General features: G+C 41.7%; 1 protein-coding gene across 1 annotated transcript; it reads right to left on the minus strand.

The window, feature by feature from the left end:
• Positions 1 to 1,006: 1,006 nt before the first annotated feature.
• ITGB6 (integrin subunit beta 6) lies at positions 1,007 to 51,219 on the minus strand. Its single transcript, XM_081969450.1, has 15 exons — positions 50,938 to 51,219; positions 50,360 to 50,439; positions 43,085 to 43,289; positions 36,860 to 37,106; positions 34,245 to 34,410; positions 33,458 to 33,619; positions 30,895 to 30,990; positions 25,968 to 26,057; positions 23,418 to 23,552; positions 19,578 to 20,004; positions 18,030 to 18,252; positions 12,321 to 12,421; positions 8,007 to 8,126; positions 6,176 to 6,342; positions 1,007 to 2,964 (listed from the first exon to the last, which is right to left on the minus strand). The coding sequence occupies exons 1-15, from the start codon at positions 50,996 to 50,998 to the stop codon at positions 2,866 to 2,868; spliced, it is 2,379 nt and encodes a 792-aa protein (XP_081825576.1). The 5' UTR covers positions 50,999 to 51,219; the 3' UTR covers positions 1,007 to 2,865.
• Positions 51,220 to 52,119: the final 900 nt, after the last annotated feature.

The following is a 52,119-nucleotide window of genomic DNA, read 5'->3' on the forward strand; positions in this document are numbered from 1 at the left end:
CTCTGAGGGCTGCTGAGAAAAGAAAGAAAGGAGCCAATTCTGGGAAATTTACAGTGGCCCCACTAAATCAGAAGGAATAAATAGACAATTTAGATCACAGGTTACCAGAATAGAAGAAGAAAACAACAGAGTTGGAAGAAACCTTGGAAATCTTCTAGTCCAAACCACTGCTCAACCAGGAGACCCTGTACCATTTCAGATAAATGATTGCCCAATCTCTTCTTGAAAAGCTCCAGATGGAGCATCCACAGATTCTGGAGGCAAGTTGTTCCACTGGTTAATTGTTCTAACTGTCAGGAAATGTCTCCTTAGTTCTACGTTGGTTCTCTCTTTGATTAGTTTCCATCCATTGCTTCTTGTTCTGTGTTCAGGTGCTTTGGAGAATAGGTTGATCCCTTCTTCGTTATGGCAGCCCCTGAGATATTGGAACACTGCTATCATGTCCCCCCTAGTCCTTCTTTTCATAAAATTAGATATACCCAATCCCTGCAACCATTCTTCATATGTTTTAGCCTCCAGTCCCCTACCAATGGTGTCATTATGTAGAAACAGTAAGTTGACCAGAGGAGGGAGGGTTTAAAAATCAATTCCAAGTAGGTCAAATGGTTGTACTTGATGTTTAACCTTAGTGAATTAAACCATAGTTTACAGGTAGTTCTTGACTTTTAACTACAATTGTGACCAGAACATTTTCATTAAGTGGTACAGTCATAATATGGTGGATCACACGATTGCACCTGATTTTACCTTTTTAACCACAGTGGTTAAGCAACACACTGCAATTTTTGAGCAAGACTTCACATGATCATGATTTGTGATCATTCTTTGCTGGCTTCCCTATTGACTGCTTGTTGGAAACAAGCTAGGAAGGTCACAAATAGTGATCACATTATCCCATAACACTCATAAATACATGCCAGTTGCCAAGTGCCTGAATAGCACTCAAATACCGTGAAGCCATTGCACTGGACGTAAGTGCAAGGACAAGCCATAAGGCACCTTTTTTCAGCGCCATTGTAGCTTCAAATGGTCACTAAATGAATGGTCATAAGGGCTACCTGTAAGTTAATCACACCAGCTGGTTCATATAACATGCACAGATAAATTGTAGACCAGTCTATAGATATCAGGGTTTGTAAAAATCAATCTCAGCAAAATATATTTGACTTTCTTTTACTTATCCATTTTATATCACAGAATCTATGTGAAAGCAATTTACATATCAACGTATTAAAAATGTAACACAACATTCCTTTGTTTTTTAAAAAAGTGTTCCATTTGCATATTAGAAAATAATGCCAAAGGACTCCAAAGAGTAATAATAATATTACGGTACTGATAATGTTTTGGCCTTATTTTAGGTCCAGCCTTGGGTCAAAACCATTTCAGTAAAAACAACAGACGTTTCCAGTGTCTTAAATGCACAGTACATTCATAGTAAAAACTCCCATCACCATCATCCAACATATATTCAGGGTAAAACACACATACTCTCTGTTTTTTTTTTTAAAAAAACAATCTTTTAAAATTTGCATTATCAAAAACCGTATTTGCAATATAGCAAATCTTTGAGACCCACTGCATTAAATATTATTTACATATTTGGAAAAAAAGCCACTCTCTTAAATCATAGGTCCTCAGCGTTTGGGTTCATTAGATATATTGTAATTTGGAAAGCACATGGTATGTATTCTGGTTGCCCTAGAGGGCAAAATGGTGGTTCACCAAAGAGATGCCATTGGATACAATACAAAAAATCAAATGGGTGAAGTATCTGAAAGGTACCATAGAAAAAAATCTAGTGGCCATACATATTATGTTCTTAGTCAGCAATCAGGGGTGGGATTCAGCCGGTACGGACCGGTTCGGGTGAACCAGTAGTTCCGGCGATCAGTTGGCCCCAATGCGCTAGTCAGTCCTATATTTCTTCTGTTTGAAGCCCAGCTGATAGGGACTGCAGAGGGGATTGCTGTGTCTCAGCTGTTTTACTCACCGGGGCTGCAGTAGAAGGTAAGTTTTAGAGCTGTTTTCAAACACATTGTGCGCGTGCTCAGCGAACTGGTTGTTACACCGGTTGAGTCCCACCACTGGTCAGCATCATATCCCTCATCATCACCTTCGTTCATCTTTAGACAACATGGCTCTCCTCAATCCATCTAGTCTCAATCCATCACCTCTAGTCTAGAGGGCTAAACATTTCATAGGAAACTGTCTCATTTAACTTCATGGGACTTCCAAATAGAATACCTAAGATTGCACCATGGTTAAAAATACAGCTGTAAGTGCTGGGTACATTATTAATAAATCAGGAACACTTTTCTCTCCCAAGTTTTCTTTCTTTTAAAAACTGAAATCTGTTTCTTTATCTGGTAATATTTAAGGTGCAAATACTCCAAAGGTATATATTAAACGTGCAGTAAAATGCTGACTGGGACTGACAAAACTGGCTGAACTATACTCCTTAAGCAGAGATTGAGAAGATGCTTTGTTCTAACATCTTGAATTACTTTTGAGATCAGAAGGAAGACTTGAAATGGGTTTCTTGAAAGGTCATTCAGACCAATCCCCAAATCTCATTACAGCAAAATTGCACCAGATATTATTTTCATGTCATGCTTAATTGGTGCATTCCTACATGCCCAGATGGTTCTTTGTCATTTAATCTCCTCTACTGCTGCTCAGCTCCCTGCCTGGTTCCAAAACAGTCCAACTTTGAAAGCACATATGCTCTCACCTTAAAACTTCTATACCACCATAGTGGTTTTACTAGAACCCTCCAAACAAATTTAGAAGAAAACATGGCAAACTTCCTTTTTTAAAAATAAAAGTTTTCCAGAACTGTTTTTTCCCAATAATTTTGAATTATTAGTATGCATTAGCAGGACTGCCACGTTGCCTTTCTTTTTGCTTGTATGTTACATTCTTAAAAGTTGTTGTGGAGCCTCTGTAGAGGGGGTTTGTTCCCTAGAAAAGAAGAAAAACACTATATGTAACAGAATATTTCACCTCTGATTTTGTGGGTTAATTAAACAAGCCTAATATATCAATTGATTTCCAGGGGAGGGGGTATGATTCATAATTTGCTGAATGAGTGTGGCTTTAAGAAAAAGCCTTTCACAGTCTTCAAAATACTCAATATCAATTTAAAAATTATTAAAACCAAACAGTAATATGGACCTAGCTAGACCTTATTTATTCCTGGGATTCCGTCACAATAATTAAACAGCAAAATCCTAATCCGAGCCTCTTCACACTGAAAAGTGTTTGCAATGAAGAGCAAAATGGGTGCTGATCAGCTGGTGGTATTCAGCTGGTTCGGATCGGTAGTGGAAATTTTGAGTAATTCGGAGAATTGGCAAATACCACCTCTGGTTGACCCTTCCCCTGCCCACTCCCCCATGACCCGCCCACCCATTCACCCCGCCCTGCTCAGTCACTCCTCATCTCGGCTCCCTGACATAGCACACTGTGTGGCTCCTCGTTTGCATTGACCACACACTCTCTGTGGCTTCCCCCGCGATGCCTGCAGCCCAATTGAGCAGCCCTCATCTGCCTGCCTGGGTAAGTAAGCCTGGGAGTCACGGCCTAGCTAGCTTTCCCCCTGTCCCCGGCCTCCAGCTTGCCTGGGAATCAGCTACTCAGCATTATCAATAAAAACAAATAAAGCCAACTGGTGCAGTCTTTCCTGTCCAGTATCTGTTGGACAATGTTGAACTTCAGGGTTTAGTGTTTGTGGTCTAGGTCAGAGGTTCCCAACCCACGGCTTGCCAGAAACTAGGCCCCATCTGCAGGATGCTTGCAGTACACAAAATCACACCCCTCTGATCCATGGAAAAACCTCTCTCCACGGAATCGGTCTCTAGTCCCCAAAAGCTTGGGAGCCACTGGTCTAGGTAACAGATTTCCTGAAGTTTCCTGAGGAACCAGCTCGGCTGAAATAGAAGTCAAGTTACCCGGCTACAAAGACAGAAGCCCAGTCCGTCCCTGCTCAGTTGCCTGGGGTCTGCATAGCAAACCACCTCACTTCTGAATATGGCAGTCAAAGTTGCTGGCAAAATTTCAGGAAATCTGTTGTCTAGACCTCGGTCACTAAACCCTGTAATGCAACCTGTCCCAAAGAACTGGAAACATAGGCTGCAGTTGTGGCAGCTGCTAGTGGAGCAGCACTTAAAGAGGAGGGAAAATGGCCTTGGGCTCCTGGGGGCTCTTTAATCCCAGCCCCTTCTGCTGTGCAGCTGGAGATGTGGGAAATGTATTCTCATATGTGGTTGGGGTCTTTGTTGGTAAAACCCGCATACATTTATACAAAACAAATAACTTTTTACCGATACTGTTTATCCAAAATGAATGCTCATCTTATAGGAACAATCTATGTTAGGTTTGGGTTCCATTAATGTGACTGACTTTTGCCATGTATGTGGCAGTTTTATCACAGTATTGCATCTTACATGGCTGCGAAGTGTGAGGTAGACATAACAGCAAAGTATTGAGGATTCCATTTCTTGGGAATAATTGCAATGCATTCTTGCATCTGTCCAGCCGGAGGCACTCTATCACTCTTGGACTTGGAAAAAGATTGATGGAGTGTTGGAGATCAGGTTCTAGATTTATGAAACCACGCATGGCATAAAATGGTCACAGGGATGTTTTACATCCTTTGCCATAACAATAGCCAGTGATTATAGCAGATAGGGAGGAGATTTAGAACAGACAAAGGAAGTTCTTCTTTGCATAGTACATAAGCAAACTTTAGATTTATTTTGGTACTAAACATGGTGATGGCCCCTATTCTGATTGACTGTAAAAGATTGTAGAAATTCACGGAGGACAGGTCTTATCAATGGCTACTGGATACTAAGGGCTCTTCTATGTAGCAACACTAAAGTTGCTATTCAGCATGGAACTGGGAGAAAATTCTGCTGGCTTAAAGAAGAGTGAACTGTGCTTGCAACCCCTGGTTACCCATTGTTAGCCACAAAGCACAACAGAAGTTCTGCACACACAAATTCAGGGGTAAGAAAGAAGCGGGACAGATAATTCTTCCTCTGATTCCAGTCCTATTGCAATAAAGGAGTCATTGCCCCCTCTTCCCTTCCCTTCTGTCTTCTACTCCAAACTTCCCAGGAGGACAAATCCATTTCTAGGGGAAATGTTTATCTGTCTGTCTGTCTCTGTCTCTGTCTCTCCACTAGCATTGGTATTAGGGTTAGAATTAAGGTTAATGTTAAATTAGGGTTAGGCTTCCCTGATGTGACAGCAAAAGGCCAACATTAAGCTTAACGTCAGGGTTAGAGTTGGCATTGACATTAGTGTTAGGAATAGAGTGAGGGTTAAGTTTAGGGTTAGCATAGATGTCAGACTTAGTGTTGGCATTGATGTTAGGATTTGAATTAAGGTTAGGATTTAGGTTAGAGGCAGATTTTGTATTGGCGTTATAGTTTGGGTTGGCACTAGGGTAAAAGTTAGGTTGGTATCCTCTTTCCCCGAAAATAAGACCTCCCCGGACAATAAGCCCATTTGGGCTTTTGAGTGCATGCGCTAAAATAAGCCCTCCCTCGGAAATAAGCCCTTCCCAAAAATATTGCAACACAGCAGCAGCCATGAGGTGACCACGCTTGCCACCTCCTGCACCTCAAAAATAATAAGATCTCCCCAAAAATAAGGCTAAGCACTAAATTCAGAGAGTCAAAAGAAAATAAAACCCTGTCTTATTTTCAGGGAAACATGGGTATTAGGACTAGGATTACTATAGGTTAGGGTTACTGTTAGCATTAGCATTGGCTTTAGGGATAGGGTTGGCATTAGGGTTAAGGTTGTAGTTAGGATTAGAGTGAGTGTAAAGGTTAGGTTGGCATTAGGTTTACAATTGGGGTTAGCGTTAGGGTTAGGTTTTGACTTCCCTGATGTCACAGCCAAAAAGCAACATTAAAGTTAGGGTCAAAGTTAGCGTTCATGTTAGCGTTGGTCTTAAGGGTAGGATTACTGTGAGGTAAGTTGGGCTGAGGGAGAGAGTCTTCTAGCCAGTTTTATGCCTAAATGGGGCTATGACACACAGTCTCCTAGGCCAGCACTTTTACTACTACACCAAAGTGGCTCTACTATGGTTACAGTAGCAATTTTTATCTTGCTACTATTTACAATAATGTTGTCCTGAATCATGTTTTTTTTAACGTACCGTTTGCCATTTGGCCTTCGACCTCTCTGCTTCGAATTTAGCAACTTCTTTACGGTCTTCAAATGAAATAAACAATTTCCACATGGAAAGTAAAACAATCCCAGTGACGACTACTGCCGTAGAAACCCCCAACATAATCATTGTAATATTTGGCGGCTGTGGATAATCTGTAGGGAAAAAGAGCGACAGTAGTGAAAGTAAATAAATAGCTTTTAATATGGGAAAAAAGGAAGAAACCTGCACCGTAGGTCAATGTTACTTTCATCTATAAATATCAGAATCCTCGAAATGTTGGAAGACAAAATTTGGAAAGTTGCTGTGAACTTTTCAGTTTTGCATAGGTTTTGTTTAAAGATGGCTCCAACCCCAATGTGTTCTTTTGTACACACACACCATTGGCATGTATGATAGCTGCCTCATACATGTAGGTAGAGATGAGCTATATGTAAACCACTCACGCATAAAAAGTAAGTGTGTCAGCCTTTGGGAGATCTAAAACAAATGAAAGATTGAACAAAAAATACGTTAACATTGGCTAGCGTGTTCCTTGCCATATTTATGAATAACCACACGAAAAGGCCTACTTTAGGAGGCAAACTGCCTCTTACACTTCATTTTATTAAAATATTTTGGCTTAGAATCTGGGAGCCATAAGCAGAAAGATACTGTAGAAGGAATTTGCTCATTACTCTTGAACTTTATGCACCCAAACTATTTTAACAGTACTAAATGAAACCTTGGGACATAGACTTAATATTCTGTAGAAAAACTTTCAGGAAAGGCGTGCGGATAGTCTTTGACTTACAACCTTTCATTTAATGATCGTTTGAAGTTACAACAGTAGTGAAAAAAGTGACTTATTTATGACCGCTTTTCACACTTGTGAACGGTACAACATCCCTATGGTCATGTGATCAAAATTCAGATGCTTGGAAACTGGCTCATATTTATAACCGTTGCAGTTTTCTGGGGGTCGCGTGAGTCAGATTCACTTTAGAACTGTTTTAGCAACTGCTGTGATTCACTTAACAACGTGGCAAGAAAGATCATAAAAGGGCCAAAATTCACTTAACCACTGTGTCGCCGCAGCCACAGACAAACTTACCATGGCCAACTCCCCACAGGACAATGTGCTGTGGCACAATTCAACCTATTTAATTATGTACAATAATTAAAATTTGATTTTAATTTTTTGTCATCCACGTTTCATTTTGTCCCTCCTTGGCATCCTTTCTTTAATGATTCTATTCCCATTTCTTCAATATTAGTATAACTCTTCTCCCATGGCAAGTTGTCCTGCAGCAAGTTGGCTGCCGTGAGTTGGCCGCGGCAAATTGGTCATATTGAGTTGGCTGTGGAGAGTTGGCCATGGTGTTTTGTCGTAGATCCCTTCCAGACAGCCCTTTCCAGAAATGGATAGATCAGGGGTGTCAAACTCAATTTCATTGAGGGCCACATGAGGGTTGTGTTTGACCTCAGGGGTGTGGTGTGTGTTTGTGTGGCTAGGGTGGGCGTGGCCAGCTCGACACCACTCATGTCAGGGTGCCTGTGGTGGCCCGAGTGCTCTGCCAGTGAAAACGGGCTCCCGAGCTGTGTTTTCAACTGCCATGGCCTCCTGCAACTCTCTGTCTGTGAAAACGGAGCTCCATTTTCACTGGCAGAAGCACTGCAGGCTGGTCCTTGTTTCCGGGTTGGTCCTGTGGGCCAGATCTAAGTAACCCATGGGCTGGATCCGGCCCCCGGGCCTTGAGTTTCACACTCCTGGGATATATGTTGAGAGGGTTCATGTACACCAACATTCCTTAGCTTACCAAGACTAAATGTCTCTTACCTTTTTGCTTTATGTTATGAATGATCACTTTCCCCTGTTCATTAGCTGTCATCAGAAATGTGATAACAGATTCATTTTTTCCTTGTAACACACAACGAACCCATTTATCTTCCGTAATATCTGAGGATGAGGAAAAACCCATTTTACCATTCAGAGAGAAACATATCAGGCAGTTACTACGAAGTTCAAACAATTCCTAATATCAGTATATTTTTAATAGTCACTAAGAAACAAAGCTGGAAATATACTAAAATGGATTTGCAAATAATTGTTCTACTATTGGAGGGGACAGCTTCCTTTTTTGGGGGGGAGGTTACTCTTTGCACTGATCAGATGAGAAGGTCCAGATGTTGCCAATCTGTGTTGACCATCAAGTTGGTCAAGCAAGGGAAATTTATTAAACTGGAAATGCTTCTAAGGGAGCTGCAAAAGCTATCAGGGGAATATAGTACAGGTAGTCCTTGATTTACAGTAGTTCATTTAGTGACCGTTTGACGCTACAACACCACTGAAAGAAAGTGACTTATGACCATTTTTCACACTGCAACCTCCCCATGTCTCACTTAGCGACATAAATTTTGGGCTCAATTGTGGTCATAAGTCGAGGACTACCTGTAATCTTCATTAGAGTAAACATGTCCTCTTTATCTTTTTGCTACTAGTAGAATAGCTAGATGATGTTTCTGTGTACAGGATATTCCCTCATAAAAATATTAATCCTTTTCAAGAGGAATGCCATTTATTGCTGACAGAATGCTGCTATTAAAAAAAATAGCATCATGTACACATGCTTATTAACTAAAAAGAAATCATGATAGGAATAAAGAATGCACTTCAAGGTAACACAGATAAAAGAAAGGTAAGGTATTCGCAGTTTGGTAATCAATGCTTTCACCTAAATTTCCTCAGACACAGTCCTTTTGATGTTTATTCAAGTGACTTAAAAAAGGTGGAATATGCATGAGGGAGCAGACAACATAAATAAGAATGGAATCTGAAAATGTAGACCCCTAGGCCAATATTACCAGAAACTCTCATGTCTCATCAATATAACTCAAAATAATAATAACAAAGTTTCTGTGAAATCTATAGCCATGTTAGAAAAGGGATTCCAAGGGAAGCCATTCTAAGCAAAGTGATTTGTAAGTTTCATGTTGCACCATAGCTTATCTGTATTTTTGTAATATATGACATTGTTCTCATTGCCTACCTACATTATATATTTTTTCAGAATAAGTTTTCACCAAAGTTATCAACCATACAGACATTTTCTCAAAGTTTAAAACCAGCAGGATATGTTTCTGAAAAAGTGACTAGGAAATAGTTGATCTCAAGAGAGTGGACAAACATCTAATTTGGAGATATTATATTATATACCAAGGGTGTCAAACTCACATCGTCATGGCAGCGTCATGTGATGTATTGGAATTTTTTTCTCCCTTTGCTAAACTGGGCATGGGTGTGGCCAGCATATGATGCATCTAGCCCGTGGGCCAGGAGTTTGACAGCCCTATACATACATAAATACATACATACATACATACATACATACATACATACATACATACATACATACATGAACGCCTTGAGCAATTTCAACCAAACTTAATACACAGATGACTTAGTCTCTGGAAACAAATACTGTGGGAGTAAGACACCCCTAACATTCCTCGGTGTGTGTGTTCTGTTAAGATACAGCCTGTTGTGCCTTAAAATGGATTCTATTGTACAGCGCATTGGAGTTGTCATTGTAACGGCTTCACAGTACTCCACAAGGGGGCTCCCTCTGGTAAGAGGGAAAATCCAACATTAGAAATTACATTTGGTCTGGACATTTTCCCCCTATACATAAATAAATACCCAGGCAACAGAGGGTTATCGGCTAGTATACAATATAACAAAGATGTAGATTGTAAAACATCTTTTTATATACAACTATTTCAGGTATCACAGAGCATCATTTTTAAGGAGGCTATCAGTAGATAACTTAAATCTTAAGCGATAGTGGAAGACATCACTGGAAACTTTTTGTACACTATAAAACACAGTAGCCTCCGGATATTAAAGCAGTTCAGTGTGTTTGGATTAAGATTTATTGAACGGCTGGCTGCTATGGCTGCTGGCACCAGACAAGACTACATTTTTTATAAAAAAAGATCTGTCGTGTAGATTGGCACCGAGAAGATCTTTCAATCTGTGTGGTCAGATAAATAGGGTGACTTACGTCTTCCTATACAAGGCCTCAATGTCCATCTTCCCAGAGGGGAGGCTGACTTAGCCAAGGCTTCCCAAAAACCCAGCACAACCAGATTGGATTGGATCTTTTTTATTACACAAGAAAGTGAAAGCAACCAGCAGTCTCAGATTATTAAAGCTAATTCCCATATTTACATCTTCCATGAATTCAAAATCTATATCCTCTTCTCATATTTCCCCTTGTGTAACAATAGCTCGCTAGTCAATGTCCCTCCCTGGTTTATCTCCTATGCATTCCTATCTGGGAATCTCTTGCTAGAAATGTAACATTGATGCCAACGATAACTTCTGAGACAACCTTTAGGTGCCCTTTAACAGATTAACAGAGTTGGAAGGGACCTTGTAGGTCATCTAGTCCAACCCACCTTGCCCAAGCAGGAGACCCTGCACCATTTCTGACAAATGGCAGTTAAATATCTTCTTGAAAGCTTCCAGCAATGAAGCACCCTCAACATCTGAAGGCAACTTCTGTTCCATTGATTGATTGTTCTCACTGTCAGAAAGTTCCTCCTTATTTCTAGGTTGAATCTCTACTTGTTCAGTTTCCATCCATTATTCCTTCTCTGGCCTTCGGGTGCCTTGGAAAATAGCTTGACCGCCTCCTCTCTGTGGCAGCCCCTCAAATATTGGAACATTGCTATCATGTCTCCTCTGGTCCTTATCTTCACTAGATTAGCCATGCCTTTTTTCTGTAATCGTTCTTCATATCTTTCAGTCTCCAGTCCCCTAATCAGAGGTGGGTTGCTCCCGGTTCGGCCCGGTTCAGCCGAACCAGTAGTAGCAGCGGCGGGAGGCTCCACCCACCCACCCGGATGCTTCTGTGCAGAAGTGGTGCGCATGTTCAAGGGTGCAAGCACAAGCAAACCGGTAGTAAACTGGTTAGCAACCCACCACTGCCCCTAATCATCCTGGTTGATCTTCTCTGCACTTTTTCTAGAGCCAATGGGGTAGGTAGCCCTGAGACATTGGCTTGGTATTGAGTTTTTGGGGCATCAAATGCAGATTCCTTTACTCCTCTAAATTCTTTTAAACAAACAAGCATTGATGTGTAAATTCTTTCAAATTGCTGTTGTCCTGTATTCTGATTTCATTCTGTGCCTCTTTTAATTTGTATCATTTATTTTCTTCTTCTTACATTTGCAGTACTGATTTTGACTTTCCCTTTGTGGGAGAGTTTCAACTGTTTAGGAGGTTTGGAAATACATTACAACAATCTCAGCAAAAGAACAAATAATGAAAATTTGCTTTGTTCCTTTTTTCTTTCTCACTAATACCCAGCTGAATTTCTGGTCAATCTGGCACATGGAGGGGAAATATTTAATGTTTGAAAGTGGAAATAAAATCTGTCAATAAAGACAGATTGAGAAGGGAGGAAGAGCAAGTAAGAGTAGATGTAATAGTTCCTTTCCCATCTTTCACGTTGAAGTGAGTTTTCTGTGTACTTCTCCCTTTAGTAATAATACAGCTTCACAGTCAAGGATGCTCAAAGCACAGAGACAGGGGAAGAAAACAGGACCAGACTGATTTTTAGGAAGAGTAGGGCAACTACTTCATGCAAATGTATACTGAACACAGTTGCTGATTCTTATCTTTTCAACTATTCAACTGTACTTAATATGCAGTCGATGCTTGGATATCTATTCCTACTCTTTTGTCTCAGATGTGAAGGACACTATCTTATCTTATCAACATAATTAATTAAAAAAAAAAACCTCAGTTGACAGTCCTGTGATATTTTCTACGTAGACTGAAGAGAGTAGGCAGCATTGTAGCCATTACATCTTCACTTCCATTGTGATAAATTACAAATAAATCACAGAACATCAACAGACAAGCAAATGCAACATCAGAGCCCTGAGCCTGAGTAGCTTTAGCTTGATACTATTGAAAAATGGTCCACGAGGGGCAATTGAAAATATGCATTTAAACACACATATCCTATGTGCAAACCACACGCACACGCACGCTCACACACTCACCTATCTCATGCAAGCAGCAAGAACTAGTAAACCGATTGCTACCACTAATAATAGCCAAGCAATAAATTAAAGTACAGACCTTCATCATGACTGATCGTTGCGTCAACCAATTTACATTTTTCAGCACAGTCTTCCTGATGCAGTAGATCAGCAGAAGCTAAATAACATTCTACACAGCTCCTGAGAAAGATGGTGCAATGATTTATCAATCTCCTTTTGCATTTTGAATCAAAAGAGAATACATACACAGTAGCCATTTTTAAGCACTTTATGAAAGACCTGCAGTAATGAATAAATAATTCTCAGCATTTAGAATATACCACACAGAAAAGGAAAGGAAAAAAATAATAATTCTGGTGGCATCTCTCTTTGGATGTTCACCAGATTTTTTTTTTTTAAGTAGCTTTTAACAGGAACCAGAATTATTTTAGTTATCTTTGCTCATTACAATGATGAGCTAGTTTTATGGTTTGTAGAAACTGGACACTGGAGGGGAGTAGAGATTCTAAGAAGAAGAAAAATGCAAGGCTTCCTTTGTGTTGATCAGCTTGGATTTATCAAATGATATGAACCGTCATAACATTGGAAATGTCAAAGGAGATTGTTGAAGAAGGAGCCACAATTTAGTAACCACAGTGTCAAAAGTGTCAATAATGATATCTGATTGTATGGATAAATTATATCCAAAAGATGGTAATGAAGGAGTGACAGATGTAGAGTTAATTTTGTTTGACAAGATGGAGAAAGAACGGAAGGTGGACTTGTAAATAACAGGCCAAGAAAACAATTTAGAAAATAATGTTTTATTGGATATACAAAACAAATTGGCTGAAGTTTTGAAAATGAAAGCAAGAATCCAAATGATAAACAAGGACGGTGACCTGGAAAATGTTTTCTTATTGGATTTAGAAAGATGCTTATTAAATCCTTGAAGAAGTCTGTCTGATGGGATAAAGAAGAATTGAAAAGAAATAAAATCCTACCACAATATTTGAGTGAACTAATGATTACGTCGGTTAAAAGTAAAAGGAAAGAATATAAAGTTGGTTTATTTGAATAGGATAAAATAAGGCTTTCTCTGTTTGCAAAGTTTTGTCAATTCTTTACAGATATTTTGCGGACACCAGGATTCAAAAGTTGATGTTTTATGGATTTATTTTATAGATAAGCGATGGGATATGGGATGAAGAAATACCTATTAGTAATCTTACAGAGAATGAAGTTACTGAATTTGCCTATACTTGTAATTAAATCACTTTTTTATATGTTTCTTTTCTTTTTATCATATTTTTTCTTCCACTTTTCCTTCTCTCTTACTATTGTTTTTTTCCCTTTAATTTAGTTTGTATTAGCTTTTAATACTGAAGTCTAAATCTTTAATAGAAAATTATATACCAAAACCTAGTCATGGCTGTGTCAGTAACTTATTGGCCAAGGAAGCATGCCAGACTGTTTTTAGATTCAGTAGAAGAGGGGAAAGACTATTTTAAAAATGGAACAGCTTAAAATGATTTTAACCTTCTCCAGTATGATCTGGGGATGAGAAGAGGACAATGTCATGAGAATGTGACACAAAAAAACTCCAATAACCATAGCACATTTGGCTTTGGTGCAGAGTAAACAGGAAGCTTGATATCTTAGAACCGTGATGGTGAACCTATGGCATGCAGAGCCCTCTCTGAGGCCACGCCAGTCATCGCCCCTGGCCAGCTCCATTGCATATGCATGCGTGCTGCCTCCCACCGGCTAGATGGTCTTTGGGTCTCGGTTGTGCATGCGCAGGGAAGGGCCTTCATCGATTTTCTCAGTTCCCCCCCCCCAGTGCGCCCTAGCTTTCTCCTGCATTCCTGCTGCCCGTGCCTTCCCCGATCTCCGCAGGTTCCACCCTCCACATGTGCCTCTACGTGGCAGAAATGGAGGAGAAAGCCTGGGTGCACTGGGGAGAAACTGTGGAGATCTCTAGCCCCCCCACACCTCCTGCACCAACCTGGAAGTCAAAATGGGGGCTGGGGGGGGTGAGGCGCATGCGCATGTGCAGGGAACGTGCATGCATGCATGGGAGGTGGGCAGGGGTGGGTTCCTGCCAGTTCTAACCTCTTCTATAGAAGAGGTTCCACAAATCTACAGTGCCATTTAGAACCGGTTCCAGCTCCCTCCCTCCCCCTGCCCGTCCGCACATCATCAAGATGAAGAGTGAGAGGAGGAATTCTGGGAGTTGAAGTCCACAAGTCTTTAAGCTGCCAAGTTTGAAAACCCCTGGGTTTTTTTTTCTAAAGGGTAAGGGGTGGAAGGGTCTTGTAACTTGACAGCTTTAAGACTTGCACACTTCAATGCCAGAATTCCTGAGCCAACATGACTGCAGGAGGAATTCTGGGAATTGAAGTCCACAAGTCTTAAAGCTGTCAAGTTTGAACACCCCTGGGTTTTTTTTTGTAAAGGGTTAGGGGTGCAAGGGTCTTCTAACGTGACAGCTTTAAGACTTGTGTGCTTCAAATGCCAGAGTTTCTGAGCCAACATTTTGGTTGCTAAGTGCCAAGCCACTCCCACTCAGTCACATGGCTGGCAAGCCACTCCCACCCAGTCACATGGCCTGCAAGCCACTCCCACAAAGCAGAAGATGTTCTAAAAATTTCTGAAACCCACCACTGGAGGCGGGGCACATGCACGGGAGGCATTCACATTGCATTTGGCGATAGGGCACGCGCACACTTTGGACATGCAGTACCAAAAAGGTTAACCATCACTGTCTTAGAAGTTACAATTGATGATTTTTTTTAATGGATAGGTACACTACATGATTTTTAGATATATAAATCAACTGAATTATTTGAGCAGTAATCAAAATCCCTGAATTGATCCAACACCCATACAGGCTAGTCAGAAAGTTTAATTAATGAGCAAACTGGGGTTGGAGCCAAGCCTGAGCTTTCTGGTTGGGGGAAAAAAAGTAACAAAAAAAACAGAAAGTGGGCCAAAGTTATTCTCCCACAGCCAGTCCCAGCTATGACTAACAGTAATATCAGCTGGAGGTCAAGGAGGGCAGCCCAATCCTCTCACTTCCATACCATGTTTCACATGTCTACCACCCAGAGTCACTCTGTGAGGGAGACGGGAGGTTTCTAAATGTGATATATAAATAAATAAACTATCAGCAGCTGAACTAGCAAATGTGCCTCACAGTCCTGGCTGATTGTGCCTTGCCTGGAAATCACCCTGATGTCTGCCATTGCCATTGTTTTGCAAATCAAGCTACGACATTGTATAGTAGCATTGGCTGGTGTTTAGCAATATGGTTAAGATGTAAAAAATTGGAATTCGTCTGTGGCTTTGATTTAACAAACTGCATTTATTTATAAAACAGCTGCCAGGCAACTTCCTCTCAGCTTGAACAGAAATAAATATCTGAAATTGTATCAGGAAATGCTCCCAGGGCTTCCGGATGTTTGAGGGAGGGGAAACAGCTTGGTTGTAGATGGGGAACGTAAAGTTCAGATAGGTTTAATAAATCCAGTCTGATTTATTATTATTCTGATTTTGGCAAAGTGGAAATAAACTACAATACAGCACAAACTTCCCTGAAAATGTACACAGAGAATAAAAAAGCTAATGATGATTCAAGGAGGACCCCGGTTCAGTTCCTCACACTTCCTTGAGGAAAAAGATCAAGGGAAACATCTGAAGAACGGTTGCAGGAACAGGGTATGTCCAGTTTAATGAAAAGAAGGACTAGGGGAGACATGATAGCAATGTTCCAATATCTCAGGGGTTGCCTTAAGAAGAGGGAGTCAAACTATTCTCCAAAGCACCCAAGGGTAGAACAAGAGCAATGGGTGGAAACTAATCAAGGAGAGAAGCAACTTAGAACTGAGGAGAAATTTCCTGACAGTTATAACAATTAATCAGTGGAACAACTTGCCTCCAGAAGTTGTGAATGCTCCAACACTGGAAGTTTTTAATAAGATATTGGATAACCATTTGTCTGAAGTGGTGTAGGTTTCCTGCCTAAGCAGGGTGTTGGACTAGAAGATTTCCAAGGTCCCTTCCGACTCTGTTATTCTATTCTATTCTAACAAATCAGTAATAACAATTAGAACAGGGGTGTCCAAACTTGGGAACTTTAAGACTTGTGGACTTCAACTCCCAGAATTCCCCAGCCAGCATGGGAGTTGAAGTCCACAAGTCTTAAAGTTCCCAAGTTTGGACACCCCTGAATTAGAATCATGGATGTAACTAGCAATCAAGTTGCTAACAAAGACAAAATGAAAATACAAACCCTTTTCCTAGTTCACAGCAATAATAAAATGAAGTTTTTAAAGAGCAATTGAAGAAAGCAAATACTGTAGGGCTGCTTCAAGAGGAAGGTTGAAATATCCTATGCCGATGTCATGGTCTTCATCATAAAAGACCTCTGGTGACGTGGGACAAAGTAACACTGAATGAGCCTTTCTGAAGGGTGCTTTGGGCCACAGACTGCAGCAGATTGGCCCATACCCCATTCATTTTACTGCCGCTTGTCTCTCAGAGTAGTGGCTTCTAATTGGGTCTAAGCTTTGGACTTCTTCTACAGCCATTTGTCATCCCAACACACTTTGAAAGGTCCTCAGAATTAAGGGCCTGGGCCCCCTGCCTATTGCTGGAGAAAGAGCAGGTAGGGAAAATCTGACCTCAAGCATCAGGTCTTCTTGGGTTGCATTGTTTCTTTTTAGAAAGTCTGCAAAGGGAGAGGAAGCCAATCCCAGTATGAGAAAAAAGTAAAAACACCATGTTCTCCGACCATATTTTTCAGGCTGAGAATTATACATGATTAGCACGTCAAAGCCGAAGTTCAAAGAGTGGTAGATTAAAAATTACAGTTTGGTAGCAATATTTGAGAGGTCTCGACTTGCTCTATAACCAAGGTTTTGATAGGTGCATATGGGCCTGTGGAAGTAGCAGGGGTGAAATTCTGACAGGTTCCAGAGAACCGGTAGCGGACATTTTGAGTAGTTTGGAGAACCGGCAAATACCGCCTCTGGCTGGCCCCAGAGTGGGGTGGGAATGGGGATTTTGCAGTATCCTTCCCCAGGAGTGGAGAGAGAATGGGGATTTTGCAGTATCCTTCTCCTGCCATGCCCACCAAGCCAAAGAACCAGTAGGGAAAAAAATTGAATTTCACCACTGGGAAGTAGGTTGTACCCTCTCCTGCTTTACACCACTTGTCATTTTCTGACACAATACTCATGCATTGTTGGACATTTACACTACTATTAGCCAACTTTATTGGAATTTCTCAGATTATAGATTAAATCAGGGGTAGTCAACCTTTTTATACCTACCGCCCACTTTTGTATCTCTGTTAGTAGTAAAATTTTCTAACCGCCCACCGGTTCCACAGTAATGGTGATTTATAAAGTAGGGAAATAACTTTACTTTATAAAATTTATAAAGCAGAGTTACAGCAAATCCCTACCGCCCACCATGAAAGCTGGAACGCCCACTAGTGGGCGGTAGGGACCAGGTTGACTACCACTGGATTACAGTATCCTTTCAGGGTCAAATCACCCTGATTGATGTAGAAAACAATTAAAATTAACCTCAGCATAAAAAGATGTAAATAAATACAAATATATTAAATATACAAATAAGAGAGCATATAGAATAATGAAAGGAATACAAAATGTGTTAGGATTTAATATACAATAACCAATATAAACACTGGAGAGTATTCAGTTCTTCTGAAAGCTTATTGTACATTCAGATATGTGGAAAAAAGTAGACTTTTCTAACCATACTCAAAGAAATAGCTTACCATTTAGAGTTGCAAAGATCATCATACGTAGGGTATTTTTCACAGACATTGCCTGAAACCCCAGGATTTGTGCAAACACATTTTCCACACACACATTTGCCTCTTCCACTGCAGATGACACCACTGTTAGAAATGCAACTCTTGGTATCCGTGGTACAGTTACAATATTCACCTGTCCAGCCATGGTGGCAATCGCATTGACCACAGGCACAGTCCCCATTGCCTAAGAAAAAAATAGGGAAGGCAACTCACTTCAAATGCTTCCATCATTGCCTTTCTTTCCTAATTCTTGAAAATTGCCAGCAATCCTCTCTAGAATGTTGTGTCAAGACATTAGAGTATATAATTGAAAAGAAACTGTATTAAACATATTAAAGTTCTTTGTTAAGACTACACAAAATCACATAGCAGGGAGCCAGCTGTTGAGTTTCCAACCCCACTTTATAGGTAGAAAGCATGACAGACATCTCATCAGGTAGATAGGTAGGTAGGTAAATAGAAATAGATGATAGACAGATAGAAGATACAGTATATAGATGATAGATATATAGATTAGATCAGGGTTGTCAAACCCATGTCATCCCAGCAGTGTCACATGACGTATCAGGACTATTTTCCTCTTTGCTTAACTGGGTATGGGTGTGGCCAATGCTTGACACATCTGGCCCATGGGCCAGGAGTTTGACAGCCCTGGATTAGATGATAGGCAGGCAGGTAAGGTAGGCAGGCACTGTGGTGGGTTACGGGCTGGCAGAGACTACTGTGGATTCACTCAGGGGCACGCAGAAGTGCAGAGGCGTCATACGAGCGTGTCTGAACCGATAGTAAAAAAGTTAGCAACCCACCACTGCATATGCATGTATAAAAATGGTATAATGGAGGTATACCGATGTGGAAATGTTGAAAAGATGATAATTGTGTTAAAAAATTGGAAAAAAATGTTCAATAAAAACATATTTTTTTAAAAAAGGGAAAAAAACATATTGCATATTATAAGGTTTAGATCTTCAACTGCTACACCTTATGCACAATAAAACAAGAACTCCTGGTCCACTGGACATGTTTAAAAGCAAAAATAAAGAAGTATATTTCTTGAGTTTTTAAAAATTGTATTATAATTCAAAAGAAATTCAATGAAAAATTTCATAGTGGTCCTTCCACAAATACATACACCTATTAACACAATGATTTAATGAATCTTTATGGTGGAAGAGCCCAAGTTTCCATCTGTGCATGAAAATCCTCAAATGAGGGGGGGGGGGGAATCTGTTGCATCTGAAGTTCATAGCCTGCCGCAGCACCTCATTGGTGGATGTGATTTATGACACAGACAGAGGGGAGGGGAGACACAGGGGTAAAGTTCAGATGCCATTAAGCGGAAATCAGATTTGGCTCCGCAGAAGAAGAAAATGCCAAAATGTTGCTCCTAATAAATGACTGGATTTCTTTTGAACTTTGTCTCAAGGCTCGTAATTACTTAGGGCATCTTTTCACAACTGTATCCTTATTAGGTAGTTAGAAGGAAAGTACAATTTAGCACAGACTTACCTCCACAGACCAGTCCTCTAAATCTGCCACAAGAGAAATCATCGCATTCACAGTATGGCCCATATATATTTCCATATGCTGAAAGGTGGCAAATGCATTGTCCACAATAGCAGTCACCTCTTCCGCTGCACAAGATCTGTTCTGGGAGACTTTTGCAGGACCCTGTACTTAGTGCGTCTTTTTCGCTACATTTACAGTCTGGACCCACGTAGCCAGGGTTACACACACACACCCCACACTCGAAGGAACCGTTCCCGTAGTTGCACTTGGAGTCATTCACCTCTGCTTCCTTCTGACAATGGCAGCTGCACTTGGGCTGGATCTCGATCTCCAATGCTTCGTTAAGACCAGTGGCCTTGATTAGGACTTTCCTTCTCCCTTCACCACAAGCTGAAGGGCTTAAACTGAAAGTCACATTGAAAGTGACCTAAAGAACAGAGAGGAAAAACCATCCATGGGAATGACGCTCTTCATCATTTTAGCATACAAAGCACAAAGTAAAGATTGGAACAAAAGCTAACTTGGAAATATTAACTGCATCGATTTATTAAATATAGGATAGAAATGTTTGACATACTGTTTTATAACATAAAATCTCGGAGCTGAGAAGTTGAAAGCCGGAAGAAGGCAACTCTTCACATATTGCTGCCAACAAAATAACATAGATGTGTCTCCAGGAGTTGAGATAAATTTGGGGACCTATTTACCATTACCTTCATTGGGATATTTCTGAATAAAATATGAAGTATAAGTGTTTTGAATATAGGGACATAAACCACAGGTTTCCCTAGAACAGTGATGGCGCGCTGGCCCGCTGAGTTCACCTTTTTAAAAGTTATTTTTCGCCTTCCCCAGGCTCCAGAGGCTTTATAGGAGCCTGGAGAGGGCCAAAAGAGCCCCCCCGCCCCCCCAGAGGCTTCAGGACCATCCGGAGGCTTCCCTGAAGCCTTCGGAACGCTTAAAACCACCCTCCGAGCAAACCGGAAGTAATTCCGGTTTGCTTGGAGCGTGGTTTTAAGTGCTCCGAAGGCATCAGGGAAGCCTCCGGATGGTGCTGAAGCCTTCGGAACACTTAAAATGACCCCCCGAGCAACCCGGAAATCACTTCCGGTTTGCTCGGAGGGTGGTTTTAAGCACTCCGAAGGCGTCAGGGAAGCCTCCGGATGGTCCCTGAAGCCTCTGGAGGGCCTCGGGGGGGGGCGGGGGAGGCTCTTTTCGCCCTCCCCAGGCTCCTATAAAGCCTCTGGAGCCTGGGGAGGGCGAAAAAAGCATGTAAAATGGGGGGGACGCGTTGTGCACGCATGCGCACTGGGGGATCGTGCGTTGCATTATGGCCCACACAGGACCCCCCCCCGCGCTCCCCCCAGTTGTGGCACGTGATCCAAAAAAGGTTCGCCATCGCTGCCCTAGAATCATCTGACACAGGAGACTTTTGCATATGATGAAGTGCAGTCCATGAAAATTTATGCCTTTTCATAAAATTTGTTGGCTGTAAACAAATAGTGCTACCAGAGTCCTGAATGCAGGTGAGCTGAATGTAGGCAAACTGAATTCCTGATTTGCTTCAATGAAACTTCAATTTGAAGCAGTCCATAAAGCAAAGCTACAAGCAAATCATCTCCCCCCCCCCTACATTTCCCAGCAGTGGGGAATTTCCATTTTACTCAAGAAAAGTGGATTTCGCATATGCAAAGAAAACACATTTCTTGAAGAAAGGAATCAAGGTAGAATAGTCCCACCTCAAGATTCTGGGCGCATGAGCACCACCAACTCAAGCAAAACATTGAGGCCATGATCACCTGTTTAATCCACCCCCAAATCTCACAGTGGATGCTTTCCAACTGTTTTCTGAAAGCAACATGCTGACAGGTTTTTATCAAATTAATTTGGAAGAGATCCTTTAAACCATCTGTCTGAAACGGTATAGGGTTTCCTGCCTAGGCAGGGGGTTGGACTAGAAGACCTCCAAGGTCCCTTCCAACTCTACTATTGTATTATTGTATTATTATTGTATTATTGTATTATTATTGTATTATTGTATTATTGTATTATTGTATTATTGTATTATTGTATTATTGTATTATTGTATTATTGTATTATTGTATTATTGTATTATTGTATTATTGTATTATTGTATTATTGTATTATTGTATTATTGTATTATTGTATTATTGTATTATTGTATTATTGTATTATTGTATTATTGTATTATTGTATTATTGCATTATTGCATTATTGCATCATTGCATTATTGCATCATTGTATTACCAGTGGTGGGATCCTGCCGGTTTAACAACTGGTTTGGTGATCGCGTATTTTAACGCTGCACGTATATGCACAGTTATGCCAAAATGTACCTTCAACGTTAATGCTTGGGAAGTAACACAGCTGAGGCACGGAAATCCGCTCTGCCATGCTAAACAGCTGAGAGGATATAGGTAAATAAAGTGCAAGGGTAGGCGGGTGGGCCCACCTGATTGTCAGAGCTACCAGTTTGCCCGAACTGGTCTGAACCGTCTGAATCTCACCCCTGCTTTAAACCCATGGTTTCTGCCTGCCTGGTGAGAGCTGGCAGAATTGAGCAGCTCCTGGTCTCCTTGATTAAACAATGCTATCTGTCAAGACCTAGCAACCAGGCCTTCTCTGTTGTGGTGCCTGCCCTCCAAAATGAGATCCAACAGAGATCCATAAGGAGCTCACTCTGATAGTATTTCAGAAGCCCTTGAAAACTTGGCTGTTGTCCCAGGCAGGGTGGATGTGGCCGCGCTGGTTAAATGTGTTTCAGTGTATATAGGCTATTATTCAGGCATGCTATGCTGTTTGTTTATACTCTCTGTATTTGATGTATATTTTCTGTATTATTTCATTTAAATTGTGAGATGCTCAGAGTTATCTTGGAGTCAAGTGGCGCCTAAACCTAATCAAATCAACAAAAATAAACCTTCCACCCAAAGGAAAATGGCTGTTCTCCACCATGATGTTCCAGCTGATTTGCAAGGAGCAGCTGACTAGCAGGTAATCTATCCTGCTCCCTCTTCTTTACAAACCATGTGATCTTTATAAAGGAGGATCCATGTGATATAATGATTAAGGCACTAGATTAGGACTGGGGAGACCTAAACTCTAGTCTGTTCTTAGTCACTGAGGCCCAAGAGTTGACTATGGACTAGTCACTATCTCCTAGCCCAGCAGTGTGAAACTGGTGGCCCCTGGGCCGGAGGCGTCAAATGCAGGCCATGCCCAGCCCAGCTCTACAAAGGGGAAAAAAAGTCACAATATGTCACACTTTGCGCACGCGCATGGCGCATACAGCACCTGTGCGATGCTCTGCTGAGCAGCTGCAGCATCACGGAGGCGTTGTTGGAAGGTAAGACGCATGTGTGTGTGCGTGCGCGCTGCTGCGCGCGTTCATGTGGAGGACGCCGGGCCCCGTTGCAGCCGTACCAGTTGCAACGGAATCTGGAACCCACCACTGAAAAGGAGCATCACACATGTTGACTTGAGCTCTAGGAGGAAAAATGCAAGACATAGAAGAAGCACCGAGCTTGCCAACCAAAGGTTTGCTTGAATGACAATGCATTTCAATATCTCAGTATTTGCCATGCCTCTTGACCACTAATTTATGCCAATTGGATGGAAGGCAATTTGTAGTTCTCCAGAAGTTATTGAATTTTGGCACCTAGCAATCCTGTTCAAGATAGCCAATTGAGATGAATCCTGGGAGTTGTAGTTTACCAATACCCAGCAGGTCACAGGTTTATGCCAAATCCCAATTAGGGATCCCAACTGTAATTGGCTTTGCAATGGGAAATTACATTGATAAAACCATAATCTACTTACCTGTTCTCCAACTTTAATATGAGAGCATTTCTTCTGGTGTGGAAAGGCAGAGCCCTGGCTGCAGATGGCAGTGAAATCAAGTTTTAATCCATCTGTGTCTCCCAGCACCTCCAGCTCTATCTCAGACCTGAGTGACTTAAAAACACAATAGTTGACACCATGTCATTGGAAAAGTAATGCCCTATAATTGTATAACCGATAACATCCTTCCTGGATCTAAACTTTGAATAGTTTAAAGACATCAAACCTTTGATTAGTGTTTCTTTACTTTTTTTTTTTAATTTCTCAAGGCACGTGCTTACATGCTTGGTAAAATCTATGACTCAGATTAGAAGGCAATATGAGAAGACTGTACAACAAATATTTTGACAATTCAGACTTCCCTCTTGTGCTTATTTTCTGTGGATTATTGAAAGTCAACACATCTGTGAATAATAACCTCTTGAATTTCTGCCACAATTTTAAAATGCTTCCATCATTGGAGCAATTTTCAAATGGAAACCCCTAATCACTGAAGGAACTTTAAGTTAATTCTTTTTCGGAGCGCAAAGGACAATTGTGATTGCATTTTTAGGAAATGAGGCACAATATGACATTACTGTTACATTGGCAGCCGAGTGTCACAAACATTTTTAATAGCTTTAAAATATGAAACGTGGTGAAGTGGATGGGATTAGTCCATTAAGAATGGACGCCTGCCTGATGTATTAACAACGATTTGCCAACTCGGGTTATGGCTTCATGAATCATTCCTTCTCCTCCCTTTCACATAATGATGGAGAACTCTGTCTAAATGATGATAATTTTGGCTATCAATAGCCATAGAATTGGCCTATGAAAATCAACAGATTAAGAGAGTTGGAAGGGACCTAGTAGGTTATTTAGTCTAACCCACCGCCCCAGCAGTGGACTCTACACCAGTGGTGGTGAACCTTTTTAGCACCAAGTGCCGAAACGTGCGCAGAAGGACAGCTGTCCAGTGCGCTTGCACGTGCCAGGAAGTTGATTTTCTGGTTTCTGGTGCCCATGCATGTACAAAAACTACCTGGTATGTGCAGAAGAGCCGCCGCCCGCTGTGCATGTGCATGCTGGAAAGGTGATCTTCTGGTTGCTGGTGTATGCATGCACACCGGCCAGCTGGGCTTCATGTGGGCATTCACATGCCAGAAACTGGAATATCATCTTCCCTGCATACAAATGCGCACTGGGCAGCTGCACTCCCGTTTTCCAGCGCTCCTGTGCATGTGAAGACCAGCTGGTTGGTGCACCAGAACCCAGAAGAGCAATGGACGACAGCTCGCGTGCCCGGAGAGATGGCTCCGCGTGCCAGTTCCAGCACGTGTGCCATAGGTTCGCCATCATGGCCCTACACCATTTCTGACAGATGGCAGTCCAGGCTCTTCTTGAAAGCTTCCAGTGATGAAGCTCCCACAACTTCTGAAGGCAAGCTGTTCCATTGGTTGATTTTTCTGTCAAAAAAATTCTCCTTATTTCCAGGTTGAATCTGTCCTTGTTCAGTTTCCATCCTTTATTCCTTGTCTTGCCTTCAGGTGCTTTGGAAAATAGATTGACCCCCTCCTCTCTGTACCAGCCCCTCAAATATTGGAACACTGCTATCATGTCTGCCCTGGTCCTTCTCTTCACTAGACTAGCCTAAATAAATAAGTAGACTAAATAAATAAATTCATTTAACTGAATTTGGCCCAGCTCAGCTCTAAGAGTAAGAGTCAACTTTTCCTCTGTATATCTGTTCTATTACTTAATACTAGGGATGTAAAATGTTGGATAGAGCGTTTTGAGAAAGATGAGATTCTATTTTGCTTCCAGATCATGCCGATCTGTTTGTTCTAGGGATGGTCCAACAATTTTTTGGAAGTAATGTAAAGTAGTTGATAGTGTTTCAGGGCCAGACCACATCCAAACTACTAGCTCCAAAAACAAAACAAAAAAAAGTTCAACAAACTGCCAGACCACCCTCAGATCAGTATATCCAAAAAAAAAAAAAAAAAACCCAAGCAGAAAATTCAGCCAGCCTCTAAAATTTGACATTTTTGCACAGTTCATACCATCAGGAAATCCTTCCTAATATTCAGCCTGGATCTGTTTTCTTCTGCTTTCAACCGACTGGTCTAAAACATATTTTTTTAAAAGACTTGGCTGATACAGTCATAAGAGAAGTGTGTAGTATAGAAATAGCATTAGAAACTTATTGCTGTGTAAATAAACGGTATGAGTGGAACCTCTGGCTAAAATCACGTATTATGCTGAGAAAGGACTTTTTTTCCAACCATGATCCCTGCAACAAGCTATAGTGATTTATGCTTGTAATCTATATTTTACAGTTTCTATGACTTTATCTGATTTTTTTTATTTGCTAATGAAACATTGGACATGGCCAATATTTCAGCGAGAGAGAATGCTATGTCCAAATTAATTTCTTTACATCAAATTACAAAAGTATGAAATTTTACTTAGGGTATTATTTTATTTATTTAATTTATATGCCACCCATTTTCCCACGTTAAGGCAACTCTTATTAATTTTACATACCTTGTATGCATCTATAATCAACTGAAGGACATTTCCAGAATCATGCTGTAGTGTCCCCACAGTAGCTCCAGGAATAAGATCCGCATATTGCTGCAAAATAGAATATTAACCTTCCCTCAGGGAAAAAAAATCAAATATATAAGGTCACCTGATAGGTGATAAAAAATAAATATGTATCAGTTAATGAAGGGACCAACACTGATATTTTTGCCTGATTCACATTTATTTCCAAAGTTAAAATACAATATTAAAAAAGGAAAAAAAGAGTAGATAACAACAACAAAAAGTGTATAAAACAGAATGTCAAACATGCACATAAAATATCTCTCCTGGTTGAATACTGATAAATATGTTTCATCAATAATAATTATTCCCCTCTTTGCAAAGCCAGTTCACAATTTATAACCTTCTACCTCTATATTTGCAAAATTACTACATAACAATAAAATGTATCACAATTGTAGAAATCTATTATCAATCAACTGATTTGACTTACCATACTATACAAAAAAGTAATTAACAAGTAATCCCTAGAACAAAGTTAAACCTCAAAGCCCTCTGTTAATTATCTATTATTGTATTTAACTCACAGAAAATCCACTAGCAGTTTCTAATTTTCCACAAACTCACTGCAATCATTGTCTCTGATCCATCCAGGATCAAATACCATAGGCTGATTCTTAATGGTAAAAAAAAAATCCTTCCAGTTGATCATTTTTACTTTCTTTAAAATTATGTGGGACCTTTCTGAAGAACTGTTTCTCATTTCTCACAAACGTAGGTTTACATTGAATTTTCAGATGACACCAAGCTGGCAGGAATAGCTAACACTCCAGAAGATAGGCTTAAGATACAGAAGGATCTTGACAAACTTGAACATTGGGCACTAACTAATAAAATGAAATTCAATGGTGAAAAGAGTAAGGTTCTACATTTAGGGAACAAAAACGAAATGCACAGGTACAGTATAGGTGGTACCTTGCTCAACAGTAGTAACCGTGAAAGGGATCTTGGAGTCCTAGTGGACAACCATTTAAATATGAGACAGCAGTGTGCAGTAGCTGCCAAAAAAGCCAACACAGTTCTAGGCTGCATCAACAGAGGGATAGAATCAAGATCACATGAAGTGTTAATACCACTTTATAATGCCTTGCTAAGGCCACACTTGGAATACTGCATTCAGTTTTGGTTGCCACGATGTAGAAAAGATGTGGAGACTCTAGAAAGAGTGCAGAGAAGAGCAACAAAGATGATTAGGAGACTTGAGACTAAAACATATGAAGAACGGTTGCAGGAACTGGGCATGTCTAGTTTAATAGAAAGAAGGACTAGGGGAGACATGATAGCAGTGTTCCAATATCTCAGGGGTTGCCACAAAGAAGAGGGAGTCAAACTATTCTCCAAGGCACCTGAGGGTAGAACAAGAAGCAATGGGTGGAAACTAATCAAGGAGAGAAGCAACTTAGAACTGAGGAGAAACTTCCTGACAGTTAGAACAATTAATCAGTGGAACATCTTGCCTCCAGAAGTTGTGAAAGCTCCAACACTGGAAGTCTTTAAGAAGATGTTGGATAGCCATCTGTCTGAAACAGTATGGGGTTTCCTGCCTAGGCAGGGGGTTGGACTAGAAGACCTCCAAGGTCCCTTCCAACTCTACTATTGTATTGTATTGTATATATTATAAATAAATACATTCATAATCCTAAAACAGAGAGAGGGAGGGAGGAAGGAAGGAAGGAAGGTTAGTTTCTGATGTTCATTGCCAGCTTCTCAAGAAAACTTAGTGGGGAAGCTCACAAGAACATGGAAGCCACTCCCACTCCCACTAATTTTTTGCCTATCTGGAGTCATTCTGTTTAGCTTTTTAGGTAAGAAAAGATGAGCCAATGTGTCATGGGCTGTCTAGTTTTCTTTTAAAATCACAAAATTAAGGAGCCACTCGATCCGGGATGGCAAACCTATGGCATGTGTGCCACAGGTGTTACGGGGAGCCATTTGTCAGGGCACGCCAGGCGTGGCCCTGTCAGCTGACCAGAGTGCATGTGCATGCTGGCCAGCTGAGTTCAGCCTTTTTTAAAGCCATTTTTTGCCCTCCCGAGGCTCCAGAGGCTTTATAGGAGCCTGGGGAGGGTGAAAACAGCCTCCCCCGTTCCCCCTGGAGGCCCTCCGGAGGCTTCAGGAGCTACCCTGAAGCCTCCGGAGCGCAAAAAACCGGCCCTACGGGCAAACCAGAAGTCCAGGAACTGACTTCCAGTTTGCTCGTAGGGCAGGTTTAAGTCCTCCGGAGCCTTTAGGGGCCTTCTGGAGGCTTTCCTGAAGGCTCCGGAGGATGAAAAATGACCCACTTCTGGTTTGCTCATAGGGCCGTTCTTAGTTCTCAGGAGTCTTCAGGGACCTTCCTATAAAGACTCTGGAGCCTGGGGAGGGCGAAAAAACCATGCAAAAAATGGGGGGTCGCACCTGTCATGCGCGCATGCGTGCTGTGGGGGGGTGTCACGCATTGCATTATGGGTACGGCATGCCTGTGCACGACCCCCCTGCGCTTCCACCGATTATGGCACGCGAGCCAAAAAAGGTTCGTCATCGCTGCACTAGGTAATTGTATGATCTAACACCCATGTTTGAGTGAGTCTTAGTCAGGGCTTTGAGATTGGAGAGATTTAACTAAGGCTGTAAGTTTAAATCTACTTTTCTTGAAGTTTCACTGAACTCAACTGGAATTCCTTCCATACAGATGTGGATAGGAAGGTGCTGTAAGCCACACGTTGCATAGTTAATGAGGGAAATGTGGTTTGATAGTTTTCTCTGAAAGACATTCAGGCCATGTTTGAACACTAAGAGAAATTCAGTCCATTGAAGAAATGAAAGACTGAGGGCATGTGGGTGGAGAATGGATGGATAGATTCTTAGATAAGGACTTTCTGGCTTTTTCTGTATATCATTTAATCTCGAGATAGTCACCGCTCACTGATCACAAAATAACTTTTTTTTTTGGAATGCTACACCTTTTCTCTCTGTACCTCTGCTATTATATGAACCGTCTCACGTTGCATTATTTTTATTGTCATGTCAGAATTCCCATTTGGTTTGGTTTGTTCCCTAAGAACATTAAATCAGGTATTGTCATGTTCAAAACTCCCATTTTTATTGTTTTCTTTGGATAGCCTATTTGTTTCCCTTTTTAAAATAAAACCCCTGCTGTTTTTGTCTTTCTGCTATATCACTTTGTTTTCTACCATTGAGGGTGGAATTAGATTTAGTACCTGTATGCGTGCTAAATTTATACTACTTCAATGAGATTAGGATTCTGAATCTAATAACATTTCTGATTAGAACGTTGAATGGTATTTTTTGGTTACCATCCATCCCTTTCATCTTAATATTAATTTATTCGGCTTAGAAGGCCACTCAACTCTTTAAGCCTCTCTGTGTTGTATAACATTAAAAAAGTAGGAAGAACTTTGGCTGAAATACACAGTTCTTGTGCTAAGGCTGCCTCTGCTTCTCCAGCTCCCCATTGCCTCTGGCTCTGACCTACTCCTCTTTTCAAGCCAGTTGAGAACAATGCCTTGTGAGCCAATCAACTGTTCTGCAGCTAGCAGCACATCCCCGTGGCAGCAATGGAACTGACAGAGCTGCTTTTAAAGCATTTACCAGTACACTACTGACTTCAGGAGTGTGCAGGGACCACATCAATCCAATGTACTCTTCTCAATGTAAAAAAAAAAAGTCCACCAAATTTTTTGATGGACACCAGAAGACAGGCACTAACTAAATGATGCACTACTGGAGCCAGATATGGTGTCATAACCAAGCACCTTGTTGTGGCCTGCCAGCAGCCAGTGAAGCTGGTGGCAGACTCAGACAGTGAGGAGGTTGGGGAGGAGCATGGGCCAGTCCTGGAGTCTGGGGAAGGCTCTGATGAATGCTCTGCGTCAGAGGCAGAGATGGGGCCAGGGCGATCTGACAGTTATCAGCTGCCTTTGGAATCGAACTCAGTGGGGCAGAAGAACAGCTGGAGCCTGTTCCCAGTGTGCGCATGTGCAGAGCTGCCAGGAGAAGGGAACAGCTAAGGAACAAGGGTCGACTCAGGAATAAAGCCACAGGAGTATGGTGAATGGCCCCTCTCATAAGGAATAAAGAAGAATGAAAGGGGAGTGGAGTTTGCAGGAGACAATTAGTTCAATTCATTAGGGTGAAGATCTGTTCCTGACTTCTTGCCAAGTATTACCTGCTGCAGAGTTGCGTTTGGAAGATATCGGCTGGCAGCTCTCCAAGCCTGATAAAGGTCTGTGAAATCTCTTGAAAGACTGTTGGCTGGGTCTTTGCTAATTATTGTTAATTATTATTGTACAGTTTATATGTTACCTCCTCCATCTATATTTATCTATATTTATCTATATTTATCTATATCTGTATGTATTTATGTTGTGTTTTAATATGACTGTACACCGCCCCAAGTCCCTTCTGGGAGAGGGCGCGGTTTATAAATTAAATAAAAGTTAAAGTTTGCTGGAGAGGAATTCACTTTAAACTAAATTTATCGGGACGAGGAATCGGCTTCATGCTTTTGGGGAGCCTAGGTCAGAACACACCCACACCAAGGGCCATTGCAGAAACCTCCACAGTGTCCAACCTGACTGGGTCACTATCCAAAATGGAAATCATGTTGTGCTCAGCTGTACCAGCCTTTGCGTTGCCTGCTCAATCTTGATTTTGCCTTCTTGGCAATTCAACTGCAACAGGGCTGCCAAATCTTTTGGAGTTTCAAAGGGTTCAGTTCAGCCCCAGCAATTCTTGAACTTCAGGCCGCAAACAGCATGGCCCAACTTCAAATAATCTCAGTCCCTCTCACCCCAGAGCGTTTTTCAGACACCACCTTGGAAGGCCAATCTAAGAAGAACGTGAAAAGACTTGGAGGTCTTACCTGATATAAATGAACTTGTTGCTTGGTGACTGCAAAAATTAACAGAATGTCGTTTTGCACAATCTTCTCTATCAATTGCCCTAAAGTTGGATATTCCTGAGAAAATCAAAAAGGAAAATCGATCTTTACATCAACTTTAAACTCAAAAAGAACTTACTGTGCATGGTAAGCACCTGGGCAGTGCCAGATGAAAGGCTCACATATTGGGTGCAGACAGGGTACAGTAGGTTAAGCAAAGCATTGATCCACCCTAATACCTTCTTTCACCTTCCTAGAAGAAAGATATTAGGAATTAAACAAAGGCTACCTTTCCTTTAGGGAAAATGTAAATTCATGTTTAAGAAAAGCAGAATCTAATCCTTTTGGAAAAACACTGAGATTTCTATTAAGGAAGACAACTATCTCAAAGCTTCCTACAGGTTCTTATTAAGGGTGGTATGGCTCAGTGGCTAAGACGCTGAACTTGTTGATCAGAAAAGTCAGCAGTTTGGCGGTTCAAATCCCTAGGGCCACGTATCGGAGTGAGCTCCTGTTACTTGTCCCAGCTTCTGCCAGCCTAGCAGTTCGAAAGCATGTAAAAATGCAAGTAGAAAAATAGGAACCACCTTTGGTGGGAAGGTAACAGCGTTCCGTGTGCCTTTGGCATTTAATCATGCCAGCCACATAACCACGGAGACGTCTTCGGATAGCGCTGGCTCTTCGGCTTTCAAACGGAGATGAGCACCGCCCCCTAGAGTCGGGAATGACTAGCACATATGTGCGAGGGAAACCTTTATCTTTTAACTTAATGCCTGGGCTCCTGGGAACAAATCCACTTGGTGGTAGCCCAATCCTCTATAACAGGGGGGAGGGGGGTTTCCAACTAGTATGGCTGGCTGGGGAATTCTGGGAGGTGAAGTCCTCAAGTCTTAAAGTTCCCAAGTTGGGACACCCCTGCTCTACAGCCAGCATCTGCTGATCAGGATGACCTTCATCCCTACCAGGGTTCTGGAAAGCAATGAAGAATTGGGTTTTTGTGGATGGGTTGGTGGGAATAGAAGAATTGAATAGAATCCCAATGATTGCTTTTGAGGGAATGGCACCTTCTGGTGGGATAAGGCTGAACAGATTGCTGATTATTTGTTGTTGTCTTTGTCTTGTTACCTATTGTGCATTTTACCTTCCTACAATGTGGAATTAAAAGGCTTTGACAGGAGCGACATGGAAGCTTAACAAATAAATAAATACAGCTGTGTAAATAGAAAGGCAGGGAAGCCGGTTTAGAATTCATCTGTGTCAGCCACACAAAATTATGAAGCCCAGGGGGCAGAATTGGGGAAAAGCACTTTCACACTTTCACAAATTTCGGGTGCTCATTGAAAAAGACTGTGTGAAGAAAAGTTCCTTCATCAAACTTGGATAAACATCCACACTGGAGCAAGGGATGACTTATGCTGGGGGGTCTTCAACAAGTGGTAAAATGTATTTTTAAAACATTCTTCAAAACCCTGAGAAAATCATTGAGAAGTGGAGCTTGTATGCAAATGAATATGTACTGAAGGATTATAAAAATAGAGCAAGAAGTACAGTATAAGACTGTGATGGCCACAGGTGGCATGCAGAGCCCTCTCTGCGGGCACACCAGCTGTCACCCCAGCCCAGCTCCAGCATGCCTGCTGCCGACTTAGTCTTTCGGTCTCTGCCATGCATGCGCAGGGGGTGGGGTGCATGCAGGGAATGTGTGTGCCCATACATGGGGGAGGGCGTATATGCGGGGGTGCTTGCATTGTATTTTTGAGGTTCGAGCGCATGTTCACACCCCTTGCGCCCCATTTTGGGCCTGGAAGATCTCCTGCACCAAACTGGAAGCCAAAATGGGATGTGGGGTAGGGCATGTGCTCTTACTCCCATGCCCCATATTCGGCCTGGAAGGCCTCCTGCACCAACCTGGAAGCCAAAATTAGGTGTGGGGGGCTGTGTGTGACCCCACGCCCCATTTTGGGCCTGGAAAGCCTCCCGTACCAATCTGGAAGCCAAAATGGGCAAGGGGGGACAGGGCACATGCGCGGGGGCACATGCGTGGGAGGGGCACATGCACTTGCATTGCATTTGGGGGGTTCGCGCATGTGTGCTGTGGGCGCTTGGCAACAAAAAGGGTAGCCATCACTGCTATAGGACATCCCCAACTTTAAGAATTCATGATGCAGGTATGGTGTTGGAAGCCATCACAATTTGGTATACTAAGATGGTGCTTTTTAAACTAGATTTGGGATGCCTCTTATTTAGAAAATTAATGTCCCTGTGGTGGTAAAAGACATGATTGCTCTCCATTCTCCTGAAGTAGTGTAGGATAATTTTCAAATAGGAGATGTCCCCAACCCTGCATGAAATACAGTTCTGTGGTGAAAGGGTAGTTTTATTCTAATTCATCTGAAAATGGCCTTGTACAAATTATATTTTCATGTTCATTTGAGAATACCTTAAAAGGCATAATGCCTGGAGTTCTACAAATGCAATTTCTAACACTATTAAATGTACAAGACTGGAGAATGGGAAAGGATTAAATAAAATAAAAAGCAATTACCAAAACAGTTGACATGGAGTATTCATTCTGTTGATCCAAGTGGCATTTCCCATCATTTGGAATAACTATTCCTGCTAATTTACTATCCATCCCAAAATGAGAATCGGCATCACTCACAAACACTAGCAGATGTAATGAATCATTTCTCCAGCCAATTTTTTCCTGCAGTAAAACATTAATAAGTGATGACAGGGGATATGAGGTAAAGCAATAGATGCTCTGTTTTGGTATCACATGCAGAACAATGAAATATGATTTATCTCGTTCTGATGATTAAAAACATGCCAAGGTCTACTCTAAAAAAGGGATGAAAATTAGTATTCGAAAGAACTATCAGAGAAAAGCCATAAGATTATGTTGCCTGAGGTGAAGTAGTAAATACCACTCTTCAGTGAAACTTGTAGAGCAATTAAGGTCAACCATATTATCTGAGTACTTGAGGTAGAGTATAATAAATTATATACATAATCAGCAATTCAGAATATTATTTATTGGCTTTACAAGGCTGCACAACTCTGTAAAGACTCTGGATGGCTTACAGCTTTTAGTGAAAACAGTAAAAAGACAATTCACATCATCTGCAAAAGGTCATTCTTTAAACAGACGAAATCCTACAACTTAACACCCACCCTTACCCAAGAGTTGGGGGAAACAGCCAGGTTTTTAAACTTTTCTTGAACACTGTGTGGTACTTTCATACGGGATGTTCTGATCCAAAATAAAGCCAGCAACAACATAGTCTTCATTTACCCCAAATCAACATAAAACACACTTATTGTTTCTTTACCTTACAAACAGCTGCCTGCATAATTGCATCAAATCCTCCTTCTGGAGTATCTAAATTGGCACTGATTTTCTGTTTTCTCACAATTTCATTGAAACTTTCGGCATCGTTTGTCAGCGGCAGAACGTGCTTGTATCCAAAGGTTGGCAAACAATCAAATGGGACATTTCTGTAAAGTAAAATGCTTAGGTGCTTAGACATGGCGATGGAGGTCACATTAAAAAGCTTTAGTCTTGAGGTGCATTTGATATGGCCCTTTATTCTTTTCAGTATCTAGCAGTACGATCTTCAGAAGATGGATTTTAGTTTATATGATTGGCAACTCCCTGAAGATTTGAGTTCAGTACATTGTAGCTGAGGGATAGGATTTTGAACCCACTATTCTTAGGACAGACTGTTTTGTATCGATGCTCCAAAATAAAGCACAACTTACAGGACATTTGGTGAGTAACATTACTTGCAGAGGAGCCACTATTTCCTAAAATAGCAATAGCACTTACATATTTCATAGTGCTTTCCAGCCCTCTATAAGTGGTTTGCAAACATGTCATTTATCCTTTTATCCAGTGCAAAGCACCTGAGGGCAGGACAAGAAGCAATGGGTGGAAACTAATCAAGGAGAGAAGCAACCTAGAATTAAGGAGAAATTTCCTGACAGTTAGAACAATTAATCAGTGGAACAACTTGCCTCCAGAAGTTGTAAATGCTCCAACACTGGAAGTATTTAAGAAGATGTTGGATAGCCATTTGTCTGGTGTAGGGTTTCCTGCCTAAGCAGGGGGTGGGACTAGAAGACCTCCAAGGTCCCTTCCAACTCTATTATTCTATTATTCCTTGCCAGATCAGAAAGTGGACGGTAGTTTCCTGTTTATTGAGATTGGTGGGAACCAGAATAATTCTATGGTTGTAGCTTTGTCTTCCTATTGTAGCTTTGAGTATGTTGAGGAATTCAATAAGTCTTGTTAGTTCATAGAATCTGGAATGCTCCGTCAACATGTTCCACTGGTGGAGTTTCTCAGTGTCTGATGGAATAGGCTGGCGCTGCATCTGAGCACAGTATCCTTAGCTTAATTGCCAGAAATCTAGATAATCACCTCCCTACCCCCCACATAAATGAATAGCTTATGGACAAACTGAAATAAATAATTAATATCCAGACCAGATTCTCTGGAATCAAGGCTAGAGACCATCCTAAGCGGAAAGTACCAGCGGACAAAAAAGCTCTACAGAGAATCATTAAAACTGCCCAGAGTATCATCCGGCTCCAGCTACCAGCCCTGGACGACATCTTCGCATCTCGCTGTTTGAGGAAGTTGCACAACATTCTCAGAGATTCTTCCCATCCTGCTTACAATCTTTTTGGACTGTTGCCTTCTGGCAGAAGATACAGAACAATTAAAACTTGGACCACGCAACTTCTGAGTAGTTTTTTATCCCAGAGCTGTAATTACACTCAACGATAACTAAAGGGCCACCATTAGTGAGCTGTTGGACAGCATTATTTATTTATTTATTTATTTACTGTGCTTCTAGACCGCCCCCTCTCCCAAAAGGGACTCGGGGCGGTGTACAGTCCAAGTAGAGAATACATCACAATATAGAAAATAGATAAAATTAAATATGCAAAGTTAAATATGGAGGAGGTTAAAATTAGAGTTAAAAGAACTGTACAGCTAAACAGTATATATAAATACAATTTTAAAACCCCTAAAAATATAACACAGATTAACTTAAAAGCAATTCCCCTAAAATAACCAGTTAATAATACGTCTACCAGGAGGAATAGTTGTAATTATGCCAGGCCTGCTAATCGGAACAGGTGAGTCTTCAATTTTTGCCGGAAGGAGCGGAAGTTGGTGGTGGTTCTAATGTCGGGGGGGAGGTCATTCCAGAGGGTTGGGCCCATCACAGAGAAGGCCCTACTCCTCGGTGTCACCCGCTGGCACTGCCTAGTGGACGGCACCAGGAGAAGCCCCTCCCTGTGAGAGCGAATTGGCCGCAGGGATGTGTGTGGGAGGATGCAATCCCGCAAGTAACTAGGTTATTACTTGATCAGTTGTGTGGATGCTTGGGTGGTTTAGGGGTGGGGAATTTTTGGTGAGTGGGTGAGGTTTGGGGATTGTCATGTGTGTTCAGCCTGGTCTCCAGGTATTATGTGAATTTTGTTGTATGGGTATACTGTGTATATACGTACAATGACAATAAAGTAAAAACTAAAATTAAAACTAAACAGAATGATTAAAGCAAGGCTGGAGAGCCCATAAAGCCAATGTATCTGATCCATCAAAGCTTTCTGCAATCTTGAAGTTTTGGAAAGGATAATGAAAGGTAGGTCCAGAAAGTTGCCTTGAAGAGGGTTGATTTAGTATGCATTGTTTGTGTGCATACATTTGAGGGGGTGGATGGGTTTTGATTGCATGTGTATGAATGAAAGGGCCATTGGAGGTGACTTCTCACTTTCAGCAGTCCCTGATCTGTCTCCTGGGGGTGGGGGGAAATCCCCAATTTCTGTATTAAAACAATGAATTCATCAAACTACATTTAAGAAGAAATAGCATACTTAAGTTCAAACTATATTTCTAAAGAGTCAGAAGAAATGTTTGAACTTTTCTACCAACCGGCAAGGATTCCGCAGATCTTCCGTCAGAGTATTGATATACGGTAAAACTGGTTTTTCAACAAAAGACCCGAAGCCCATCTGGAAGTTACTTGTGAGCTTAGACATTTCTTTGGACAAAGTAGACCCCAGTTCCTTTATGGTTTTCAGATCATCATCCATAGAAGCTGAAAGGTCCATGAGGTAGTAGAGATCAACTGGATAATCTTCAGTCTGACGAACATTGATCTGTATCGTTTCTTCATCTCCTTGTGGAGCCAAAGGGGAAACAGAAAACTAATCAAACTGTGGTTAAAAAAGGGGGAAGAGGAAGTATAAGTATTGATTGGGCCTCTTTATTCTTCATGCTGCAGAGTGACAGAGAAAATCTCAGCAGTAGCATTAACTCTTTTAATAATTAATAATGTCTGATATGGATAGTGAAAAACATCTCCAAAGTATAATTGCAAAATATGCTTTATGGACAGACTACTACAAGAAACAACAAATTAAAAGTTGGAATGACTAGCTCAGTAAAAAAAAAACCTGCCTTCCCCATCCTATTGGCCAGGAAGAGTTCCTTCCTGTAGAAGCATCAGAAAGTTTGTTTCATAATCGATATTTTTCCTCTAGTTCTGAGCAGTGATGAAATTCAAAATCCCCATTCCCATCCCACTCCAGGGGGAGGATACTGCAAAATCTCCATTCCTACCCCACTCTGGGGCCAGCCAGAGGTAGTATTTGCCGGTTTTCCAAACTACTCAAAAGTTCCGCTACCAGTTCTCCAGAACCTGTCAGAACCTGCTGAATTTCAGCCAGGTTCTGAGAAGGGATGGAACCACTTTTCAGCAAACCTAAAATAAACAGTGTAGAATACTTCGAAGCTTTGCATCCTCACATGCCATTCACTCTCTGTATTCATTCATTCATTCATTCATTCATTCATTCATTCATTCAATCATTCATTCATTCATTCATTCATTCATTCATTCATTCATTCATTTGGGAGATTCCCATACCTCAGTGACGTGCGGTGAGGTTTATGACTGGTGAGGCTGGTGACGTCATCAAACCGCGTGGTTGCTCCGATCACACGGGCGCAACCCAAACGGAGAAGTTTCTCTTCTCAGAAATGTCAGAAAGGCCGCAACTCCACTGAGAAGACATTTCTGAGAAGACATTTCTGAGAAGAGAAACTTCTCCTTTCTCCTTCTTCTCCCCCCCCCCCTTCTAGCACTGATGATGTTACCTAGGCATTTTTTGCATCGGGCAAGCCCGGGATCCTTGCAAGAGGAATGGGACCACGTGTGCAGGTGGCTCCTCAGCGCACAGCCTCAGACTAGTGCTGCCGCGATCCCCTTCCCCTGCACACGTGGTCCCACTCCCCTCCTTCCTAAGCCAACATGAAGGGAACCACGGCGGCGCTGATCTGAGGCTGGCATTGAGGAGCCGCCTGCACACGTGGTCCCATTCCCCTTGCAAGGATCTCGGGCTCGCCCGATGCAAAAAATGGCGAGATCGGCACACTTGGGGCTGCTGCTGAGATGTCCAAGGAGGCTAAACCAAGCCGCGCGCCTCTCCCAGCCACTTTCGCGGCTTCCCGGAATATTTTTTTATTATTTTCACGATGAGAGTGGTGAGGCTCTGCCTCCCCTGCCTCCCCTGACTGCACGTCACTGCCATACCTCCAGAAAATGAGATGGCGGAGAATTCCACCCAGCCTACTGCTGTTTTGTCAAAACAGTTGTGTCAAGCAGGGCATCAAGCTTGTGGCAGTCAATGCACATCAAAAGAAAAAAGAAAGGAAATTGGGAGCATCCCTTGGATACATATCTACACCTTTGAATGTGAATTGAATTCACCTTCATTCATCTGTGATGGGGTGTGATGACCCAACCTGCTAACAGGCCACGTTTGAAAAACTAGTGGGTGAGGACAGAACAACACTTTAATTTTATATTTAATTTCAAACTATTTAGTGCATTTCATTTAAATATGAATGCACGTGTGATTCATTAATATTACATTAAATACAATAGGTATGTATATATTTAAGCTAGTTAAATATTATCTTGCTAAATTCACATACTAATATAAATCATATTGAAAACTATTTTCTGGAGTCATGTAGTTAATGATTTCCTCCATGTAGCACATTAAAAAAAAATTGGTAATAGCTTCTAAAGGTTGCTGGAATGGAGCTGGTAGGGAACTCAGTGGCCATCTTTGTTTTATGAAATTCACACCTTATCCTATGTTCCTTTTTACCCCCACTGCCTCTCAGTGCTCTGGGGCTCCCATACTCAGTTTATCTTATGGTCAGACTTCTTAACTACTGTTGTGTTCTAACCGGCGCAGCCAGCAGATGGCGCTGTCCGAAACACCTCTGATTGGCCCAGACGCACCTGCCGGCCGGCGGGAAAAATACAGTTCTCTAATTGGTTCTCCGTCTGACAGCTACCTGCATAAATAGCTGTCAGGCGGGGGTTTTTCTGCTTCGTTCTGTCAGAAGTTATTACTGTTAATAAACGTTCACTTGCACCTCCGCCTCCTCTATTATTGCCACCTCAGAACTTAAAACTGGCGACAAGGACAAGCGAAACGGACCCCTACCTGGTTCTACCTATGGCTACTGCTTCAGTTTTCTCTCCTTTCCGCCCTGCAGCTGAATCTTGGGACGCGTTCCTTGAATGCTTCGAATGCTTTCTTTTAGCCCACGATCTCACCAGCCTCTCTCTTGACAGGAAACGGGGCATTTTTTTGAACCACTGTGGACCTGACATGTTTGCTACTGCTAGGGCGCTATCTGCCCCTATGCCAGTCCACACTATGCCATGGGACCTACTGCTGACTAAGCTCAAGACCCACTATGAGCCCGCTCCTTCCCGATTTGTGCGGCGCAAATTCTTCCGCTGCTGTGTACAAGCTGAGGGCCAATCTATAAGTCACTACGTGGCTGCGCTCAGGGCGGCTGCCATCAACTGTGAGTTCACTGATCTCGATGAGGCACTGCTCGAACAGTTCATCTACGGCTTCAGAGATGTCCATCTGCACCGCCGCATACTCTCTCGCTCTGAGCTCACCCTCAAGATAGCTGTCAACGAAGCCCGCGCATACAAAATGGCTGACCAGTCCACGCCTGACATTTGCCATCTTCCTCCGCCTAGGCTCTGATGTTTCCTGCCTCTACAGTGCACCACCAGCAAGCCTCTGCCAATTTCAAGTCAGAGTTGGACTTGGCCATTGACCGCCTGCAGACTCTCTCTCCCAAGGACGGTCGCAACTGTCTAAGCTGTGGGGGCCGGCATCTCCGATCCTCCTGCTCTTTCCGCTCTGCTGTGTGCTGTAAATGCGGCAAGAAGGGGCACTTGGCTCCCGTCTGCCGTTCTAACCCCTCTGACACTCGCACAGCTGACCTGCCTGCTGCTTTCCGCCGCCCCTCTGCACCTCCTTCTGCTCGACGCCAAAACTCCCTCTCCATTGGGGACACCGATGATGCGTGCCCTGAGTGGGTCATCGACTCGGCCTTTTCTTCTGTGGGGGGTCAGGGTAAGCTACACCTCAACATCTTCCTTGAAAGTCACCCCTGCTCTATGGAACTGGACACGGGATCCGCTAGATCCATCATGTCCTGGGGCACTTTGCACTCACTGCTGCCCCACCTACGCCGGCACCAGTTGGCACCCGCCAACTGCCATCTCAGGGGCTATCAAGGGAACCCCATACCGTTACTTGGCTGCGGCAATTTCCTCATTAGTTATGGCACCTTCTGAGGGCGCCTGCCCCTCCTGGTAATTCAAATGCCCCTGGCCTCCTTACTTGGCCTCGATTGGTTTAGGGCTCTAGGGCTCTCTATGTCGGGCATCCACTCCACCCACTGTTCCTCTCCTCCTGGGGATGACCTGGTCTCTCTCCTCTCCGAATTTGAAGATGTTTTCTCCCCTACATTAGGCTGCTATATAGGAACTCCCATTTCCTTAAACCTTGACCCTGCCATAGCTCCTATTCGCCTTAAGGCTTGGCGGTTGCCTCTCATTTTAAAAGCGAAGGTAGACGCTGAGCTTGACAAGTTCCTGGCTCAGGGGGTGTTAGAACCAGTCGATTTTTCCCATTGGGAGACCCCTATAGTGGTCCCTTTAAAGTCTGACGGATCCATTAGGATCTGCGAGGACTTTAAATCCACTGTCAATAAGGCCCTGCAAGCCCATCCTTACCCCGTGCCCATTGTGCAACATGTATTGCACTCCCTAGGCCACGGCAGGGTTTTCGCAAAGTTGGATCTCGCGCAGTCGTACGATGCTACTGAGGCTGCACAGACTATTGTCACGCACTGCGGTGCTTTTAAATGCCGGTGTCTGCAGTTCGGCATAAGTGTGGCCCCGGGAATTTTCCAGGGGTTAATGGAGCGGTTGCTCCATGGTATTCCTGGGGTCACCCCATATTTTGACAATGTCCTGATTTCTGCCCGTGACCGATCAGGACTCACCAAAACGCTCCAGGCCGTCTTGCTGCGTTTTCACGCACCCGGCCTATGATTAAAAAAGTCTAAATGTCAGCTGGGGGTTCCCGCCGTTGACTTTCTGGGCTATCTCATAGACCAGTCCGGCATTCATCCCTCCCCATCTAAAGTTGACGCTATCCTCTCTGCCCCAACAAATAAAATGGAGTTGCAGGCCTTCTTAGGCCTCCTCAGCTTTTATTCCTTCTTCATTCCTCATAAGGCCTCTCTGGTGGAGCCTCTCCACAGGCTGCTGGACAGCTCCGCTCTGTGGGTCTGGATGAGCCGCGAGGCGCATGCGCTCACGGCTGTCAAACACTCTTTGACTGTTCCCCCCGTTTTGGCGCAATATGATGAGCGCCTTCCTTTAGTCCTTGCCTGTGATGCCTCCCCCTTCAGCGTCGGGGCCGTCCTTAGTCACTTCTACCCTGACTGCTTCGTTCTGTCAGAAGTTATTACTGTTAATAAACGTTCGCTTGCACTGCCGCCTCCTCTATTATTGCCGCCTCAGAACTTAAAAACTACCATCAGGATTGGAAATTATTTATCCAAGGAATAAGGATCCCTGAGCTCAGATTAGCAAGATTTCTTAGGAGTTAGAGTGACAATACAAGGGTTCAATGAATAACTTTACTTTCAAATAATAAATCCATATATCCTGTACAAGGGAGCCAGTTTGCTGTAATGTTTGAATGCATTGGCTAGAAACTGGGAGGCCATGAGTTCTAGTCTCCCCTTGGGCATAAAGCCAGCTGGGTGATCTTGGTCTCGGTCTCTCTTTCTCTCTCTCCCTCCCTCTCTCTATTTCTCTGTCTCTCTATCTCTCTATCATCTGCCTATCTCCCTCATATCTGGATATTATGATGCTTAACAACCATTCCTATTTATAGCCTGTAAAGTGCCCCCCCCCCGGCCTTCATAAATGGTTGTGCCATTCTACCCCCCACCCAATGGTTCATAAGTCCACATGTTGGGTATTAGGCAACATGGGCAATTATGTGTCCTCCAAGGATTGCACATATTCTACCTCTGCTTCATGAGCTGTATTGGTTGACAGTTTCCTTGTGAGTCCAATTCAAGGTGCTTTTTTTAAAAAAAATAATTGAATGAGATTTAGTAATGTTGGCAAAGTACAAGAACATCACTTATTGAGAAATTATTTGAAAAGGCAGAGAGTTTCTTTTGGAGAAAAACATTAGTAAATTGTTTCTGCTTTTACCAATTACTATTTTCTCTACTACAAATCTGTATATTTCTCAAATCTATTCATCAAATGTGCTGCAATCATAGCTAAACAAATACACCTATCTGGACTGAAGTAGCATAATATGTTCAAATGATAGATATTTCATTGTAAGTTATGATGGAGTCTATTGTTCTGTGCCATATTAATATTGCAGTTGGAAAAAAGGAAATTGCTAAAGCTATTGTGAACAAAATATTAACTTTACAGAAATGGTTCTGGGTCTCATACAGCCTCAGGTGTTCTTTTATCACTTGGTTTAAAAAATCCCCAGGTGTTTACTCAGAAATAGATTTCCTAAGTTGAACAAAGTACTCTCTAGTAAATGAATTCAGATATCTCCTTTCAAATCCTTACCGTATTTTTTGTAGAGCAAATTGTGCATTGACTTTATTGCCATGGCTTTTTGTAAACTCTTACAATTTGTCAGGATTGAGGCAATTCATAAATAAATAACCAGACTGTTTTAAAAAGTTATATATATATATTATGATGATGTAACTTACCTGGCCGCAGGAAAATAGTTATCTTTTGAGGAGAAATCTGAATAACTTTTGAACCATTTATTTGTGGCCCATCACTCAGGTGCTTGTTTTCATGGATCTCTACTTTGGAAATGGGAAATTCAATTAAATTCAGATGGCATCCTTCTGAAATAAGCTTTTCAAGAGTGTCACACCTTTTCTGAATTTCAGATGGATCAGTAAAATTCTACAAAGGAGTGGAAGAACAAAAAAGAAACTGAGTAAAATACAAAATAGTTTAATTAAATGAATGACTCTAATTATAAAGAGAATTACAATAATGCTTTTCCACGAGATTCGTCACGCTAGATGTGTATGTACTTGAGAGCACGGGAGAAGCGATGTTAAAATGGATCATGTTGAAATTAATCTATAAATTGGTATATAGGTAGTCCTCAACTTACAACCACAATTAAGCCCAATTGTTGCTAAGCAAGACATTTGTTAAGTGAGTTTTGCCACATTTTATGACCTTTCTTGCCACATTTGTTAAGTGAATCACTGCCATTGTTTGGTTAGTAACACAGTTGCTCAATGAATCTGGATTCTCCTAAATGAACCGTTGTAAGTCAAGAACCACATGTAGTTCTAAATTGCCTGTATTAATCATGGGGAAGGCAAGGCAATGGTAGGAAAAGAGTCTGTAAAAGAGGTCTGTGCATGGCAAGCATCCTAGTTTTTGGATTGTAAAAGTGAAGGGGTAGAAATGTAATTTCTGACTTGCCAAATTCTGTTAAGGGAACCTTACAATAAAGAATTAGAAAAAAGAGAAAAAAATGGGATTTATGGGTTGGATGTTTAGAAAGGGTAGATTGTGGGGGGAAAAGAAAATTATGAAGAGAGAGGGAGGGAGGGAGAGAGAAAATAAAATAAAATAGAAATGTATTTATAACTGCTGTTAAGAAGATTGAAAGCCACTTCTTATTCTTTATTTTCTATTTCTTTTACCTGCCAACTGCTCGCTTAATCTGAATGGGCTGGGACTAGGCAGGAAGCATTCCACATGCACCTATTTTCTCGTTTAGTAGAGTTTGTCAACATCACTATGTTGAGGGGGGGCATGATTACTATTAGACCCTGTCTGGTTTTGTATACGTTTTCTTGTATGAGCAAAAAAATTGCAACGTTCTAAATCCACATCGAAAAGTAGTCCAACTATCAGCTCATATCAACTGATAATCAGATTCCCTTTGAAAGCATACACACATCGTGATAACCCTAACCTGGCAAATTTATTTGTGTGTCCTTTTGAGGACGGATGAAGGTTAGTTCCCCCCTCCTCGCTGATATTTTTCTTCTAGGACTGACATCCAAATATGAGTTTTCTTGGAAGTAAGCTGTTTTAAGATCCACGGAGGACAGGTTTCAGAGGTAGAAACATGCCTCAGGCTACACAATCACAACATGGGCAGGCAAAACGTTTTTCCTATGCAAACCGTGCAAGCCTTTGCATGCCTACCGAGGAATGAACTAAAACCAAGGATACCAGCACTACGCAAACTTCAGTGAAGGATTTTTAATGCTACCCTGGGAAGGTTATCCATGGAGTTGCTAACAGTTAATACCAACTTAATGGCATATAATCAACGTTTTAATGATAATGATAGTCTAGGGAGATACAGAATCTTGAAAAGGAATTTCCCAACCTCATTTATTTTGAAGTAATTAAGAAAGAGTCTCTCCAAATGATAAGCTATCGTCTGACTATCCTGCAGTTTCTTGTTTGTTTTGTCACCGTTCTGTTCCATTCCTTTCTCAGCCTCCCCACAATCTCTCAGGCTGAATGTGCTTCTTCCTTAATCCCCAGGTGCCTCTGTGGATGCCAAGGTCTCTGGCTACTCCTTTTAAAATGGGAGGCAACCAGAGCAGAGAGAGTATGCCTGCAGTCCCTTCAAATGTCATCTCCATTCCTGTCACGGAACCATCCCAGATCATTCACACAAACTTGTATTTGAAGAAGAGGAAAATTGCTACTTCCAAACTGGGAATGGCTGCATTGGACCCAGAGGTGGTATTCAGCAGGTTCTGACCAGTTCTGGAGAACTGGTAGTGGAAATTTTGAGTAGTTCAGAGAACTGGTAAATATCGCCTCTGACTGGCTCCGCCCTCATATATTCTCTGCCTCCTGAGTCCCAGCTGATCGGGAGGGAATGGGGATTTTGCAGTATCCTTCCCCTGCCACGCCCACCAAACCACACCACACCCACCAAGCCACGCCCACAGAACCGGCAGTAAAATTTTTTGAATCCCATCACTGATTGGAACGTATATTATCTGCACAGTGGCTTGAGGAAGAGACAAAGCCAATGCCAGGAGGACATGTCGTGCCCTTTAAAAAGGATTAATTGCTTAAATTAAAAAGCCATATTTAAACTGCAGTTAGCAAGGTGTGAGGAAAAAGCCCTAAGAAAATCCAGTTAATCCCACGAGGGTTCCAGTCCCGTTTTAGGCACAAAGTCAGCTGGGTAACCTTGGGCCAGTCGCTCTCTCTCTCTTAGTCCTAGGAAAGGGAAAGGGCAAATGATTTCTGAAAACCTTGCAAAGAAAACTGCAAGGATTTGTCCATGAGTTAACATTGACTCAAAGGCAAACACACAAACACACACACAAACACATACACACACGATTCTTTCTCGAACAGGGGAACAGAAGAACTATCCCATGCTTAGTTACATTTATAGCATTAAGTTCTGCCTTGGCTATGGATCAGGGGGTAAAAAGTTGTTCCACTGAGAAGGCATAGTTAAAAGCCCTGCTAAAAGCCCAGCCAAACACAACAGTGGAATTACGAGCTAGCAAGTCCAGCAGCTCTTCATAATTCCTCTCTGGAAAGAGGATGACTTGAGATCACCTAAAATTGCTACTAACAATTGCTCCTTGCAAAGTCATTGCAAGATAGCAGTCTTTGGCAGGTTTAGAGTTCTGAGAGATGAGAGAATAGCCATATTTTTTTGCTGAAACCATGGTCAGTACCTTCAAAAGAACATTTGGTTTTCCTTTTCACTTATGGAAATAGCAACAGCAGTTAGGCTTAAATACAGGGAGTCCTCAACTTGCGACTATAATTGAGCCACAAAATTTATGTTGCTAAGTGAGAAATTTGTTAAGCAACTTTTGCCCCGTTTTACAACTTTTCTTGCCACAGTTATTAAGTGAATCATTAAAATTGTTAAGTCAATAACCCGGTTGTTAAATGAATCTGGCTTCCCCCGTTGACTTTGCTTGTCAGAAGGTCACAAAGATCACATGACCCCCACAGGACACTGCAACCGCCACAAATACGAACCAGTTACCAAGCATCCGAATTTTGATCACATGACCTTGGGGATATTGCAATGGTTGTAAGTGAGGAAAACAGTTATAAGTCATCTTTTTCAGAGCCGTTCTAACTTCGAACAGTCACTAAATGAACTGTTGTAAGTCAAGGACTACCTGCACTTCCCCATAGTGCTCTACAGCACTCTCTGGGTGGTTTAAAATGAAGAAGCATTATTTGCATATTGCCCTCAACAACCTGGGTCCTCATTTTACCAATCTCGTAAGGATGGAGGGCTCAGTCAACCTTGAACCAATCGGAATCAAACTCCAGGCAAAGGGCAGAGTTTACCTGCAGTGCTGCACTTTAATCACCTCTTTTCAACTATTAGGAATCTTTGGAATGACAAATTGTACAGGTCTATTTGAGTTTCTTTTAATCCTTAGCAAACAAAAAAGTTTTAAATTCAAGTTTAAGGACTTTTTTTTTTTTGAATAAACAGGGTGATTAGAACTTTAATTGTGGAAATCTACAAATGGACTAAGGGTCCATATGAATTTGAAATAAGACTTTGGAATTGTAATTGTAACAATCCTTCCTATAGGAAAATGTCTTTGTTTTGAATTCTTTTTTAAAAAAATGATAGGATGAGACCAGTGGTGGGTTCTGGGCGTCCACCACATGAACGTGTGCATACATGCGCAGCGTGCGCATGCGTATGTACCACCCACGACACTCCACGACACTCCACGACGCCTCCGCGACACTGCAGCAGCTTGGCAGAAGGTCACGCAGGTGCCATACGCTCCGGGCGCATGCGTGGAAACCCTGAAAACCTCAAATACTGGTAGGGAGCACGGGCGGGTGGGCATGCCCTCCGAAGCACGGTACCCGGTGCTCCCGGCAGGCACTATTATGTCCATACAGGGGCGTACTGGTCGTAACCCACCATTGGATGAAACTGAAGGTTGGAGATAGAAGAAACCAGAAGGAATTAAAGATTACAATTAAAGTAGAAGTGCTTACATTTGGCTTACTAATACAGAATAGAGCAAAATATTTTTTAACGTTGGACATATTGAAGGATAGTTTTGAACACTGAACTCAGAGGTTAATTTTTAAGAGTGTGTGCTTCTATAGACAGACTGTTTAAAAGATGATATGGAAGAGGAACAGGTTTTGTTGTTCAAGACTGAAACTGATTTGAAACTGGATTTAAAACTGACAGGCTACAAGAATGACATGGAAAAAGATTGTCCCATAAGTGCTCTTTCAGCAGGCAACTGGACTTTGTTTTTTTTTCTTTTGAAGACATTTCACTTCTCATCCAAGAAGCTTCTTCAGTTCTGAATGGATAGTGAGGAATGGAAGGATTTATATTCCTTGCAGACAGCTGGTAATTTGCATCCTTTTAGAGGGTCGTTGAAGCACTTGGGGTTTATCTATGTCCTCGGGGTCACCTGAGTATTGCCCCTGATTCCTGTAACCCCACTATCCTGTCAGAGCTGAAGAAGCTTCTTGGATGAGAAGTGAAACGTCTTCAAGCAAGTCCAGTTGCCTCCTGAAAAAGCACCTTTGGGACAACCATGACCTGGATGACTGAGAATCTCTACAGACTTCATGGAAAAAGATGTTACTCTGGACATACAAAAGAAACCAGCTGATGTCTTCATAATTAAAAGAATAAACAAGCAACAAAGAAAGTAACCTGGATAATTTTCCTACGTGGGTTGTACAAAAGAGGCTTGTTAAAATTTTGAAGAATTTTGTAAGAAGGAACAAAGAAAAAGAAGAAGAAAAGAAATCAAGCTCTAGAGTCTAGGCCATTATTCAAAAGAACAATAGATCAATAGATTATTAAAAATAAAAAGAAGGAATATAAGGTTGATTTATTTTGATCAAGTTTAAAATAAATATGTTGTTCTTCTGATAATCCTTAATGGACTTTTGCTCATCAGAACTGAATGGCGAGACTTTAAGGAAAAGTTGCTTTGAAAGTGGAGATGGGCCACATATAAAACAAACAAACAAATAAGAACTTATTTAGATAAGAGATGGGATAGGGCATGGGGCCAGGTTACCTATGGAACTATCTTCATTTCATTACATCAGCCCATCCCACCTGGTCAGGCAGGGAAAATATGTTGCATATCCTATCAGCCAAAGGGTTCTGAATGGCATGGTGTAGGAAGAGGCTTTTTTGCTGTTACTTTTGTTGGCAATGCCACGCTAGATTTCCATAGGTGGTCTTGCCATAGAACCATAATGGCGAACCTATGGCACGTGTGTCCGAAGTGGCATGCAGAGCCATGTTGGCCGTTCCTTTTCCCGGTTCCTGGTGTGTATGTGCGTGCGATGATCAGCTGGCCTTCGTGTGTGCGAAAGTGCCGGAAACCAGAAGAGTTGGTCTTCTTGTTTTCGGTGTGTGCATGCGCGCCAGCCAGCTGATCATCACATGCGCATGCACGCCAGTAACCAGAAGACTACCTGGCCTGTGTGAATGCATGCACCAGAAACTGGCAGTTTATTTGCCGGTGCACAGATGCCCACTGGCCAGCTTCTCTTCTGGGTTGCAGGCCTTACGAGCGTGCCCACTCCCTTTTCGGCACTCGGTGCCAAAACGGTTCACCATCACCACCATAGAGGTAGTTCTTGATTTATGACCATTTGAAGTGAAGACGGTTCTGACAAAAGTGACTTATGACTTGTCTTCACACTTACGACCTTGGCAGCCTCATAATTCATTCAATTTATTTCCTCATCACTGAGGCTCCTGGGTTGTTGTTGTTTTTTCTCCTCAAGAGAACATCCCAGACAAAAGCAAAACTGTATAAGTAAAGTTTTCTATAACTAACTGTGAGTTTCTTTCACAGGGTCAGGTTTGGGATTTACCAAAACAACAAATGTCAAATAATGGAATGTGGAAACAGGACCAAGCATGATTTCTTCATTTGAAAATTTCTGAATGTAAGAAGAAGTTTTACTGTTTTCTGTAAGCGCAATCAAGATTGCGTAAACATTAAGTCATACGGTTACTTAGAAACAGTCAAACCAAAGCTACTAATTTTCTGCAGTTTTCAGCATGCACAATTTCACACCGAAGTTGGTGTCTGGCACCATATTTATATAATCTCATGAGTTCACTTTTCACTTACAAAGCAAAGGAGGTGTCCCAGTCTTGCTATATGAAGCATATTCTGTTCTCTATGATTTGGGTTCAGGAGATCTCAGTGCATGCTTGAATCACTAGGTAAGCTGAACTGAACCAGAAGTTTCTTTATTGGCAGTGACAGATTTGAAAATATTAGACAATTTCTAGGCTACAGTTAATAAATCTTTAAATAAGACAACTGTTTCAATGTGTGTTTCCTTGACCAGATATTAGACTTATTTCTTCTCATTCCTTATTGCATGTTTTCATGGATACAAGATCAGATTCAGAATATTATCTGTCCAAGAAAGATGTTCCTTGGTAGAATATCTTTTTTGGCTGTTATGTAACTTCTCTGTAGACTAGTTTTTGCCCCAATTATATCCTATCTATTTAAATTGTCTATTTCTTCCATAATATTCCTCTTTGCCCCAAACTTGTTAATTATACATATGAACAATCCTTTGAAAAGTGAGTTTGAATGTGATTAATGAGCCTGGTTAATAATCCTTAAAACATATCAATGTGGAATTCGGGGTTGCTTTTCTTAAGCAGCTGCCAGGTCGCAAATTAAATTTTTTGTTAAATGGAAAGGTGTATAAAAAGCTTTTGAGATTGCTTAGACTCAGCGCTAGGGCCTAGAGATTTAAAAAGAAAAGAAAGTAATCGATATGCTAATTTCCACTGATTCTAAAGTAGGTATTCTGACCCACCCACTCTTTGAATTACTTTTCTCCTGAAGAATGTGGCTTGGAGCAGAGAGTTCCGAATATGAATAGTATATTATTTAACAAACATATAATTTGTAATTACATCAAGTCATTATTTTTGTGTGTTTGAAATAATTCACCTCTTGGAAACACCAGCCACAGCTTGGTCCAGAGAGCAAACAACCTTCACAGTTCATGGCACTCCCCGAATCACAATTTCCTACATGGCAAATCAAGGAAATGTATTAGATTAGCTCATACTTTAATTATGTCAGGTACATAACATTCTGGGCAATGTTCTGACTTCCTTAAAGTTAGTTTGTCAGAGAATCCAGTTTTACTTGTTTGTCTGAAAAGCCCTTAGGTATTTACAGAACAGATGGAAGCGATCGTTAAAATTTTAATAAATAAGAAATAAAGCTTGTGGAGTAATTTCAACTGGAATCAGTGTCATGCTTTATACAAGAGAATAATTAGCATAAAGCAGCGTTTAATATTATTTTTGTATTAATCCTTGACCTGGTCTGTCTACCTAACACTGAATCACTCTTCATAAAGCCAGATCAAAGTACTTGGGGGAAAATATTTTTGGGGCTATATTTCTTCAAGATATTTATCATAATCTCAGAGATCAGATCCAGAACCACAAAATCACACAGACTCACATGAACAAATACACACTCTTAAGTTTGTATTCCATATATAAAACGAGCCTTACCTTGTACATTCTTATTCCTTTGTAGAAATAGGAAAAAAAGGCAGAGAAATTCAATCCCCATTCGCTTTCAGTTCTGGCTGCAGGCACAAAATATATCAAACATTAATGAAGCTCAGAAAAAGGAAAGTTCAGAAGCCGTTAACGGATGGCTGAAGGTTTTCAAACTATGGAGGTTTTCGAAGGCTGTAACAGAAGGCTACATTGGCATAAAGGAAACAACAACAACAAAAAACCCCTGGTATCTAAGCAGGTAGTCTGATAGATAGGCAAACAGCATGGTTATGGAATTTAGCACAGTCCTTTTACTTCCTGGTTTGCCTTATAAGGAAGAGAGGTACGTAGCGAAAGGTGGAACAATTCTCACAGGTGAAGTCCTGATTTTTTTTTCTTTTTAAGATCCGAGATTCATTTTACAGAGCTCCGAAAGATTGCTGCCCATAAATATTGGAACACAGGGCACTTAATTTTCCTATGTAGGCCTACTGCTTTTCAAAGTTTAATAATATTAGCCGAACTCTCCAATTTCTTAGCTGAACTCCATTCTAGGGATTTTATTTTGAAAAGGAATCTATAAGCAATCCTCATCTGCAATACGGTCATTTTAAATCCTACATGATAACATCCTACCCAGTTTTGTGTTGTTTGCGCGTTGCATAGCTTTCCTCTCCATCTCAGTGTCAAAGCCATTAACAACAATGTGGAAAAATACCAAAGCGAGGACCAAACATTGTAAAAACCAGAACAATAGAAAAATAAAAAACACACAACATGCACGTCCTCAATCAAGTGGAATTGTACACTTAGCTTAGCACCCATTTTGGCTCAAGGCCTGGTGGAACAACCAGGATTCTACAGGCTTCTAAAACATCATTTGGGTGGGAGTCATACAAATCTCTGAGGTGGATCCTGTCCAGTGGTGGGTTACGGCCACCATTACTACTGGTTCGGCATCCGAAAAATTTTGCCTGCATGTGTTCTGCACACGTGCTCATTTGCGCTTAAAACAATCTGCACATGCGCACAACATTTTTAAAAGAATAAAAATTACATTTTTTCAATGAAGGTTGTTCTGCGTATGGCAGAACAGAAAATGAAGATGGCGCCGCCGAAGATAGAACCGGTACAGTCACGTGTCTGCCAGAGTTACTACCTATTCGGCCGAACCGGGCTGAATAGGTAGGA

Source organism: Natrix helvetica, assembly GCF_964273705.1.
Source record: "Natrix helvetica genome assembly, chromosome: 1".
Classification (NCBI taxonomy): domain Eukaryota; kingdom Metazoa; phylum Chordata; class Lepidosauria; order Squamata; family Natricidae; genus Natrix; species Natrix helvetica.

Excerpts from the sequence above, each read along its gene's own strand:
- ITGB6 (XM_081969450.1), bottom strand. The coding sequence starts at position 50,998 with ATGGGGATTGAATTTCTCTGCCTTTTTTTCCTATTTCTACAAAGGAAT. Across the intron at positions 43,290-50,359 it reads GTGGCTGGTGTTTCCAAGAG|AATTTTACTGATCCATCTGA; the intron begins GTGAATTATTTC and ends ACTCCTTTGTAG. Across the intron at positions 12,422-18,029 it reads GATCTTTGCAACTCTAAATG|GAGCTGTGTAGAATGTTATT; the intron begins GTAAGCTATTTC and ends CATCTTTCTCAG.